Genomic DNA, 72089 nt, shown 5'->3' with positions numbered 1-72089 from the left:
GAGAACAGTTTTACATCGTATAAGAAGAACAGAAACATTTGCCTTTCTAAACAGGATGTGCTAACCAGGATCGGGATGGCAAAGATGGAGTTTTCTCATGGGAGAAGCATTTCTTACATGACATAGAGTCTCAGGGTAAAATGGAGTCTGTTTGGTCATTGTCCATATAGCGTGACCATAACATCCATGTACTGGCTATTGTCATGCTGCAATAAACATGGAGGTTCAGACAACTCTGAAACCTTGATTTTAATTCCACGGACCCAGGATTTGGATTGCTAGATCATATGATAATGTCTATTAACTTTCTAAAAGATATTTTATCTCTGCATCGAAACACATTTAAAATTATGTAGTTAGAGTCAAAAGATAAAATTTTAATTGTCACATTATCAACCCATTGATTTCTTCTAGTTCCACTATCATTACCATTCAGCAAAACATCATATTGGTGATGTGAACCAATCATTCATATACACAAATAAATGAATCTCCTATTCTCTAATCCATGTATTTCATTTTTTTAATATGATTTGACTTTTCCTGCAATTCTTCTACAAATGTGAAGTGATCAGAGAGTACATTTTTTTAACTGTGACATTTTTCTTTAGACACATAATGTTCCACTAAATTAGATAGTGAGGAAGTTTAGCATTATATCTTATGCATCTGGGTTTAAAAGACTTCTATTTTGCAATTTTGAAGAATTAAATTATAGAAAAGTATAATTTAGGTTGTGCATTTTGATTGCTTCAGGGTTTTATGCACATTCCCTTGCTAATTTTAACTTACTACTAAATACACCTTTTGGATTTATATTTGAAACTATGAGAAAAGTCAATATTTAGGGGAAAAAAGACTGTCAAGCATGACACACACCTATACCAGTGGCTTGGGAGGCTGAGGCAGGAGGATCGAATGTGCAAAGCCAGCCTTCAGCAATTTAGAGAGGCTCTAAGCACCTTAGTGAGCCCCTGTCTCAACATAAAATATGGAAAGGGCTGGGGATGTGACTCAGTGGTTAAGCACTCTGGGGTTCAATCCCTGCTTCAAAAAAAGAAAAGAAAAAAAAACTAATAAATCTATGAAAATACATGGAACATTAGAATATTAGAATTTAAAAATTTAATAGTACATTTCCTTTTATAAGAGGTAAATGTTTAGGCTGCATTTGTAGCTCAGTGGTAAATCACTTGCCTAGCACATGTGAGATATTGGATCTGATCCTCAGCATCACATAACAATTAATTAATTAATTAATTAATTAGGGTATTGTGTACATCTACAACCAAAAAAATATATTTTTTAAAAAAGTACATATTCAAAATAGTAAAGGAACTCTCTTAGGGTTTAATAGCCTAATCCATTGCAAAATCTTCAAAATACCATTTAATTTCCTCTGAACACACAAGAACTAATTCTTCTTGAAACCTTGTATATGTCATGCTGTCTTTGCATTAAAATCCCAGCAAGGCGATCTCAGAATCTATTGAAAATGACTTTCATCTTTAATGTCCAGCCTCCCTTCTGTATGACTGAGTTACTGTGTACTTGATAAAACAACTAGGAATGATTATTTTGTGCAGATTCAATTACCCTTTTATTTTTTTTAAAAAAAGTTCTTCTCTACTCTGATTCCCTTTTCTTTTATGTAATTTTAGTTTTTCTTCTAGTCTCTGAACTAAAAAACAAAAAGTAAAAAAGTTTCAAAAGATCCAGAATAACTATTAGCTCAAAAAAGCAACTAAAAAATTCCTTTCTATTTTCCATAAACCAAACAGTTTGAATCTCAGACTTCCAACTTATTGCTGATGCAGCCTATTATGTTTATTCACCCAAAATCTCACATTACTTTAGTATTCAAGTGGACTTCTTTTTTAAGTTTTCCATTTGGGGTTATTTGAAAAAAATCATATATCTATTCTTCTTATTTTTCACATCATTTTCTCTTGGCCTAATATTACAATTCGTTCATAGTTTTTGATGTACAGTTGCACCTCCTTATCTGTGGAAGACACATTTCAAGAACCTCCAGTGGATGCCTGGAACCATGGATAACACTGAACTCTATATATTACTACTTTTTCCTTTATACACCTACATACCAATAATAAAGTTTTCTTTATAAATAGGAAGAATAAGAAATTAACAATAATAAATAATAAAATTATTATAACGTTGTAATAAAAGATATATGAATATGGTCTCTGTCTAAATATAATTTTGCCAGGAGCATTGAGTTCTTTGCTCTGTACACCATGCCTATCTTTATTATAGGTCCTGAAGTGTTGCTACATAGTACTAGAGTTAATCTATCTTTCAAATTTTATGCCCTGTTGACTCCTTTGCACTATTATGAATATAAATTCTATTGGACATCTTCTTCCAAAAGAACATGATTTCATTGCAGTTGAAATCTTGCCTTGGATTTTATTCTTTCTCCTTAATCAATTTCCAACTCTGCACAGGTGTAGCAGCAGCTTCTTTATCAGCGGATATAGCTCTCAGTAATGTTACAAATATTTTTTCAGTCCAAACCTATTCCTGAATCCATGTAACTATACCTTATTTTCTTTTTTTTAAATTTTTATTTATTTATTTTTTAATTTTTATTGTTGCTTGTTCAAAACATTACATAGTTCTTGACATATTATATTTCACACTTTGATTCAAGTGGGTTATGAACTCCCATTTTTACCCCGTATACACATTGCAGAATCACATCGGTTACACATCCACTGTTTTACATATTGCCATACTAGTGTCTGTTGTATTCTGCTGCCTTTCCTATCTTCTACTATTCCCCCTCCCCTCCTCTCCCGTCCCATCTTCTCTCTCTACCCTATCTACTGTAATTCATTTCTCCCTTGTTTTTTCCCCCTTTCCCCTCACTTCCTCTTGTATGTAATTTTGTATAACCATGAGGATCTCCTTCCATTTCCATGCAATTTCCCTTCTCTCTCCCTTTCCTTCCCACCTCTGGTCCCTGTTTAATGTTTATCTTCTTTTCATGCTCTTCCTCCCTACTCTGTTCTTAGTTACTCTCCTTATATCAAAGAAGACATTTGGCATTTTTTTAGGGAGTGGCTAGCTTCACTTAGCATAATCTGCTCTAATGCCATCCATTTCCCTGCAAATTCTATGATTTTGTCATTTTTTAATGCAGAGTAATACTCCATTGTGTATAAATGCCACATTTTTTTTATCCATTCATCTATTAAAGGGCATCTATGTTGGTTCCACAGTCTTGCTATTGTGAATTGTGCTGCTATGAACACCAATGTAGCAGTGTCCCTGTAACATGCTCTTATTAGGTCTTTAGAGAATAGACCGAGAAGGGGAATAGCTGGGTCAAATGGTGGTTCCATTCCCAGCTTTCCAAGAAATCTCCATACTGCTTTCCAAATTGGCTGCACCAATTTGCAGTCCCACCAGCAATGTACAAGTGTACCCTTTTCCCCACATCCTTGCCAGCACTTGTTGTTGTTTGACTTCATAATGGCTGCCAATCTTACTGGAGTGAGATGGTATCTTAGGGTGGTTTTGATTTGCATTTCTCTGACTGCTAGAGATGGTGAGCATTTTTTCATGTACTTGTTGATTGATTGTATGTCCTCCTCTGAGAAGTGTCTGTTCAGGTCCTTGGCCCATTTGTTGATTGGGTTATTCGTTTTCTTATTGTTTAAATTTTTGAGTTCTTTGTATACTCTGGATATTAGGGCTCTATCTGAAGTGTGAGGAGTAAAGATTTGTTCCCAGGATGTAGGCTCCCTATTTACCTCTCTTATTGTTTCTCTTGCTGAGAAAAAACTCTTTAGTTTGAGTAAGTCCCATTTGTTGATTCTAGTTATTAACTCTTGTGCTATGGGTATCCTATTGAGGAATTTGGGGCCCGACCCCCCAGTATGTAGATCTTAGCCAACTTTTTCTTCTATCAGACGCCGTGTCTCTGATTTGATATCAAGCTCCTTGATCCATTTTGAGTTAACTTTTGTGGATGGCGAGAGAAAGGGATTCAGTTTCATTTTGTTGCATATGGATTTCCAGTTTTCCCAGCACCATTTGTTGAAGATGCTATCCTTTCTCCATTGCATGCTTTTAGCCCCTTTATCAAATATAAGGTAGTTGTAGTTTTGTGGATTGGTTTCTGTGTCCTCTATTCTGTACCATTGGTCCACCCGCCTGTTTTGGTACCAGTACCATGCTGTTTTTGTTACTGTTGCTCTATAGTATAGTTTGAAATCTGGTATTGCTATACCTCCTGATTCACACTTCCTGCTTAGAGTTGTTTTTGCTATTCTGGGTCTTTTATTTTTCCATATGAATTTCATGATTGCTTTCTCTATTTCTACAAGAAATGCCATTGGGATTTTGATTGGCATTGCATTAAACCTATAGAGAACTTTTGGTAATATCACCATTTTGATGATGTTAGTTCTGCCTATCCATGAACAAGGCATATTTTTTTCATCTTCTAAGATCTTCTTCTATTTCTCTCTTTAGGGTTCTGTAGTTTTCATTGTATAAGTCTTTCACCTCTTTTGTTAGTATACCTTATTTTCAGTAAGAGGCTTGGTGCCATTCATTTCAGAAGATCCCTGATGTCTTTGAGTAAGCTCAATGCTTTCTGGCACAACATGTCATCACTGGTCAGAGCATGTTTTCTGTTCATGTCCACCCACAAATTTAATGCCTTTTCATCTTAACTAAGGACTAATCACACACTATGGTCATAATTTCTGCAGTTTGAGATATGAAAGCGAAACTAATGGATTTCTTTTTCCTTTACAATTTTATGGGTAAGAGAATCATTTTTATAATATATCTTCACAATCTCAACATTCAATTTTTTTCTTCATTTATAAACTCAAGAACTTTCACTTTTTCAAGTGGACCAATTTGAAGCATCTCTTTGTCATATCTAAATCACTAGTGTCATTGCTTTTGCACTTTGGGGCCAATATTAAGTGAGTAAGGGGCACTTGAACACAAGCACTGGATACTATTACAGTAGATCTGATAATCAAGAAAGCTACTTAAGAAACTAAGATTGGGAAGTTTATAGAAGATGGATACATTGGAGTGGGTGGGCACATTTTGGTATGGTAGAGTAAGATGGTGTGAGGTTTTTTTCCATCTCCTCAGAACAATTAAAAATTTGTATTTAATATTTTCAAATGTTTTGGTAACTGAAATAATGGAAAGCAAAACTGTGGATGGGACAGAGGTGGCTACTGCACCCTATTGCCCACATTTAAAGTAATTTCAATGAGCAGGTCATCAATCTAATAAACTGGGACATTGAAAATGAACATTTATAGAAGCAATAGGATTAATTTTCTCATTTGTTACATTATATAAACTCATTATCCAAAATAACAGAGTCAAGTTCTGACTACATAAAACTTTCAAAAATTTTGTATAAAACTACAGAAATTGATGATATAATTATGGAGGAATTGAATAGAATTTTAACATGAAATTCATACTGTCATTATAGTATAATCCATGATTGGAGATTATAGTAATGATTCAGAAAATACCTTTTCTAAGGTCATATTAAAGGTTGATTTCATAAGAATTATAATGATTTTGTTCATAATTAACAGAAAATTAAAATTATAAAGTGAATTACTTTGGATAACTAAAGGTTTGATCAGTTTTTATATGCAAAACATCTTGCCCAAGGGTTCTCCAGTTTACCTAAGGAATGTAAGCTTAAAAAAAAAGCAAAATCTTCTCTAATCTAATGTCTCAGCATTTCTAACTCTACACTTTTCAGTTCTGCTAAGAAAGGCACAAAATATTTCCTTGGCCTCATTGTCAGTGTTTTAACATATCTTTTATTTTCCCTCAAAAAAGGGAAGAAAGATCTTGTATTATAGCCTTTAAATAAGAAGATTCCAGTAATCTTATTCCCTTAGGTGGTGATAATTTCCAACTATAAATTATAATTTAAAAATCTTAAAATTTGATTCTCTTGTAAATAGATATAAAGCAACAACATGCTATATTTATCTAACCAATGAATGAGTAAATAAATGGAAAGGTAAAGATAATTCAAAGGTATTAAGGTACCAATTATTTATGTTAAATAAAAGGTAAGGTAGAAAATAATAAAAGGTTAAATATCAGTTTGGAAGATACAGATGAGATGGATGGATGGATGGATGGATGGATAGATGAATGGATAGAAGATAGATAGATAGATAGATAGATAGATAGATATTGAGTATGGGTCTATTCCAAGAACTGACCAAGAAAATGCACAAAGAGATTTTACAAGAATGAGAGTAAAGGTTTCCTCAGAATTCTTATTTATCTTGTCTATTCTAATAATGTTTTCTCTGACTAATCTGAATCTTCATCACAAATATTATATTGAAATATGTCAGATAGGAAAACCAGGGAAATCAATTTTATAGTATTTCAAAACATGGCACATACTATACTTTACAACATAAAAATCTCAAAGTATTTCTTCTAGCAATATTAAATTAATGTTAGTGGATTCTGTGGACTTTAGAAGCTATGATGCTAAATTTTATGTATCAACTTGATTGTATTAAGAGCACCCAGATAGCTGGTGTTACGGTTTGGGTATGAGGTATTCCCCCAAATCTCCTGTGTTAATACATGAATATTCAGAAGTGTGATGATCAGAGTATAAGAGCTGTTACCTTATCAGTCCATCTTAGGTTGAGTGGATGAACTAGTTGTTGACTGTAGTCAGATGGGTCATATCTGAAATAAGTGGGTCACTGAGATTATGACCTCGAAGCCTTCATCATCCCTGCAGTGCCTGTCCCTCTCCCTCTGCTTTTTTGACACTCTTTAACCATGCTCTTTTTCCATGATGTTCTATTTTACCTTGGGCCCAGATGAATGGCGTGGGATCATGGACTAAACCCCTGAAGCCATGAACCAAAATAAACTTGCTCTCTTTCAGGTTGTCCTTGTCAGGTATTTTGGTCACAGCAATGAAAAGCTGACTAATACAAAAATTGGTACCAGGTGGAAGTCATTGCTGTGACTCACCTGACCATGTGATTCAGAAGACTTTGGAGATGGTTTACAGCAAGAATTTGGAAAAGTTTGGAGATACAGACTATATAACCTTTAAACTATAAGTGGAGCTTGATGGGTCATTCTGATGGGAGCTCGGACCAGAATGTGCACAGTAAAAACTGCACTCATGAAGTTTCAGAAAGGAATGAGGATTCTCTTGAGACTTGGACAAGAGGCAACTCATATTCTGACCAAAACAAAGGTCACATTTTCCCTATGTCCTGAGAATTCACTTGAGGCTAAATTAAAATAGATAAAAACCTGGTGGAGGAAATTTCAAAGTAACAGAACATTCAAGCAGTGGCATGGATTTGGCGGGCAACTTTAACCAGGACTACAGTAAGAATCAGGAGCAAAGAGCAAAGCTGAAGGGTTTTAAAAACTTGCCCAGAAAAGTGTGAAAAAACTTGGACCAAGCCATTACCACAACTAAGAAAAAGTTAAGTACTTTGCACACAGACAAAAGGAAGATGACTTCAGGACTCTCAGGAATTGGCAAGACCATACCTACAGAGGGTTCAAGGGCTTAAAAGGGAAAATTCTTTTGAGAAGAGATCCTAGGGACACGCAGATGTCTTAGTTGGCTTTGTATCACTGTGCTCAAAAAAACTTGAAAAGAACAATTTGGAGGAGGAAACATTTATTTTGGTTCATAGTTTCCCAGGTTCTGTCCATGGTTGTCAACTCCATAGTTCTGGACCCAATATGACGTAGAACATTATGGTGGAAGGACATAGTGGAGGGAAGCAGCTCAGTACATGGCAACCAAGAAAAAGTGAGAGTGTGCCACTCACAATGGACAAAACATAAACCCCAAAGGCATGCCCCAGTGACCTACTTCCTCCAGTCACACCCTACCTGCCTTCAGTTACCACCCAATTAATCTATATTAGTTATCAATTCACTGATTAGGTCACAATTCTCATAATCTGTTTGTTTGCACCTCTGTACGTTTTTGCACTGTCTCACATATGAACTTTTGGGGGACACAATATTTATATACATTTAACATTTTAAATGTATATACACATATACATTTAAATGTATAAATATACATTTAATATTTTAAACACACAATAAATATATACGTTTAATATTTTAAATGCATATATCTTAGCTACACAGTTGTATGAGGTTTAAGAAATGTCTATGCTCACCTAAACAATATTCTAATCAAGATACAGGATATTTCTATCAACCCAGAAATTCTTTTCAATTAACCATTCCCCTCAAAGATAACCACTACTCTGATTTCACTCACCATAGATTAACTATTCTTGAATTTTTATCTAAACCGAAACACTTTTTCATTAGATATATTTTGGCTCCTAGCTTCAGAGATTTTAGCCCCTGGTAAGCTGCTTTTATTGCTTTCAGACCTGGGGCAAGGCAAAAACGTCATGGAAGAAGCATAGGGTGCAAGAAAAATGCTTACCTCATCGTAGTCAGGAAGCAAAGAGAGAGGGACAAAGGGGCCAGAGGAAAAAAACTGCCTTTCCAGGTGACACTCCCAGAAAACTTCATCTGAGTAGACCCTCACTTCCTCCTTTGACTACATCCTAATAATTCAATCAGCTGTGAACCCATCTACCTATGATCCCCATGTCTGACCATCCTTACATTGGGGACCAGGCCTTAAACACATGAACTTTTGCAGGATATTCCAGATCCAAATTGTTTTAATCAGCTTTGTCACTTCTGGGACTAAAAGGCCTGCCCAGCACAATTATAGAGGAGGAAAAGTTAATTTGAGGACTCATGGTTTCAGAGGTTTTCATCCATAGACAGCAGGTTCCATTCCTTGGGTCTCAAGGTCAGGCAGAACATCATGGTGGAAGACCGTGGCAGAGGGAAGCCCTTACATGATGATCAGAAAGCAAAGAGAGAAAAAAATTCACACTCTCCAAATACAAAATATATACCCCAAAAGCCATAACCCCTATGCCCACTTCCTCTAGCCACACCCTATCCACCTTCAGTTCCCACTCACTTAATTCCATCAGGTGATTAATTCACTGATTGGTTTAAGAGTCTCATAACCTAAACATTTCTCCTCTATACCTTCTTCCATTGCCTCACACATGAGTTTTGGGACAGGGAGGCCCCTCATATCCAAATCATAACACAAACCATAACATCCCATTTTGTCACGTATCAGTAGTTCATTGCTTTTTTCCCTCTATATTTCACTGAATGCATATACAACTTATCTCTTCCTTCATTGATGTATATTTGTATTACTTCTAGTATTGAGCTATTATAAGTAAAGCTATTATAGTCAGTCAGATATAGTTTTTCTATGCTGTTTTCATTAATATTGAGTCAATATCAAGGAGAAGAATAATTGGGTTATAAGGTAGCTGTGTAATTAATTTCATAAGAAATGCCGAATAGTTTTTCAAAATGGTTTTACTGTTTTACACTCCCAACAGCAAATATATGTCATGTTTGTTTCACATCCTTGCTAATATATTTTACGGTATTTTCAATTCAGTTGACAAATAAGTACATAGCAATTTCTAATTTGTCTTTTAATTTCCCATGCTAAGTATTTTTTCATATGATTATTCACCATATAATTTTTTTCTTTATAGGATCTATCTAAATATTGTGTATTTTTGTGGAATTGTTCATATTATTATTTATTTGCAGGGTGCCATGGTCTAAATGTTTGTGTTCATCCCAAATTTATATGATGAAATCCTATTCCCCAAAATGGTGGTATTGGAAGGTAGGGCTTTTTAAGTCATGGGGTCAATTGCCATCATGAAGGGGATTAGTGCCCTTATAAAAGAGTCCATGAAAGACTACTTGTCCCCTCTACTATATGAGGACAAAGCCAGAAGGCAGTGTCCATTATCCAGGAGGCTGGTCCTCACCAGACATCAAATCTGCTTATGCTTTGATATTGAACTTTCCAGAACTGCAGAAAATAAATTTCTGTTTCTTGTAAGCTACTAGTTCATGGTATTTTTGTTGTAGTAGCCTGAACAGATTAAGACACTGAGATTCTTTATATATTTTGGATTTAAATCCCATGACAAATATAGGTTTATATTTTCTCAGCCTGTGATTTACCTATTCATTTTATTAATGATATGCTTTGTTTAAGTCTTAAGGCCATAGAATATCCTTATGAGCATATTAGAAACAGGAATATTTTAGGAATGAATACATCTTCATATTTAAAGCCTAATGAAGTAGAAAAGCTAGTTCAGTTATGATCGTGTCTAAAAAATAAAAGAACGAGGACAGGTTTGGAAAGTAATATTTCAAGTATTTGAGGAAAAGGAAGACCACTTCTGAGTGGTACCAAAACTTGAGGTACCAGGAAGGAGGGATTGGGAATGGGCTGTGGGGCAGGAACAAGATAGCTAAAGGACAATGTTTGGATGGAGGGAAGGGGGCACTGTGCCAATGAGGTGAACAGAAGAAAAAGCAGATGAAAAGCTTTCCAAAGAGAAAGTGAGACAGACCCTTGAGACCAGCAAAAGATAATTCTCCTCAGCTCTCTGCTCCTTTTTCTACTCCCTGTGCTATAATGAATAAAGTCCTATCTTGAAATAATTGGAAGCAGCAAGTCATAGAACGCAAAACAGTCAGATTTATCAGCATCTTCACTCAGTAGTTAAGGCAAGTGAAGACAAAGAGAGGTGGCTCTACACTCCAGGGGAACTAGGTAGGTGATGACAGTTAAAACCCTGAGTTAGACGAAGAACATCAAGTCTGCATATGCCCTTTTAGCAACATGAAGGGTTCATCCGTGTACTAAGCATCGTGGTCTGATAGGAAAGAAAGAAAAGAGCTAGGTGTTTTCTACAAATCTAAGAATGCCACTGGAGAGAAAAACCTCAAATATATATTCCGATAAATACTAATGTGAGACCAGATATGATCAAAGATCTTTTTTTTTTCAGAAAACATCAGTTTTGAAAGAAGAAAATGCCTGACTGATTTGGACAAGTCACCACACACTCCTAGGAAGACAGGCGATTGATTATACCTGCAATTGGGCCAACAGTGGATGGGAGGAAAAAGGATAAAATGACAAAAACATCAGGGAAGAGTATCCCCTTGGGATCTGTCCCTCATCAACAAAAGTGCCATTTTGCACATCACTTTCCTAAGTTAGTTGTTGAATTAAACATAAGAATGAGGCAATGTTTTGCCTACAGGAACATTTTCAAGCAACTTCTCATCCAAGATTAACCCTCTTTCTGTATTTCAATACAGAGTTCTCTTTCATAATGTAAAAGTCTGCCTTAAAACCTTGAGTATCTTCTTGCTGGCTGAACAGCTTTATTGCTTTCCACTGTGAATGTATATTTAAATCACATGCTAGAAGCCCCACTATACCATTCAATAAAATAGAGTGTCTTTATATAAAAAGTGTTTTATTTTCAAAATGACTTTGACCTTTTTACTCTTGGCCAATTGAATATATATTCTGAAAAGCATAAATAAAATGATTTACCTTTCATTACTTTTAGGTTAAAGACTGAATTTTATAACTATCATTTGAATAAATGTTGTTTATTTTTTTAAGCTACAGTTCTTTCTGAGCACCAACTTGTACTTGGTATTCTTGCTGGTACTGCTCAAATAGTTGCTCATTTAATTTTCACAACATCTTTGCAAGTCAAAATTCAGAGAAGTCAGAATTTCCCTAACTATCTATTAAAGCTACATATTAAAATTGAAGGCATTCAGTAACATCTCCCAGTACTAAGTTGAACCAAGCAGTAAATGCCAATTAATTGCAATGCATTATTGTGGACTGAATTCTAAATCAGAGACATAAGATTTTAATATAGAAGATTATTACATGATTATTAAAAGTTCAGTTTTTATTTAATGTTTAATTTCCTGAGTTTGTACTCTGGTTTATAAGAGAAAAAATCTCTATTCTTGGAGAATGCATTGAAAACTACTTATAGGTAAGGGAATTTAATACCTGCAACTTGAATGAAAATGGTTTAGAAAATAATATCAATAATATGTGTATGTATACACACTTTCAAATTCTAGCAACTGGTGAATTAATGAATTTTCACAAAAAGCAAATAGGAATTATTTGTATTGTTTCTTCAAATTATCTTATTTTAAAATATTTCAAAATGAAAATATAAAACTTTCAAAAGTAGCAAAATATAAGCAAATATATTGTAATTTTTTTCAAACATCTTTATTGAGGTATAATTGATATTTAAAGAACTGCACATATTTGATAAGTACAAGTTGATGAGTCTGGACATATGCAAACACCACCAATAATCAAGGTAATAGACATACTAAACAAATCCTAAAGTCTACTCTCCTTCTTTTGATATTACACTGCTTTTGATTGGTAGCAAAGGAGGTCTACTTTGTTAACAAAATTCTAAGTATTTAGTATCATTAACTATAGTACTATGTGTTACAGCAGATCTCTAGAACTTATTCAACAAGCATAACAAAAATTTCATACCAACTAAACAACTCTCCATTTCCTCTACATGTCAGCCCCTGACAATCACTTTTACACTCTTGCTTTTATGAATTGACTGTTACAGACACCACATATAAGAAGAACCTGCAGTGTCTTCAACCTCTATGACTGGCTAATTTTACTTAGCATAATGTTCTTCATGTTCATCCAAGTTGCCATAAATTACAGGATTTCCTGCTTTTAAAAGGTTGAATACTATTTCATTGCATGTATACTCCACATTTTCTTCAATCACACATTTACTTATGGACATTTAGTTTGATTCCATCTCTTGGCTATTCCAGACAATGCTGGAATGAACATAGTGATACAAATATTTCTTTGAGACCCTGATTTCAATTCCTTTGGACAAGAAGTAAGATTATTGGATCATATGGTAGTTCTTTTTATAATTTTTTAAGGAACTTCCATAATATTTTCCATAGATGCTGCACATTTTAAATTCCCAGTAACAACCAACCAAGAAAAGCCCAGGACCAGATGGGTATACAGCGGAGTTTTACAAAACCTTTAAAGAAGTATTAATACCAATACTTTTCAAGTTATTTCAGGAAATAGAAAAAGAGGGAGCTCTTCCAAATTCATTCTATGAGGCCAACATCACCCTGATTCCTAAACCAGACAAAGACACCTCAAACAAAGAGAACTACAGACCAATATCTCTAATGAACCTAGATGCAAAAACCCTCAATAAAATTCTGGCGAAACGGATAAAAAAAAATATCAAAAAAATTGTGCACCATGATCAAGTAGGATTCATCCCTGGGATGCAAAGCTAGTTCAATATACAGAAATCAATAAATGTTATTCACCACATTAATAGACTTAAAGATAAGAACCATATGATCATCTCGATAGACACAGAAAAAGCATTAGACAAAGTATAGCATCCCTTTATGTTCAAAACACTAGAAAAACTAGGGATAACAGGAACTTACCTCAACATTGTAAAAGCTATCTATGCTAAGCCTCAGGCTAGTATCATTCTGAATGGAAAAAAATTGAAGGCATTCCCTCTAAAATCTGGAACAAGACAGGGGTGCCCTCTATCACCACTTCTATTCAACATAGTTCTCGAAATACTGGCCAGAGCAAACAGACGAAATAAATTAAAGGCATAAAAATAGGAAAAGACGAACTTAAATTATCAGTATTTGAGGACGACATGATTCTATACCTGGAAGACCCAAAAGGGTCTACAAAGAAACTACTAGAACTAATAAATGAATTCAGCAAAGTGGCAGGATATAAAATCAACATGCATAAATCAAAGGCATTCCTGTATATCAGTGACAAAACTTCTGAAATGGAAATGAGGAAAAACACCCCATTTACAATATCCATAAAATACTTGGGAATCAACCTAACAAAAGAGGTGAAAGATTTATACAATGAAAATTACAGAACCCTAAAGAGAGAAATAGAAGAAGATCTTAGAATATAAAAAAATATACCCTGTTCATGGATAGGCAGAACTAACATCATCAAAATGGTGATATTACCAAAAGTTCTCTATAGGTTTAATGCAATGCCAATCAAAATCTCAACGGCATTTCTTGTAGAAATAGAGAAAGCAATCATGAAATTCATATGGAAAAATAAAAGACCCAGAATAGCAAAAGCAATTCTAAGCAAGAAGTGTGAATCAGGAGGTATAGCAATACCAGATTTCAAACTATACTACAGAGCAATAGTAACAAAAACAGCATGGTACTGGTACCAAAACAGGCAGGTGGACCAATGGTACAGAATAGAGGACACAGAGATCAATCCACAAAGTTACATCTATCTTATATTTGATAAAGGGGCTAAAAGTATGCAATGGAGGAAGGAAGGATAGCATCTTCAACAAATGGTGCTGGGAAAACTGGAAATCCATATGCAACAAAATGAAACTGAATCCCCTTCTCTCACCATGCACAAAGGTTAACTCAAAATGGATCAAAGAGCTTGATATCAAATCAGAGACCCTGCGTCTGATAGAATAAAAAGTTGGCTCCAATCTACATATTGTGGTGTCAGGCTCCAAATTCCTTAATAGGACACCTATAGCACAAGAGTTAATAATAAGAATCAACAAATGGGACTTACTTAAACTAAAAAGTTTTTTCTCAGCAAAAGAAACAATAAGAGAGGTAAATAGGGAGCCTACATCCTGGGAACAAATCTTTACTCCTCACACTTCAGATAGAGCCCTAATATCCAGAGTATACAAAGAACTCAAAAATATAAACAATAAGATAACAAATAACCCAATCAACAAATGGGCCAAGGACCTGAACAGTCACTTCTCAGAGGAGGACATACAATCAATCAACAAGTACATGAAAAAATGCTCACCATCTCTAGCAGTCAGAGAAACCAAATCAAAACCGCCCTAAGATACCATCTCACTCCAGTAAGATTGGCAGCCATTATGAAGTCAAACAACAACAAGTGCTGGCAAGGATGTGGGGAAAATGGTACACTTGTAGGACTGCAAATTGGTGCAGCCAATTTGGAAAGCAATATGGAGATTCCTTGGAAAGCTGGGAATGGAACCACCATTTGACCCAGCTATTCCCCTTCTTGGACTATTCCCTAAAGACCTTAAAAGAGCGTACTATAGGGACACTGCTACATTGATGTTCATAGCAGCACAATTCACAATAGCAAGACTGTGGAACCAACCTAGATGCCCTTCAATAGATGAATGGATAAAAAAAAAAATGTGGCACTTATACTCAATGGAGTACTACTCCGCACTAAAAAATGACAAAATCATGGAATTTGCAGGGAAATGGATGGCGCACTAGAGCAGATTATGCTAAGTGAAGCTAGCCAATCCCTAAAAAACAAATGCCAAATGTCATCTTTGATATAAGGAGAGCAACTAAGAACAGAGCAGGGAGGAAGAGCATGAGAAGAAGATCACCATTAAACAGGGACGAGAGGGAGGAGGGAAAGGGAGAGAGAAGGGTAATTGCATGGTAAAGGAAGGAGACCCTCATTGTTATACAAAATTACATATAAGTGGAAGTGAGGGGAAAGGGGAAAAAAATAAGAGAGAGAAATGAATTACAATAGATGGGGTAGAGAGAGAAGATGGGAGGGGAGGGGAGGGGAGGGGAGGGGGGATAGTAGAGGATAGGAAAGCCAGCAGAATACAACACACACTAGTACTGCAGTATATAAAAAAGTGGATGTGTAACCAATGTGATTCTGCAATATGTATATGGGGTAAAAATGGGAGTTCATAATCCGCTTGAATCAAATGTATGAAATATGTTATGTCAAGAGCTTTGTAATGTTTTGAACAACTAATAATAAAAAAAATTTAAAAAAATTAAAAAAAATAAAATAAAAATAAGAAAGGGAAAAAAATAAATTCCCAGTAACAGTTTACAAAGGTCCAAATTTCTCCACATCCTTGCCAATATTTGTTAGCTAATTTGGTGTTTAGTAACAGCCATCCAAACAGGCAATATATCACATTGTGGTTTTGATTTGCATTTTCTACACAATTTACAATGGTGAATATCTTTTCATTTACCTCTTAGTCACTTGTATATCCTCTTTGTTGAAATGTCTGTTCAATACCTTTGTATGTTTTTAAATTGGGTTGATTTTTAGCTATTGAGTTGTAGAATTTCCTTGAATATTTTGGAAATTATCCCCTCACAGAATACAGTATGCAAACATTTTTTTCTCAAACTCTGTGTTTATCTTTTTATTCTATTAATTATTAATTAATCAATAGTTCCTTTGCTGTTCAGATACTTTTTAGTTTTATTCAATCCCTTTTAATTCTGCTTTTGTTGCCTGGGCTTTTGAGATCATATCTTTAAAATAAGACATTGTCAAGACCAATGTCAATATTTTCCCCCATGCTTTTGCCTAGGAATTTTAAAGCCTAAGATCTTATGTTTAAATACTTAATGAATTTTGATTTGATTACTGTGTTTGATATAAGGTCAGGTCCAATATTATTCATTATTATTATTATTGGTACCGGGAGTTGAACCCTGTGGTGCTTAACCACTGAGCCATATCCCCAGCCCTTTTCTGTGTTTTTTATTTTAGTGACATAGTCTCCCTGAGTTGCCATGGGCCTTACTAAATTGTTGAGTCTGGTTTTGAACTTGGGATCCTCCTGCATCAGCCTCCCAAAGTGCTGGGACTACAGATTATTTGTTTCCATGCCTGGCTCTTCTGTATTTTGATAAACCAGTTTTCACAATCCTGATTGTTAATGGGAAAAACTTTCCCCCATTGTGCATTCTTGCTGCTCTTTTTGAAGATCAGCTGATGACACATGTGAGGATTTATTTCTGGGCTCTCTATTCTGTTCTGTTGGTCTACACACCTGTCTCTATGCCATTGCTGTACTACTTTTACTACTACAGCTTTGTAATGTATTTTGAGATCAGGAAGTGCAATGCCTCCAGCTTTGTTTTATTTAAAGATCTGTCTACTCTGGCTTGTTTGTGGTTCCAAATGAATTTTTCTGCGAAAAAAAAAATGTCATTGGGATTTGATGGGGTTAGCATAGAATCTGTAGATTACTTTGAGCATTATGGATATTCCGACAACATAAGTCTTCTAATTCGTGAACACTGATATCTTTATTTCTTTCATCAGTGATTTGTAGTTTTCTGTGGAGAGTGTTGTTCACTCCTTGGGTAATTTTATTCCTAATTATTTAGAGAAAGGGAGACTGTACCTAGCCATATATTTCTTCTTAGTGTTTGAAAAGGCTGTGTTCATCACTGATTATTATACAATATATGAGCAATATTTGTAATATTAGCTTTATATACAATGTAATGGAGATATTTTGCATTGTAAATAACATATCCAGCCAAATATTTTTTGCAATTTGATTTCCTGTATTTAATATTTTCTGGCATACTGTTGAAATGTTCTGAAAATAATATCTACTTTTTAATCATTTTAATAAAGAAAGTCTCCATATTTTATGTGTCCATTAATACACTCTATGTATATAAAGTAGATGGAATGTCTCATAGCTATATTCCTTGTTCTCAAATTACAATAAAAGATATACAAGTAATTATAGATCAGAGAAATATTTCATGTGTGGTACATAAAATTTCTCCTTTCTCTCTAAATTTATGTTTCCTTAATAAAAAGAAAGTATACAAAATTGGTGATGCTATGAAATAATATTCACAAAAATCATTTCTGTAAATAGTATAAGAATTACAGTAGATATGTAAGGAGAGATTTTACCTGAGAAGTATACTCAGCACAAAGAGGACTAGAGAGTGATGATTCACCTTCTTAAGAAATGGCTTTAATTAATTTCTTCTTCCAAATATCATGTGAACAATGGCAGTATTTATATTTCTTTTGTTTTAATATTCACAGTAATTGAGCACATTCAGAGATTCTTAAATGGTTTAAATATTTGAGTATTACAGGTTTTATGTGACAATTTGAAGAAATGTATATTTATTTTATTAATTTATTCCAAATTGACCATTGTATTTAAACATTTAAAACATACATGTAGTTAATAAGTAGATAAATAACATATTCATATGTAAAAAGACATTAATTAAACATTAATATTTAGTGTTTTATTGTTACTTCCATAAGATTTATTGGATGAGAATGGTAGTGTTTCTATGGGAAGGAATTAACTGTCCCTGGACACTTATACTGATTAGTGTGCTTTACCTACTTAAAATTTTTGGAAAAATATGCTTATAATTAATGATTCCTAAACCCATCGGTACATACAACTTTTATCACTGCCTATCCCCGCAAGAGACTATCTCACAAAAAATTTTATACCTTTTCAACCTGACAAATTTGTGCTCCTTACTGTATAGATAATAACCAACTCTGTTTGGTAGACCAACTTCCAGGTTTATAATATAGGGACTATCCAGAATAGAAGCATTCTCTTGCTTTTATTCTTATGACTTATAAGCTAATCAACAGTGGCCTAACATGAAAACACTTATGTATAATTTGGAGTCCTATACCCTACTAGTTGTGTGACTAGTCAAGCTACTTTACCTTTCATAACTTCTGTATTGTAATTAACAAAGTAGGAATGGCATATGTACCATGTAGGATTTTTTCAAAGTTGACTGGCATAAATGAGGATTAACTGAGATAAAGCATGGGATATTTTTAACACCATACCAGGCACGTGATAAGTACTCAAAGAATGGCTGTTATTGTTTTCTTCCTCTGAAAAGGAAGAAGTGTGCAATTGTGTATAAGTTGTTGAGGATATCTACTTTCATTAATTTCTTTATCTTTAATCCTTTCCTTCTCTAGGTTTCTTTCAAATCTTGCTCAATTTCCTGAGAAAATCACCTTTCCACATGAATTTTCCTTCCTTATTCCAATTTTTACTTTTTTGAAAATAACAATAATGATTACTATTAAATGGTAGTGCTATCAATTTACCAGTGTATTAGAAAATATATTTGTAAGCTTTTAAATGACATTTCAACAATCTTACTAAACTGAGGAATTATAGACTTCCTACTGGAGACTCATATAGACTCTCCCTTCTATATTAACAACTTTATTTTAACACTTCCTCCACTTATTGTCCCAGGAGGACTACCAATAGCAACCAGAGTTATCTCTTTCTTGGTCAAACAGAGAGACAATTAGTGTTTCCCATAAACTAATGCTTCTCAAATTTAGTGTGCTTGTGAATCACTTGAAAGTTATGATTTCTTAAGCCTTGAAATTCAAGATCATGAAGCTATAATGCTCTCAGATATGATCAAGGCTGCAGGCCAATAGGCTACATTTTGAGTAACAAGACCCTGAGTCAGTGGTCAAAATGTGGTCAACAATCAAGGACCAGCGCCACCTAAACAATCGTTGACAAATCTGAGGCCTCAACTCATAACCCCAGAAACTATGATGATGCAATCCAGCAATCTGTATTTTAAGAAATCCACCAGATGATTATGATACACTTAAAATTTGAGAACCACTGACCTAAAGCAAACAAAAAAGACCTGGTTTTAACTCATATGGAAGCAACTTAGATCACATACTAATTCCTTAACCAATCTTTAAGGCCAGGGGGCTGACACTAACTAGCTTCAGCCTAAGACACCACTTCATCATTCCTGAGCCACTGATTACATCAATGAGAATGAGCTAGTTCTAAATAGTCTTTGCAAAATAGAACTGTCCTTGCAACTGAAGGTGAGATTTATCCTGTCCAAACTTCACAGGGGCAACATGATGGGAAAATAGAGAAAAGGAGAATGGGAATAAAAATACCAATTTCTATTACAACCTCAACAGAAATACTGAATAGCAAGGAAATTGACTAAAACTCAAAGTAACTTAACAATCATTTACTAAATGCCTATTAACACTATATATGAAGCATTAAACTAAGAGTCACTTATGAGGCACAAAAGACAAGATATAGTCTAAGTGAGAAGACATGAACCAAGAAAAATTCATCACAAATTTTACCTGTTAAAGTGACAAAATAAGCAATGCCAAAATATTTTTTTAAAAAATATATACTATAGTTTTTTTACAGAAGCAACTCAGAAAACATTGAGCTTGAAAAGATAGGACCTGAGCTAAAATTTAGCGTCTGGCTGGAATTAGATACTAAGAAGATATGAAAGAGACTAAGAGTAAACTTCAAGGAATTAGATGTAAATCTTCAAATTTGCTCAGAACATGAAAATGAACTATCCCTATTAAGTTAAATTAATAAGGAACTAAACTGGGTGAGACATAGTGGGTCCAAATTATGAGGATCTATCAGTGCTAAGTTTTGAAGTCTATATATTGTTCCATGGATAATAAGAAGTCATAGATCTATTTGAACAGAGGACTAATATTTTAAAAGTATGTATTAGTCTGTTTTTCAGTGCTATAAAAATACTTGAGATAGTGTGTTATAAAGTATCTAGGACTATTTTAATCTCATAGTTTTAGAAGTAGAAGGTTCACACCATATAGTGGCAGCTCCAGCAAGTGCACCCCTGACTACTTCACAACGTGGTGAATGGCATCACAAGAAGGAGAGATCACATGATAAGGTAAGGAGCCAGACAGTGGGAAAGAGTTCATCTTACTCTTTTATAACAACCCTATTGTGAGAACTTCGATCATATGAGAACTACATTAATTTTTTCCACAGGCAGTGCCCCTAGTGACTCAGTCACCTCCCACTAACCTCCATCTCTTAAAGGTTCCACTACCTCACAACACTGCCACCTGAGGACCCAGGCTTCCCATACATAAACCTTTGGAGAATAACTCCTACAATACCCAAGCATAGCAGTGCTATTTGAGGAACTTTGGAAGTGATATATGAAAATAATAATCATTATTAAGCACTAATATAGATTAAGTGTTTTGTTCATTCCAAATGTTTGCTTGGTCAGGCAATATTTTAGACAATTGGGATGCACTCTGGAATAAAGCAGACTAAAAGCTCTGCTCTCCTGGAGCTATATCCTTCAAAGGAAACCTCTTAAATTTAAATTCATTCAATTCTCATATCAACCTCATGAAGTAGGTATTATTAACTACATGTTAAAATTGAGTTATTAGAAAATAAATTAATTTGTCAAGGTCATACAGTAAATGGAAAATTGGAGTGATTTCAGGAGAAGTATTTTAGAAATATAGCTAGGGAGCTGCAGCAGTAATGCAAACATGGATCAAGGAAGGCCTAGTCAGGACAGTATCAGCCAGCGACAATAGCACAGAAATGGAGATCAATAGGGTAACTCACAGAAATATATTTTGAATCTAGATATTTTACCAAGGCATAGAGGAAGGAATTGGTAATAAATATGAAAGAAAGAAATGTGTTAAAGGACACAACTATGAATTCCAAGTGCAGGTAATCACAGGAATATTAGAAATATACTTGTTAATAACAGGTCAGATGGGAAAGAAAAATGTGAATCTGTTAACTTGTATGTATATTTTGAAGTAAAAAAAAGGATATTTTATTGTAATATAAGAGTGAAATGTAGGGGTTTTAAGTGTGGGCTTTATTGTTGAATTTTATGAGATCAAACTCTAGCTCTGTCCATAGACCTAAGTAGCTTCATTCAATTTTGGTCAGCCTTGGTTTTCTTATTTCTAATTGAGGATAATGGAAATGATACCTAATTAACATTGCTGTTTTGAAAATTAAATGAAATAGTGAATGTTAAATGAAAAGATTTCTGGAACATAACACATGCTAAAATAATGCTAACATAGAAATACAGCCATCATCAGCCCTGTGGGAAAGGCTAATACTTGGTGGGTACTTATTCTGTGCCAAATATTGAGAACTTCAGGTACATTTTTCTGATTTAAATATTCATTCTATTATTATCTCCATTTCATAAGTGGAAACATGGAGGTAAAGACTATTTTAAAAGTATCCCAGAGTGATACAAGTTATAGGTGACAGAGCAAGGATTTGTCCAAAAATAAACCAGCTAAAACTCAGATGCTTACACATTACACTACCCCCTGTAAACAAAACTGCATATATAGAAAAATGGAAAAGCAGAGTTGAATGAGTGACCTTGACTACATCTTCTTTAAAGCCCCGTCAAACTTTTAAAGCACATGGGTTCCAATGAGATAGTTCATGCGACCTTATTCCAAGTATATTTTAGATAATACTTAATTTCACCTCAATTTAATCATACAGGAAAGGTAGTTTAAACTTCATGCACATTATTTAACAATGTTTGAATCATTACATTTTCTTTCTTTAAAGGATCCTTGGCTTAGCAAACATTTAGTACAGGTAGAAAAAGTTTTAGTTGAAAGATAAACATCAGAGATCCTACAGGCACAACTGAAATATAATTCTGTTGAAGTCTGTAAATAATACATACAAATGAAGACTCTAGAGAGTTTTATAATAATATTTTGTCTGTGTACAATGCCTTTTCTTGAAATATCTCAATGGACTTTATTATGAATCATAATTATAATAAAGCTTCAGAATATCCCACTGAGTTAGTTGGTATTTTTTTACCATTAGAGATAGTAGGAGGAATATTAATTTTCAAGGTTATTCAAGGAGTCAGAAGCTGAAATAGAATAAAAGGTTTCTAACTCCAGTTATCTAATTAATACAACCATGGGTTTACAAAGAGTTTGGCAAAGAACATTAAAGTGTCAGAAGAAATCACAACTGAAATAATAAGCATACCACTGAGAGGATCAAGAAAGCATCTTTGGGAGTATTAATTTGGAGATACTTAAGAATACTTGAATCTCTGTGCACTTCATATGCATCCCCATTGCACCATAATTCAAAATAATATTTAAGAGAAAAAAACAAATCCCAAATCGCACTTCTTCTAAATATCATATTTCTAAGTAAAATATCAATGAGATCAAATATTCTTTCTATGGTGATGAAAGTAATAGCATAGGAGGTAATAATCCCACATAGAGTTCTAGAAGTAAACATATACACCAACAATTGTTTTTTCCAGTGTAGAATAGTATAATGAATGAATCTTAAAACAAATAAAACTAAATATAAAAGGTAATTATAAATTTAATTACAGAACACAAAGAAGTTTCATCAAATACATTAATATCTTAAAAAACAATAACTTTGAGTTTCTTATAAATTAAGTCAAATAAAAGCCAAGGTTTTGTTGCATCCCAAAATTAGACTATTAAAATAAATAAATATTCTATTTTAATATTTCTATTAAAATAGAATACCTTATCTATTTAATACTCAGTCTGAACAAATCCCTTCCCTTTAATAGGTTTTCCAAAGAATATACAAATGGACAAATGAAGTGAAAATTTACTAATAAAAACTGAATTAATTTTCATTCTTCAATGAAACTATTCCTTGATTTTACCCATTATATTTAAAAATACACATATAAAGAATGAAATCAATTTCATTAGATTTGTGCATCTCAAAATGATAAAAATCAAATGCATCTGAAATCAATAAGAAACAGAATGAAATGTTTAATATTCATACCATTCTGTATATATTTATTTTTTAAGATCCCTTTAATTCATTGTACATGGTATTATTGAGACATTAGCAATATAATAGAGTTTAGATTACTTTTTCCTCCAGTTTTCTCAAAATATCTGATTTGCCCAACTTCTCAGAAGTAGTGGGGCCCAGTGAGCAGGAACATCAAGGTTATGATTTTTCTGCCATAAATAATAAGCTGTTTCTCTTTCTCCCTTAATAGATGCTTTTAAGAAATACAGGTACAATCAAATTACCAGTTAGATTTTTTTTTCTCTAAATGATATCCCTCTTTTGTGCTTCTACCTCATTTTACCTGATGAAATGAGTATCAGATAATCAAAGTTTGTAAGAGTGGAGGAGATTCCTGAGAATAAACATGATTGCTACCACAGTACAATGTCCTATAAAAGACACAAAGGAATCATTCATAAGATTCTCTGAATAAAGTCATTTTTAGCATAAAATCTTTTCAACCCTAGTCAATTAGCAATCAATTCAATTTCTCCTGATACTTCTTAAAAGACAAGAAGTTAAACCATTTTTCACTTCCATGCAAAGTCCATTCACCCACACGATATGGCTAATACTTAATCACTGTATTAATAAAAATGCATTCAACATTAGAAACCATACAGTGCTGCCAAATAGAAAACACTTTAATCCATCATTAATCTTAGGTAACATTTACTGAGTGATTTCTACATGAGAGGGAACAAGCTGCTATTACATTCTATTGGGAGAGTGTTGCATAGTGTAGATAAAAACATTGACAATTGAGTTAGTGTGTGGTTTGATCATATATTAAAATCGTTCCATGACCAAATAAATCCTTAAATTAGCTGAGAAGCTTCTTTAGATCCACAGATATACTTGCTGTGTGTTTTAGTTTTTCTAAATCTATGCTTCATGATCAGTCCTTGAAAATATTAAAGCCAGCAGTGAAGTTTGATCAGTATCCTAAGCAGAATTCTAAGAGGGTCCCCATAATTAGATATCTACCTTCTAGGATACACTGTGTAACCCACTGCCCTTGAGCAGGATGGGCTCTGTGAATAGGATACCACAGAAAAGGACACTACTCCCATGAACTGGTTATGTTATCCAGCAAAGGAGAAGGGACTTCACAAAAGTAATCAAAACTTCTATTAGTTGCCTTTAAGTTAATCAAAATGGAGATCATCCAGAGGGGCCTGAATTAATCAAGCGAGTCTTTTAAAGAAACTAAATGCAGAAGAGAGATTCTGAATATCAGACTAATTCAAACCAAGACTTCAGTGTTATAACTTCAAGGAAATGAATTCTGCCAATAACCCCCAAGACTGGAAGAGAAATTCAAGCTTCAGAGGAGATTATAAGCCTTGGCCAACACCTTGATTTTAGCATGGTTGAACCCAGAACAGAGAAGGCAAATATAAGTAGAACATTGGTCCACAGAAACCCAGATGATAAATGTATGCTATTTTAAGCTACTAAATTTTAATAATTTGTTACTAAGCAATGGAAACTAATATAACCAATAATCTAATTTTCTACATAATTTTAAAACATTGAGCTTGGTTTGGGACCTCCGTTTTCATTTATTGAATAAAATACATAGGGTAATAATTACGTTGTTATAATTCATATAGCAAAGGCTTCTAAATTAAAGAAACTTTATACAATTAGGTTATGTCTCCATGTAAAAGTGCATCGTTAAGAAAAAAACAATAATGCAGTTATGTTTATCCTAAAATTTAAATATATAATTTAAAAACATTAGTTCTTTTTGTTTTGATAATACTCTTGTAAGGAAAGGGTGGAGGGAATAGAACCAACCTTAAATGAGTTTATAATCTAATTGACAAAAAGCAATTAACTTCAAGTTTAGGAAGTAGTTTCACATACAAATATAAAGTAATAATCATTATTAATACCCATTGGCACCCTTTTTCTCTTGCTCACCTCCACTTTGTGACTGGAGAAGACAAGCACTTGCCTTTTATACCAAGGTAGCCAAAGTAAGAGCTCTGTCCTGTCCACTGAGAGTCCAGCAGAAGTCTGCTGGCCAACACAATCTCTGTGTTTCTTTCTTTCTAGAATGTAGATTTCATACTTGGGATGTGGCCACCATTTTCTAGCAACAAAGAAAAGACAAAAAAGCTTCACAAATATGTCAAACACCCACTATCACACTATAGAAAAGTAAAAAATCTATTTGTTTAGGCTGAAGCTAGTTTTCCTTTCCATTAGTTGCAGCCAAATTTTCATAATAGCAAAACCTCATTATTACAAAAAGTACTATGCATTCATATTAACTTGAGCGTGTCTCATAGACTTTGAATATTTAAAGTTGTCACAAAGAAGGCAATAAAGAATGGGGAAAACTCAGACTGATTCCCATTTCTTCATCTCTTCATCTATGTATGCTATTCCCATGGTTTATTTATTGTACTTTTTAATCTTGAAAAAAAAGGGAAGATATCACAGAGGAAAACCCCAGTTAATTTGGTTACATAAAATATAACCCATGATAAGACTTTTTTAAAAATTAAATTTTTTAGTTTCATTAATCAAGTTTTTAATTTATGTTGCTTAAAAACAAAACTTGAGGAAGTTTACAGAGATATGCACATTATTACAACAGGTAATAACTAGCAAAATAAAAGGTTGATATTAATGAAAGACCTGATAAAACTAAAAATAGAACTGGAAAAAAATACCATAATGTTCTATGCAATAACTAATAATAGTCTGCAAGTTAAACTTTTTAATTCTAATAGAAATAAGTGTAACACAATCAATTTCAGCATCCCAATCCAGTGAACAAAATATATTGGTCATTCAGAAGCTGCACAGTGTTTCTTATTTCAGAGCTCTGAGAGAAACTGTTCTCAGTCTCCATGGAAAAATACTGTCTGAGCTAGGCATGGTGGCACACATCTATAATCCCAGCAGCTTGGAGGATGAGCCAGGAGGATCGAGAGTTCAAAGCCAGCCTCAGCAAAAGTGAGTCACTAAGCAACTCAGTGAGACCCTGTATCTAAATACAAAATAGGGCTGGGGATGTGACTGAGTGGACAAGTGGCCCTGAGTTAAATCCCCAGTACCAAAAAAAGAAAAAAAGAAAAAAGAAAAATACTCCCTGATGCCTGTACATCATCTTAATGCCCATTTGTTAAAAGCAACAGTTTATCTTTATTAGCTAGTCCTCTCAAAGGAGTTTAAAAGAAAAATTCAGTACACAGCTTTTGCAAATGAAGACCTCATTAAATCAATAAAGAAACATTCTCAAAAAATAATAATGAAAAAGAATATGGATATTAAACTTTTAACCAGTATATATTTTATATACAGAAAAAGAGTAGCCTACTTGCAAGCAAAAATATGTAAATTAATGTAAGAAAACATGTGCTATTACTATAGATTTTAATAAGGATAATAATCTTGTTGACTATGGCATAATTTAAAGAGATTCATTCAGCATATTTTGAAGAGCAAGTTGTTCATTCTTTGGAAAGAATAATTTGCCAACTGGATTTAGAAGCCTAAATGTTTTCATCTTTTCACCCAAAAATTCACTTGAGGAAATTTATTTATATCAGTTTTATATCTAATGTTTTTTGCTCAAACCTTCCTGTCTAAACTTACATCCTGCCTCTCATTTGCAAGAATCTCAAAACCTCTTGTGGTTTAGTCATATAGAATTATTGAGAGAGATATGGTTTGGCACATCTGATTTCAAAACTACAAATGATTCCAATGTAGAAGTTCACTGACTATCAAGAGTAGAGAAGGCTAACCCCATCATTTTATATTAAAACTTGAGATTAAAGGAATATATCATGATTAAGATGACAGAATGAGCAAAGTAGAAGTGAGACCTATTTTTCTGAGGTCTATATGTTCTTTTCAGAGAAGGATGCAGATGAGGATGGTACATGTGACTCAAAAGAGGAGTTTATTTCAGCCTCTCCTTTTTCAAATAAGCAAAGAAACAAAAGAAAAAAAAATCCCTTGACTCTGTTTGCTCCAACTAAACCAAGGTACTGTCTTCCTCTCAACTCACTCTGATTGTACCTCTGTACCTTTGAAATTGCTTTCCTTAGGTCACAAACAATTTTCATTTTGCCTGGTCATAGCTGCAAGAAGATGACCTTTCACTCCAGCTCTCGGCAGTGTTGGACACGGGCTGATGACTCCATTCTTGAAAGAGTCTTATCTTGGCTCTGTGGTGGATACACACTTCTCTATTTTTCTTCTATTTAATAGAACATTTCCAGCTTGTCTGATGAATAAATTAATACATGAACTTCAAGTAGGGGAAGTTAGGAAGGTATTTGAGGAAGAGAGTGGTTTGGGAAATTTTTGAAGCATAACTAGAATTTTTATAAGCAGTATGAAGATAGTGTAGAATTCTATTGGGAGAGATTTTTTTTTTTCATTCTCCAGACCAAAGAATAAAAAGAATAGTAAGGATTCAGCATTCAGCTTCTGAATTCATATTAGTTTAGTTAAATTTTAAAATGAATATATCAGCAATATTTTACTTGATTATTGAGAACAGAAAGAATTAAAAGGTTTCAAGGTGGTACAGATCCACCTTTAACCTTCATTAATGTCTAGAAAAAATGCAAATTTAAATTTATTTGAGCCAGTTTTTATTATTTTCCCACAAATTGTACTGTGATTAGCTCAGAAATGCTAAATTCTGCCAAACAGTTAAATTAGCAATTATCATTTCATTATCCTATAAAATAAAAAGCAGAATACACCATACCAATGTATACAGATCTTAGGAGAAACAGATAAACAGAATGTTGCCTTCAAATGTTTCAACTAGAAATGAACTTATGATGTGCATCTGATTCTTGACTGACCCACATATCACTATAACTCAGACTTGCATCGAGTAGTTTGTACTTAAATGTGTAATGACTCCCTATAATACAAGGAAGGAAACTTGAAAGAGGGTTACACAATGTCAGAAATCCAGTTCTCACAGGAAAATGTTTCAGTAATGAGAGGAAAGCCCTCATCATCTTAGAACTGTCACTTAGATGAAGAATTAATTTTGGCTATTAATTTCAAACTACAACTACAATTCAACATTTGTCACAGTGGAAGATCCATGAATATTACCTATATCTTTGTATTGAAAACGGTAAGGAACAGCAGGTAAAGTATATTTAAATATTAAGACAAACTGTTTAGATTGTTTGAACTTATATTTTCAGAAAGATCACCTTCTGATTAAGTACAAAGCCTTTAAAAACTTTCAACTTGAAATAAATTTCCCCCCATTGGTTACCAGAATTGCAGGAGCTGGTTGATAAATATCATATCCACTGAACCATAAGAGGTAAGAGGTTTCCTGGCATCGGGACAGGATAGCTTTGGTGGGATTTCCTATGACTTTTAAGCAGAGAAGTACCTGCTTGAGTGCTCAGGTAAGTGATTAGAAATACTCAATAAGGCATGCAAGACCCCCCCCCCTTTTTTTTTTTTTTTTTTTGCTGACTCTCCATAGATGTCTTAGCAAAGCCTGTTCCTCAGAGATTCAAGAAATAAAGCAAATGGAGCATTTCAAGTGAAAGAAAAGTCAGGAACTTATGCTTAGTCCATCTTACTCCTTATGCCTAACATCTGCAGAATGACTCAGAATAATTTTTGAGTGGGATTATTTTCAAAAACAGTTCAAATTGTAAATGATGATAAATCTTTAGAAACTCTTAAAGTTTTCCAAAGAAATAAACATGTATAACAGTGATTCCCCTATTCCATACAAATAAAATAAAGTCATTTAATATCTGATTGATCTGGTCATGGTTTAAAATAATAATTAGTACAATCTCATCCTGGAGCTTCTCTTCTTGGTTATCAGACAGTACAGAATTTTGGATTTATTGTCATTCTAGGTATAGCAAAAGTAATGTAAGTACTTTCATCATCAGTGATAATGAGTAAGGCATATTATACTACAGACAAGCATATTGTACTAAAGAAATAACGCAAATAATATAAGTACTTTCATCATCAGTGATAATGAGTTAAGCATATTATACTACAGATAAGCATATTGTACTACAGAAATGGGGACTAAAGACTCACATAAGGGTCATAATTATAGGTCAGTTGGTACAGCACTTGCCCAACATGTGCAAGGCCCTGGGTTCAATCCCCACTATCACCACCGCCACCCCCCAAAACCAAAGACAAACAAACAAAAACTGCATAATTAGGAGCATTTTCTATTTGTCACCTGGCAGAAGGATTGGTTATTTCTACCAAATTTCACAAATTAGCACTTTTCACATTTACCACACTTTCTTGGACCTACAATCTTAGATACCTGATTTTATCAGCACACTGAGAAGACTTCATCTTTTAAGAGAGTATCTTATAGCTTAAATGACTGATATATCCAGTCATATTGCCACTTAGTTGATTTTTGATGAAAAATATACCCCTTTTGTCAGAGGCATCATAACCAAACTGTCAGACCTAGACAAAAGCTGAATTAATTCTTCTCTGATGGATGCTTCTCAGACCTGATACCTAAAGAACTCATTATGGCATCCAAGTGAGACTAGAATGATATTGCCAACAGGACTAGGTAACCACTGAAAATCCCTTGACTAGGACCCCCTTCTACTAGACAACTGACTAAAAAAAATTTTCAGGAATTATTTTCTTGAAGCCATGAATGAAAAATATGATTATTGATATTCTTTCATAGATATAATAATATACTTTATTTGTCTATATCTTTGTGTCTTTCAGGTTGAGCTTCTGTATCTTTTCAGGTGCGTGTGCCTATGTATCTAACTCTTATAAGGCAATCTTTTCCTCTTTAAGATGTTCCTGAGATGATTCCAATGGCACATGGAAGTGCATATTCCATGGAAAGAGAAAACCTTCATCTGATAGATAGTTTGACAAAATATAACTTCTCAGAACCTCAAAAGCTTTGAATTTTCTCATGTCTGTCATGGTCTATTTAGACTACTATAACAAAATATTATAAAACAGTGGTTTAAAAACAACACAAAATGATTTCTCACAGTTCTAGAAGCAGAGAATTCCAACATCAAGTTGCCCCATAGATTGTCTGGTGAGGGCCTACTGTCTGGTTATAGATAGTGCCCTCCAGCTGTTTCACAAGGTAAAGGGAACAAGGGGTCTGTTGGGTATCTTTTATAAAGGCATTAATCATACTCATGAGAGCCTTTCTTCATGACCTAGTCATCCTCCCCAATGAATCTGACTCCTACACCATTAGCTCAGGCATTAGGACTTCAACATATGCATTTTGGGGGAAACATAAACATTCAGACCACAGTAATGTCCTTTTAACATTTATTGTTATGGACTGACGGACTGTGTCCTCTCCAAACTCATATGTTGAAGCCCTAACACTTGAGGTGATGATATTTGAAGATGGGGCCTTTGGGAGGTCATTAGTTGGATGAGATCATGAAGGGAAGTTTCTACATCAGAGTTAGTGCTCTTTTAAGAAGAGACACCATGGATTTGATCCTGGGGTTTTAAAAAACAGGAGTCCTAACAATCACACCAGCTAAATTAGTTAATCTATATACTGACCCACAAGCACAATTTATTACAATGCTTTTTCTTGCCAATTATTAATAAGTTCAAAAACTGGATCCCTAATGTACATCGACATCTTTCTGTTTACTCAGAGTTACCCAGCAATGTTCTTGCTTTGTATTATATGAAATTTATTCCCAAGAGGCAAAAATCTATACATATAAATATAAAACATTGGGTAATGAAAATAGTGGTATTTTCATCAACTTTATAGTATTTATAAAACCATAAAACAAAAATATTTAAAAACTTTTAGCATAGGTAAACAAGTTCATTAATACATTATAAAGCTTTGGGATTTAGCATATATCAGAAAACATCAATGTGCATAAGAAATATTTTCCTAAGTTACTTAGTATATGCAAAAACTATTAAATATCCTAAGATTTATCAATAAACTGGAAAGATATAACAATTTGGAGGAAGACAAATAAAATGGGAGGAAAATTCAAACTTTATCTTACAAGTTTCCCACTGTATTCTACAAAGTCAGGTTTATAGCAATATGCAACTTTACAAATACAAAGGAAAACCTAGAGCTCATTTACACATTTTCATGGGTTTATTTACTTATTTATCCATTAATCTTATTACTCATTAATTCCAATAATACTCATCCAATACACATCTATTCTGTACCATGTTCTGAGGACAATACATAGAAGGTAATGTGGATAACTAGCAAAATATCCAGACATGGCCCAGGCCAGTCTGAATAGAGTTACAGACTTAAAAAAAAATTACAACCTAAAAGTGTTCAATGTAACACCAAAATTATGACCCATGAAAGAAAATAAATTATTTTTTATTTTATTAAGATTAAAAAATTTATGTGGAAAAATGGTTAAGACAATAAAAAGATAAGCAACAGTTTGGGAGAAAATATGTGCAAAACATGTGCCTGGTAAAGAAATAGTATCCAAAGTAAACACTCTTCAAACACAACCATGAAAAAAAGACGACACTATGTGTAAGAGGGATGTTGGTATCTAGCAACTTTCTGGATTCCCTGATTTATTTTCTTGTAATCTCAAATTATTCAAAAAAATTTGTCTATTCATTACAAACAAATTATAAGGTAAAAGTGTAAATATAAATAAATAGAGGAAAATTCCATATCATAAAGAGATGATGTTTACTATTAAATCTGATAGATAAAAGTAACTTTAGGAAATGAGTGCTGTTAAAATACATCCAGAATTTGTTCTTTTGGGGTTTCAAAAACCCTTCTTAAATTAGCTACTGATTCCCACTCCTAACAGTTAAAATAGAGAATCCTATAGTTAAAACCGTGTAAATAACACAAGTACAATTTATTACTGTCCTGTATATTGATAACTTTTGATAACTTAAAAAACTGAGTTCATAATGTTCATTGGTGTCTCTTTTTACTCAGATATCTAGAAATCCTCTTTATATTTCATGAAATGTATTCTCAAGAAGCCAAATATAAATATGTAAGTATAAAAGGATTTGCCAATTTTGTCTAAGGATTTCCAATTATATTTTTCTCATAAGTGATACTGATGGTCAAGTGTATAGTAATTTTAAGCATTTTTGAAAAGTATGTATTGTTCATGATTTTCCAAAATAGTTTTACCAATTTATAGTATAAACGGCTATGCTTCATATTCTTTTTTTTTTTTTGAGAGAGAGAGAGAGAGAGAATTTTTCAATATTTATTTTTTTTAGTTTTCGGTGGACACAACATCTTTATTTTATTTTTATGTGGTGCTGAGGATGGAACCCAGCGCCCCGCACATGCCAGGGGAGCACGCTACCACTTGAGCCACCTTCCCAGCTTGCTTCATACTCTTAATACTGAAATTGAACATTAGCATTCTGTTTCATGTTTTCCAAACCACTGTACGCAAAACAATGTTAATTCAGTGGTTATATTCATATATAAATTCTAGGTGTATTTTCACTGCCCTTTCAGTTTCTTCTTTGCTTGTTTAGTTCTGGTGTCCCAAGTTGTTTGTAATCTTTCTATAATTTTTAATTGGTTTTTAAATAACAGGAATATTAACAGAAAATAGCTAAAAAGCTATATTTTCTTGCATATATATTGTGAAAAGTAATTTGTACAAGTTGATTCCTGTTTTGTGAATACATGCTATTAAAAAAGAAAATTCAAAAGCTGGTAAAATCATGACTCTCACACAAACATAATTAACATGTCTCAAAAAGTTTTTATTTAACTTAAATGAGTGAACTAGTTATGTTTTACAGCTGGTTTAAAGAAATAAAAAATGTATATACAGTAAAAAGTGTCGAAATGAATTTGTAAAAACTGTTTATTCACATGGTAGTAATCAGCTACATTCAATAGAATATAATTGTTTACATTCTACAAATAAAAATTATATGGACTATAATCAGTTTTCTATAAACTAACTTCTATGTCTATAAAGCAGTAAAATAGCCTAGACAAACACAAGCTAAAACACATACTCACAGAATCAGATAATGTCTGGAAACTAAAATGTTCCATTGAAAGATACCTAAAAAACAATTTGCACACCTCAATGCATACTTTTTCTTACTAATAAGGAAAAGGATATATCAAAATATTAATAGTAGTTATATTTGGGTTGTGAGGTTATGTATGTTTTCTGTTTGCTTTGGAACCTGATTTCTTTGACAATACATAGAAAGTAATAATCATAAAACAAAAAATAAATACATTGGACTTCATTGACATTAATATCTTTAGCTCATTGGCAGACTCTTATGTTTCAAATATAAAGGCAAGCCCAAATGGAGAAAATATTCAGAATATATTTACCTGGCAAAGGATTCACAGCCAGCATATATAAAGAATCAACACAGATCAATAATGGAAAAGAAAAACAATGCAAAAAATGGGTAAAAGAATTAAAAAGATTATCTAAAAAGTTATGTTAATGTCTAATAATGACATAAACATGTGTCCAACATTATTCAAGTTACATAAATGTCTGTTGGTCACATAAATGTGTTCAACATGAGAAAAATGCAAATTAAAAACAAAATTAAATGTCACTTCACCATAAGAGAAGAGATAATATTACAAAGGTTGGAAATGCCAAGTGTTGAAAAATTTATCTGAACTTCTCATACACTGCTATGAGGGGAAAATAAAGGAATCGGTTTGAAAACCTCTTTCCCTATTCTACATAGAGTAAGGTACACCAACCACCTTCTCACCCAATAATTCCATTCTGTAGTATACTTGAGAAATTGAAACATATATCCACAAAGTGACTACTTTAAGAACACACATAACAGTTGTTTCAAAAAATAACAAAAGCTGGAAACAACCTAAATGCCCACAACCGGATGAATTATATATTCATACAATGAATATACTCAGTAATGAAAGGGGAAACCCCCACTAATAAAATACTGCAGATGCATGTCAGAAATCTTATGACAAAAATCAACACAATGAAACTTTCCTGGGCTGTAACAATGTTCTGTATCCTGCCAACTTGAAAATATTTTTCAAAACTCATCAAATTGTCAAATTTTTAAAATTTGACTTGAATATAAGTACTGGTAATGCATGCTACTTGATTAATTATTTACTGTGGTACTAGGGATCAAAAAATTGGCCAAGGATGATCAATTCAATATATCGCCCCTATCCCCTTCCATACAGGGAGGAGGGTCAAAGCCCCAAACTTCTAATCTTATGATGGATTCTTCTGGTAACCAGCCCTCATCTTGAGACTATCCAGGAACCTACCAAGAGTCACCTCATTAGAACAAAAGATGCTCCTGTCATCCAGGAAACTACAAAGAATTTAGGAGCTCTGTGTCAGAGGTTCCTGTCACTTGGGATATTACAAAGGTCTGAGGGGCTATGTCATGAATTGGAGCCAAAGATTTTCCTCATCTACAATGGTTTTAAGAGTCTTATGCCAGGACCCAGGTACATCGATCAGACTTATGTTTCTTATATCATATGATGGTATTTGTCCTCCAATTTGTTTTTCTTCAAGATTTTTGGCTACCTTTAAGGGCTCAGGTGATCAGGTTGGGTGCTACAAAATCCAGGATAATCTCCCTATTTTAATGTCAATATTTCTTAATTATATCTTCAAACCTTCTTTTTGCATTCACATTTCAGAGTTAGCTTTTCAATCTACACACACACACACACACACACACACACACACACACCCTCTCATATTTTGATTGGTAGTGTATGAAATCTACACATTGACTTAAGTATAATTTATAATCTTTACAAAATATTCGTCCAAATCAAACCCACTTATTTAATCTTTAATTATTTCCAATACTACTGTTTTGTCATTTCCATACATAGAAATCTTGCATAATTATGTTAGATTCATTCCTAGATATTTTTTATTTATTGGCCCTATCTTCAATACTACAATATTTAAAATGACAGTTGTGATTTTTGTATATAAAAATTATATAGTTTTTGCACATTGACTATAATCTAGAAAACTTGCTCAATAACTTATAAATTTTGTATAAATTCTATTCCCATACATTTTCTGATTTTATATGCAAACTCATATTATCCTCAAATAATGACAGAATTATATCCTTTCTATGTATATAAATATAGACTCAAATGCATATATATAGTAATGATAATTGTGAGTTAATAGATTAAACATTAAGGGAAAATAAATATTTAATATGCCATCTGGTTCTCCCTATTCTTACCAACAAAATTTTTCTGTCACTGGGAAGTGGCATGAAATTTTGGGGACATGTTGATGCCAGGATAATAGTCCTACACATAAAGAATTTTTCTGGGGCTGGGGATGTGGCTCAAGCGGTAGCGCGCTCGCCTGGCATGCGTGCGGCCCGGGTTCGATCCTCAGCACCACATACCAACAAAGTTGTTGTGTCTGCCGAGAACTAAAAAAATAAATAAATATTGAAAATTCTCTCTCTCTCTCTCTCTCTCTCTCTCTCTCTCTCTCTCTCTCTCCTCTCTCTTAAAAAAAAAAGAATTTTTCTGTGTATATAATAATCCTAAAACAAGCAGTTAACAGTAAAGGCTCAATATACACACTATTTCTCACTGTTGTTGCTAATAAATATTGGCATAGTTTCTTAGATTTCTATTTCTATCAAAACAAATGACTACAAACTTGGTGCCTCAAGAAAACACAAATTTGTGATCTTGCTTTTCTGTACATCAGCAGTCTGAGTTAGTTATGCTGGTTTCTGTGCTCTGGTTTTCATAAAGCTGAGATTAAGATGGCTCTTGTTGGGAGGCTCTGGGAGGGATTTAGCGCTAAATTCTTTCAGTTTGTTGGCAATATCCAGTTCCTTATAATGTCAGGAGGGAGGTCCACTTTCCTTGTTGTTGACAGCTGATGACTAGCAGTGACTTCTAAAAGCCTTTCTTTGATCCTTGCTAGTGAGTCCCTTTACCTTAGAGGCAGCAATGGGGCAAAGAACCCTCCCACCTGTCTCCTTACATCTCCCATCCATCTCCATACTAAGAAAGTTTCCTGCCTTTAAGGGCTCAGGTGATTGGGTTGGGTGCTAGAAAATCCAGGATAATCTCCCTATTTTAATGTCAGTATTTCTGAATTATATCTTCAAACCTTCTTTTTGCATGCAATGCATACTTCTTTTAGGAATAGTATATAGATGCCTTTGAAGTTGTGAAGTATACCTACCATACTTTTTCAGTCTCACACTCAAACTGACCTTTCTTTCCACTAGATGAAGTGCTTTTGTATTTTCATTGTACACTGTTATTCTTCCTCTGTGGAAATATCATTCTTCATACATCTCTGCTAGACTATCCACTACTGTCATTTTGTTATTGATTCCCCACTATATTTAGGTTATACTCTCTTGGTATTAGCACTCCTTTCTGATTTTCTTCTGGTGTGGTCTGGGTTTTACTGTCTATAAACTCTTTGGTCTTTAAAGTAGAGTCAGTCAAAATTGTGTATTTATAACTCTAGATGTTTTCTCTATAGTTTTGCGTTCCCCCCACCTCTTACAGTATCTTTTCAACTTATGTCTATCTATTTTTAAAACAAACTTGATATACTTTTCTATAACTAATCCTCAGAGTTCCTCTGATTCACATATTGGAATTCACAAAATATGAACAAAAGTAATTATAGAACAAAGGAATGCTGGTGTTACATATTATGTCATAACTAGGTGTTTATTGGTAAAATAGTGTTAAACAATAAAAAATTCAGTTGGGTATCAAAAATAATCCCATTATTTAGGAGTTCTTTATTGTCAACCCTAAATTAGTTGTGTTCTACCTCAATTTACGGTATAGTCTGTGTCTCAAACTAAAAATTCAAAAAGGAAGTTTTCTCAGATGCTATCTCTTCAAATTATAAGAGGATATGATCCAAAGGAAATATAACAGAATGGTGAGAAGAGACTTCACAGATTTATAATAAGAGAAATAACAAATATAATAATAAGAGAAATAATAAGAGAAATAATAAATATAATAAGAGAAATAAACAAAAGGTACACAGCTAGCCCCTTTGTCCCACCTTTATACTCCATCATTGATTATTTATTTGAATCATTTATTCAGTGTATCAGGATCTCATGGTGATATGCATATGATAGTCACACTTTAGGCCTTTGTATGCCTAAAGAAAGATAATTGGCCCTCTCAAAGATTTGTCCAAACATGGAATTTTGAGAAAAAAAAAATGGAAAGTCAAAGGTACACGGTGACATAAACTTTTTTTAATACATCATATTTAATACTACGAAGCTAAGTGAAAAAATACGTTTATACAATGGATTATATATATATATTTTTTTCAGCGACAACAAGATAGTTTATTAAATTTGTTCATATGCTCACAATAAAATTCTTATAGTATTTTTGAATATTTGAAAAAATATAAAGGAAAACATAAGAAATTAGCTATAATTAATTGTACTCATTGTCACTAACATTGTGATTAATTTTCCTGTAATCTTTTATGAATGTTTTCATTGACAGCAATCTTACCTTCTTATAATACTTAAAAAATATTTTTCTTTATTATATCATTCTTTTAATCTATTCTAATTCCTTTCTCTATCAACATATCTATACAGTTAACTTTAGCAAATTCACTGAACTATTATTATTTTATTATCTAACATGTGGGCTGTTCCATTTTATTTTTCTAGTAATTAATAATTTTGTAGCATGTGCCATTTGTAATACTGTATAATAACTTTGAATTAACAATTGTTTACTTAGAAAAGATTTACAGAAGGGGAAATACCAAGACAAAATAGATAACAATCTTGTAATTTTTTGATTGCCTTATTGCTCACCAATGTATTGTGACAATGGCTTATATATAAATTGACATATTTGGGCTGGAGTTATGGCTCAGTGGTAGAGCACTTGCCTCACATGTACATGTGAGGCAAACATGTATGAGGTCCTGCATTTGATCCGCAATACCACACATAAATAAATAAAATAAAGGTATTGTGTCCATGTACACCTAAAAATAAACAAATTGACATATTTAATGTATAATATTTATGCAATACATGCAGAATAAATTCTAAGCAATGCTAGTTAAAATTTTAATATAATTATCTTATGTAAGCATACAATGTGTTAGGTATGTTTATCCTTTTATCTATGATGAATGGGAAATATGCAATGGAAGAAATTTTTTCCAAATTCACATTGGTTCTTACTAATATTCAAGTTTCATTTTTTTGATGTTCTTCCTTCTTTTACAAATTTTCTATAATAATTTAATATTCTTTTCATTGACCATATTTTACTCATCTTGGTACATACTCACATTTGAAATTCTATAATAAGAGTAAATAGAATATAGGACTTTGGGAACTTATTCATCTAAGACTTAGATGTCTTGGGTAAATTAGTAATAGAAAAATTATTAAATAATTTATTCCCTTTTCACAAGAAAATAATTCTTTCTTCTTTTTAGTTGTCAATGGACCTTTATTTCATTTATTTTTATGTGGTGCTGAGAATCGAACCTAGTGCCTCACACATGCAAGGCAAGTGCTCTACCTCAGAGCTACAATTCTAGTACAAGAAGATGATTTAAAGTAAATGTGCCGGGCTGGGGATGTGGCTCAAGCGGTAGCGGGCTCGCCAGGCATGCTTGCTGCCCGGGTTCGATCCTCAGCATCACATACAAACAAAAGATGTTGTGTCCGCCAATAACTAAAAAATAATAAATATTAAAATTCTCTGTCTCTCTCTCTCTAAAAAAAATTAAAGTAAATATGCCAAAGTATATTAAATTAAATTAATATACTATTATGCTATATATATAATATTTAATGCTTATCTGGAAAAACTAATATGATTACCCAGTACCAAATAAATAAATAAAAACATGACACTAGCAGTAGAGATATAATACTAGGCTATACATACTAGAGATCTGTATACTGTACATATGAACCATGAGACTTTATTGAAAGAAGATAACAATAATCCTTATGAAATAACCTTGAAAAATGTTAACAAAATAGTCTTTCTTAAAAGCAAAACAAACAAAAACAGGGGACTGGGGATGTTGATCAGTGGTAGAATACTTGCCTAGCATGATGAGGTACTAGGTTCAATTCCCAGTACCACAGAAAAAACAAAACAAAACAAAAAATTAAATAACAAGAACAAAAACAAAAACAGGCAAAGAAACTCAGGCAGAGTGGCATTAACATAAAAAAGGCAGAACATTTTTCCTTATACAGAAATAACATGAAAAATTCTACCCCATGGAATATAATGTCAATAAAATAATAATAGACTGATTCCTTTATAAATTAAATTCAATCTAGATCAAATCATTTGGAATTTCTATATCAGAAAATATTTGAACTATTTAATTTATATTTTACTGAACAATAAGTGTATATATATATACACATATATGTGTATATATATATATATATATATACACATATATATATGTGTGTATATATATACACACATATATATATGATATGAAAGCCCTAGTCTCTTAAAATACTCTTAACTGGTAGAATTTACCTTATTATACTATTCAATATTTCCAAATTATCAACTGTATCAACAACCCGTTCATGTTATTTTTCTTGCTGTTTCAAGATTATTAATATGTTCAAATAGAAAAGTATTTGTTCTAATTATGGCAAAAAATGCTGAGATAAAGTAGAACAAAAGTTAAAAAGCTAAAAGGAGACATCTGACCCCCAGATCACAACCTGGAGGCTGTGTGAATTAAGAAGTACCTCTTATAATGAAGCATCATGGACCAAACTGAAATATGTTTCCTCAGTACAAAAGACAAAACACTTGATGAAATGAAATGACATTATATATTGTATTTAATTGGACATGTTTGTGCTTCTATTTACCAAAATTTCCACCTCTCTCTATAGTTATATTATATATTAGATTATGATATATGTTAAAGAATATAATTGAAATAAAAATAAACAAATGTATGAATGATAATTACAAATAATATGTAAATGTTAAAAGAGTAAATACATAATGAAAGATGTATTAAATTATTGGGGCAAGAAACAGGTGAAATAAATATGTACTTAATTCCTTTCATTTATACTACAAGGCAATAGAAATCCACCCCAAACTTAAATATGAACAAAAAGAAAACAAATTATCTCAATTTGATATTTCTGATGTATATGTTTTACCTTTAGAGAGAGTATATACATTAATATCATATTGCAAGAAAAATGCTCTCTACAATATCAATTATTAAGATTAATTTCAGTTGTTTCCATCTTTTAAATGCCATTAATTTTTTTCATATTTGGGTAAAACAGTTATAGTCTTTAGAAAATCATTTTAATTATTTTAATCTGTTATGCATACATCATCAGATATCAATATTTATTTCTAGGTGGTAGAGTTGGAGGTTTTTCATTTCTTATTTATGTTGTTGCCTACATTTTAATATATTTTTAAATGACAATATTTTTTAACTATCTTAAATATTCACAGGGCAAAAATGTCATGTTTCAAGCACTCTTAGTGAATTGAATCTACTCATAAATTCTCAGAATCATACAAAGCATTATTGAGTATAATAAACTGTAGTGCCTAATCTGAAATTGCAGTGAAATACTATATGCTCACACCTAAACTAAAAGCAGTATATACTCTATATTTCCTATATCAGATATGATATGAATCCTTGACAACTGCTGAGTGTCCTCAGAATTTTGTATACATTCATTGCACCATAATTACATTTAATAACCAACTCACTGAATTATTTTTTTGCAGAAAAGGAATCAGTTTGATTTAACTTACACTTGTAACATTATTTTATATAGCAACTAAGTCAATACAGAAATATGCATTTCATATGTTGTAATATAGTGAGGATGACTGAAGACCTACTACTACAAGCTAAGTAGAAGGCAGAGGTCCAGCTAAGGAAATGCTAAATGTTCACATCTCATACTTCATACATTCCTACATGTCTGCCAATCAGTTTATCTTAAATTGGCAATTAAAGCGATATGAGGGTGACTGAATTCTGGAAAACCTGTAAATTAGTCATTACTTGTCCTCTGGGCTGCTCTTAATTGTAGTATTGAACTTCCTAATCACTTCATAAAATATTTTAAAATACAAAAAAATGTAGGTATGAAATGGCAAATAGTTGGATTATCTCTTTCACTTATCTGCAAAGTTTTTACATTAGGTTTTAAGGAATAATGAAAATATATATAAGCAATTAAGCATGTTATAGCATATATGACCCGAATTTACACTGCCTGTTTACACACGTGAATTGTTCAGTTAAACTAAGATTGCTTGAGCTAGAATGCATCAGCTAAGTCAGATCTGTGGCTGGCATTGGTACAGTTGGGAAGCCTAGAAACCACAGGACTCAAAGTTAGTAGAGTATTCTTATTCTAGGATATATATTCTTGTTCTAGCACTTGAATGACTCTATTGAACATGGAAGCCTGCCAATTTTAATTTGAAAAAATATCACACGTTGTCAAGCAATTTCCCTTTACTAAATACATAACTAAGGATATCCATTTAGAAAAAAATTCAAATTAGAATAAAAAGAAGAATTTATCTTTCAGTCTCTAAATCAATCACTAACTTCATGTTAATAGCTGCTTCCTGTTCCATACTTACTAAAGTTTTTTAAAGAACCAACTATCAGCAAATAGGTTTATCTTTTTTATTAAGCTATCCTAAACATTTAATTAATTACACATTTAAACACAACTATCGAAAAGACATTTCAGTAACTAATAAACACATAAGATGTACTCAGAAAGACTGCTTTTCTGGAAACTAACAATAAAATAAATCACAAGAAAAAATATTTAAACTCATACTTTATTTATAATCTAAATAATGGTAATGTGGTACTGTGTAAAGTCTAAGAAGTAAGGACTATAGTTTTATATTTTTTCCATCTAGGAAATCTGCATGTTTAAATCATAATTATATGCCTGATGTAAAAGCCTAATTATGTCCATTTTTTATATGACAGAAAAAAAGGATAATAGAGAGGAAAATGAAAATATTTTCAATTCTTAAATATATAGATTTACTTGTTGTAATACATTCATAGATAGCTCTTTTCCTTGTAATTAATTAACATTTGATTGAATTTCTTAATATTACAGTTTTGTTAACACACAAAAACTGCACAATTTGTGCAGGCTTTTTCCCACCAGGCATGAATGTAATTATCCCTTATCTTTCAATACAGCCAAGTCCTATAAATATAATTACAAAGTTTTATGTTTACTCAAGCATAAAAAATCTCATAAAATTAATATTGTATTTATCCTCTTACCTTTGTCAGTTATTAAAATTCTCTAGGAACTTCTTGAATAGATCCTCTATAACTATAATTTCTAGTGAGAATTAATTTTTACCTGGATCTTCAAACTTTAACAAAGGCACTTACATGTATTTGGACTTCAGGCAGTTGTTAGAAGTTTGTGCTTCTGACACTAATAAAGACTGAATTTTGATTAGAAATATTAACCAGAAAATTGGAATTCATTTGATAGACCGTGTTCGATTTTGCATGCTACTCAGGGAAATGCATACTGTGATAATATTTTAAAATGCCATGTGAATTCCCAGTTCTCGACTTCCAAGTACCTCAACATGAAACTTATCAAATATGTTAAGTAATAACAGAAACCCTTATGAGAGGCCTTTTCATTGTTAATAGTGATAAAACTACTTTTAACATGTGTTTTATATTGCAAGTGGTAAATATGAGAGTACCATTCCAATGCCAAAGAGTCCTATGTCTGTGGATTCTAAAACATATGGAATATTGATGAAAATTGAAAAATAGTCTATTTTTTATCTGTGGAAATATAATGAATAAATCAATATGATTTACAGAAAACCAAGTGCTAGCCTTGATATTTGGCATATTGCTTGTTTTTACTGTATTGCTGATTGATGTTCACTGTACATTAAACACAGGAAAGCTGTTATGTCTGATATTTGTCTTCCCTGATTGGCAAAATAGCTTATGAACCTTAAGTAATGACCAACTCATGGAACAGAACTTACTCAAGAGAAACTATTTTTGTATAGAAGATATAATAATTACTTCTAATGATTATTGTTATATTTATATTATTGTATAGTGTTTTTATGGGGTTTGAAACAACACATTCTATAGAATCACATATTAATTAGATCCTGTAACAAAAGTATCTAATTTATATTTGTATTTTTAACATTTTTATTACTGCATTATAATTATGCATAATGGAGGGCTTATCCATAAAGGCACATAATTTGCTCCATTTCATTCTCTAGTGCTTCTCCTATCCCTTCCCATTTCCCTCCCCTATCCCTTTTCAGTACCTCAAAGTCACTTCTGATGGTACATAATAAGAAAAAGTGGATATACATGACAATGACAGATGTTTTATTAGAATAATAAAAGCAGGTAATTAATAGCAATAGTGAACATGAATCAATTGTGGAGTCAAACAAGTACCCTCCACCCTCACATTATATAGCAATCCTCACTTGTGTAATACAGAGAATGGCATGAGAATTTTGAAAGGATTTTCATAATAATAAACTTACAAGATAAATTATGTCCCTCTCACGAAAATAGAAGGGAGACTAATAGAGTAGAGAAAGGGGATGTAGAGAAGGGTAAGTACTGGGGAACAAAATTCACCAGATTAATCTGTGTCCATGAATAAATATACCACAATTAATCCCTCCTATATATCCATGTAACTGTAATTCATTAATTAAAATAAAAATAATAATAGAAAGGAGATCAGCAGAGCAGAGCAATGGAATCAGGAGGAGGGAGGAGCAAAGGGAAATGTAAGGTACTGGGAAATGAGGTTGATCAAATTATTATGTGCATGTAAGAATACAGCATAATGAATCTAACTATTATGCACAATTATTTTGTAACAATAAAAATAAATTTTGAAAGAGAGCTAGAACTGCACTATCTGAAGACTAAATTAAACTCATAAAGTTCATAATCAGGACAAACCCTCATTTGCCAGTTTTCCTCCAGGGTTCCATCTTTCTGATGTTTTCTGATTTTCCTCCTTCATAGATGTAAGTCAAATATTGTTTCTTTTAAAAAAACATTCAACATATTACTCCTATATGACTACAAATTTTAAGAAATATGATTTAAGTACTTAATGATATTAGAAATCAGGTATGTGCCATTAGTGTACTCTGAACCTGTCAATTAGTAAATAATAATGGACAGTTAAAAACACTTTTTAAAACTTCTTAAAATTTTATATAGTTTCATTGGTACCAACTCCATAAATATTTGGTGAGAAAAAACAGCTCTTTGATTTTTATACGATAATCTGTAATGACCTGATACTGTGCTTCACTGTTTTTCTGATCATAAATCTTTTATTCTCAGTTGAGAACCTAAGCCCCAGAGATGCCCTCAAAGCCTAGGATTTAGTCCCAACCTTTTTGTGATATCTTAATAGATTTCATATCAATCTTCTTGATATATGGATGCCAATTCTTTTACTTCAGCTACACGAAAGAAACTCAAGCTCATTATTTTGTCAACTTTCACAATGATTTAATTTCAATAAAAGCCAAAAGAGAAAAAAATCAGGAAATATTGAAAATACACAGAAGATTCCTCACATACGAAAATGGGGATAATATTCTAAATAATAAGTTTGATGTAAGAAATGTTTTTAATTATTAAATTTCTTAACTAGTGGTCCTCAATCTCAAGTATCAACATATTTACCTGTATCACTTTTAAAATATTTAGAATTCTGGCATCAGACCAAAATCATTTTCTTCATAGTGTGTGTGTGTGTGTGTGTGTGTGTGTATAAATAAATAAATAAATAAATATATATATATATATATATATATATATATATATATATGAAGTTCTTAGAGGTCTTTTTTTAAACCAGGGTTGAGAAACACTGCCTTAGGATATATCCTAAGAAATACTGCAATAAACTCACCTGAACCCAATGTGAATAAAACTGCCAATTTGAAAGTATAAACATTTAGTAATATTTGCCTTTTCACCAATAATGTTGAGGTTGAGTTATCACCTGTGAAATGTGAAATCTTGGTATCACTACATGATTCAATCTTCCTATGTGTCTCCCTGCAAAGATGAGTACTGTCATGAATTAGGTGGGTAGATTTTTGCTGTTTCCATGACAGTATTGGTTTATATAATCATAAACACTTTTCTTAAGAACTTACTCCCCAAAAAGTATTTAAGCTTATCTAAGTAGTATAGAACACAATACCACTTGACCCTGAAATGTACAACTTTATTTTGACATGTACTTGTATAAGCATCATTAAAATATTAATGAGTACTTATAGAAGTTTATTTTGTGGCAGGTACATTTCAAAACACTCTACAAATAATTCTCATTTTCATAACCATATTATTCCCACTTTACATATAATAAAACAGGCACAGAGAGGTCTTATCAACTGCTTAAGGTGACACAGCTATGGACAGGGAAGTGCAGTAGCAAACCTATTGCCCTTCTTTCTAAAATCCACATATTACTGCATAGTAAACAAACAATAGTTGCTACTAATTTTTAAACAGATATCTTTAAAAAATTGAATGCTTTAAAAATGATTTTGCATTCACTATTCCTTTTATAGTGCTTTTCATTTCTTTGTGCAAGTCCATGTTTCAGTCTGCTATCATAAGGGCAGAAGATTGTGGTTTAGTAAGGTTCTCTAGTAATTGTCTCCCACAGACATCCACTAGGTACAGCTATTCATGCACCAAACTACTTCTGTGAGAGCTAAGCAAGCCATGAAAGAGAGAAAAAAGTCCTGGTTTAGAAAAATACAAAGAAAATATACTTGAAGGCAGCAGGATGAAAAGAGTTACATGCATGGCTTCCCACACAACTCCAAGCAAACAGTACATCCTGGAGAGACAGACACCTCTGGCTCACAGGAGAGATAGGGAATTAAGTCTAGGCCCTAGGCTTAAACCCAGACCATGATCATCACAGAGAAACCTAGGCAGAGCCCCACAATCCCTGTTCCCAGGCTGGCATCAGCATACTGAGCCAAGTGACTGTTTGCATAAATCATTCCTCCTCAAACCTCATGTAGCAAAATGGAGAACAAGACTCTATCCACTGGAGAACAAAGCACAGAATTTTCTTTTAAAGTGCAGTGCCAGGCCTACCACAGTCAAGGCTCAGCACCAAATAGAAACCAAAAGCCTCATACCCAGGCCAGGGCTCACAGATGGCACCTCTAGACCTTCGCTAGAACTAAGTAGAGACCTGCATACCAGTAGGACAGACTGAAGTTTTGGCCTTCATCATTGCCAGGATTTGAATTCACACAGACACACACACACCTACCTGAGACTGAGCAGGTTCCTGGGGTTATGAAACCCATCTATGATCCAATTTAGGTGAGCCTTGGTGGCCAAGGAAATGTGTCCATCACCCCTTCTTTGGGAGTATACCTACTACAGACCAGCGCTCAAGGATGAAGCCTCTGTACCTGTCCCAGTACTAGCAGAGGCCTATACCCAGTGGGATGAACTCATGTTTAGCCTGCATTCTCACAAGCTGTAAACTGGATCTGGGTGTACCCCCCAGATTATACAAGTCATTTTCATGTTAGACTTTAGTGTGATCCAGCTTTGCTACAGCCTTAGAGGTCAAGGGATTGCCTTCATCAACACTACCAATCTCAGGCAGCATAGCATGGGGCTAGAACTAATTTATGTAGGATAGGACTACACAGTAAGTGCAGGACTTTGCCCTGGAACATAGTGCTGGGCTGATGAAATCTAATACTTGGCAGATTCCAATGGTGCCAATCTCTACTCCTGTATGCAGATGGAACAAACCTTGCATCAAAGGGAGAGATGCAGCCTCAGTCAACTGGACTTCTGTTTGGGCCAGCATTCCCTGTGGCTGATTGCAACCACATTAGGCCATGAGTCCACTTCAAAGGGTAGGAAGTTCATAGTATTGTGGTCTTTGGCCCTGGTCTTGATGGGCTGAGAGTTCATGGAATTACAAGTTTTATTGCAATGCTGACCACAGGCATGGACTAAAAGCTATAGCTGTTTCCTCCATGGCAATTCTGTCCAAAGCTAGCCCAAATCCAATAGTGTTAACTTCAGGCTAGTGATTGTGGATGAGAAATCTGGTTTTACCAAGTCTAAGCGACAGAATTTTAAGGATGAACCACCCTCTGTATTTATTCACTCTGAAGAAAACACCAACTACAGATCTGTAACAAACCTGGGCTTTGATCACCCTTTAGTGCTGAATCAGTGACAACACATGAAAAATGGACTTGCAATAATCCTGGACATAGGGCACCATCCATAGTTGAAGTAGCTGAAGTAACTATAGGCTCAGAGAAAATAAGCAGCCTGCTCAGAATTTGTGGAAAGACAGGCACAAAGAAAACCAGATTATAAGACAGGAAATACCTAATTCTTAAATGCCCAGATGATATTGCACAATGGCAAGCATCAAGGCCTTTCATAAAGCTGTGACCTCAAAATAAGAGGCCAGAATTGATTGAATAGTAAACAGTGTAGGAAATTCTCAAAGAATTTAAAGCAATGGATTTAAGGAAGCTCTATGAGCTTCAAGAAAACAGAGAATCGTTTAAATAACACAGAAATGTAACAGAGAGAATGGAAACAATTTAAACAAATCAGTTACCCTTGAATTGAAAAATACACTAACCAATTAAAAGTGTGAGAGGAGCCATTAATAGAAAAATAAATGAAACAAAAAAGAATTAGCAAACTTAGAAACAGGATGTTTGAAAATAGCAATTAGAAAAGAAAATATAAAAAAGATGAAGAGAAAATAAGATGCTTACAAGAATTTTTGGACAACATTAAAGGAACACATATTCAGGTTATCAGGGTTCCAGAGGAATTTGAAAATGTTATGAAGGAGAAAACTTATTTAAAGAAATAATAACAGAAAATTTCTCAAAACCTAGAAAAGTTTACAAATATCCAAGTAAAGGAAAGGCAAAGGCCTCAGTCAGATTTAACTTAGCCAAGTTGACTCACAAGACATTATATCAAGCTGTCAAAGATGAAAGATAAAGAGAAGATTCTCAAGTCAGCAAGACAAAAGAAACAAACAAATAAAAAAAAAAGAAAAAAAAAACCACAGAGAGATGTCCTAGGTCACCTAGCAGCAGACATCTCAACAAAAACCTACAGGACAGGAGACAATGATATAAGGTTCTCATGGTATTGAAGAAAAAAACCAAAAACTGCCAATCATCAACACCACAGTATCCAACAACTTGTCATTTACAAATTAAAAAAAAAGATAAGTAAATTCTCATAAAAATAGGATACATGTCTACCATAACTGCCCTGGAAGAAATGCAAAAATAAATTATTTTTTAAAAGGAATTCCTCAGGCTAAAGGAAGAGGTGTTGATGAGCAAGAAGAAAATGAGTAAGATGGAAATGTCACTGTTTAGAGTAATTAAATAGACAAACTTAAAATGCTATAATATTGTAAATAAAATGCATAACCCAGTTGTATCATTAGTATAAAAACTAAAAGAAAAAATTAAAATAATAAATACATTAATATTTTATGATACAGGCAATATAGCAACATAGAAAGATTTAAAATGAGAAATCAAAAATTTTAAATGTAGGGGGGTTGAAGTGCATATACAGAGTTTTCATTATTAGTATATTTTGTTTGTTCTCTTTTTCTTTTATTGCTTCTTTTCTTTATAATCATGTGAAACTGGCATCATTTCAAAACATAAGGAAGTTCATAGTTATGGTCTTTGGCCCTGGTCTTGTTGGGCTGAGAGTTCAGGGTATGACAAGTTTTGTGGCAATGCTGACCATAGGCATGGACTAAAATCTGAAGCTGTTTCCTTGTCATAATCCAAAGACATTTTTTGTAAACCTCATGGTTACCAAAAAGAAAACTATATATGCAATACACACACACACACACACACACCAATAATAATAATAGGCAAGCAAGCAAAACACACTATTAGAGTAAATCAATTAATCAAAAATGAAAAGAGGGAAAAAAGAAAGGAAGTATAACAAAATTAGGAAAGATATTATATAATGGCTATAGTAACACCTTACCTATCAATGATGACCTTGAATGTGAATAGACTAAATTCATCAATGAAAAAACATAGAATGACTTAATGGACAGAAAGAGATCTAACTATACATTGCTTACAAGAAACTCACTCTAGCCATAAGGACACACAAACTAAAATTCCATGTAAATAGAATTAAAGAGAAAACAAAAGTAGCCAAACTTATATAAATATAATAAACTTTAAATGATAAACTTTATTTTTCAATTTATTTTAATTAGGTATATATGACAGCAGAAATGCATTTTGATTCATTTTACACAATTCAGCACAACTTTTCATTGCACTGATTGTACACAACATAGAGTTGCACCAAATGCGCAATCCTACATGTACCTAGGGTAATAATATCCATCTAATTCCACCATCTTCCCTGCTCCCATAATCCTACCCCTCTCAACCCTCCCCGTTGCCCATAGTTCCTTCATTTTTCCCATGCCCCACCCCCTTATTATGGATCACCATCCACTTATCAGAGAGAACATTTGGGCTTCATTTTTGTTTTGAGGGGGGATTGGCTTGCTTTGCTTAGCATGATATTCTCCAATTCCATCCATTTACCTGCAAATACCATAATTTTTTTCTCTTTTAATGCTGAGTAATATTCCAATGTGTATATATACCAGAGTTTCTTTATCCATTCATCATTGAAGGGCATCTAGGTTGGTTCCACAGTTTATCTATTGTGAATTGAGCTGCAATAAAAATTGATCTGACAGTGTTACTCTAGAATGCTGATTTTAAGTCCTTTGGGTATAGACTGAGGAGTGGGATAGCAGGGAAATGGTAGTTCCATTTCAAGTTTTCTAAGGAATCTCCATACAGCTTTCCACATTAGTCGCACCAGTTTTCAGTCCCACCAGCAAAGAGTGTGCCTTTTCCCCCACATCCTCCCCAACACTTATTGTTTTTTTGTCTTCTTGATAACTGCCATTCCGACTGGTGGTGAGATGAAATCTTAAGAGTAGTTTTGATTTGCATTTCTCTAATTACTAGAGATGTTGAACTTTTTCATATATTTGTTGATTGATTCTATATCTTCTTCTGAGAAGTGTCTGTTCAGCTCCTTAACCCATTTATTCATTAGGTTGTTTGTTTGGTTTTTTTTTTTGGGGGGGGTTGCTTTTTTGGGGGGGGTGCTAAGTTTTTTTGAGTTCTTATATATCCTGGAGATTAGTGCTCTATCTGACATGCATGTGGCAAAACTTTGCTCCCAAAATGAAGTCTCTCTCTTCACTTCATTGATTGTTTATTTTGCTGAGAAGAAGGTTTTTGGTTTTAATCCATCCCACTTATTAATTCTTAATTTTATTTTTTGTGCTTTATTTCTTGTGCTTTCCAATGGGATCAAGATTTAGGCCTACTTTTTCCTTTATTAGGTGCAGGGTCTCTGATCTAATTCCTAGGTTCTTGATCCACTTTGAATTGGGTTTGGTGCATGGTGAGAGAGAGGGGTTTAGTTTCATTTTGCTGTATATGGATTCCCAGTTCTCCCAGCACTATTTGTTTAAGAGGCTATCTTTCCTCCAGTGTATATTTTCAGCTCATTTGTCTAGTATGAGATAACTGTATTTATGTGAGTGTGTCTCTGTGTCTTCTATTCTGTACCATTGATCTACATGTCTATTTTGGTTCTAATACCATACTATTTTTGTTAATATAGCTTTGTAGTATCGTTTAAGGTCTGGTATGGTGATGTCTCATGCTTCACTCTCCTTGCTAAGGATTACTTAGCTATTCTGGGTCTTTATATTTCCAAATGAATTTTCATAATTGTTTTTCTATATCTGTAAGGAATTATGTTGGAAATTAAATTGGAATCTCATTGAATCTGTATAGCATTTTGTGTAGTATGGCCATTTTTGCTTATCCAAGAGCAAGAAATATCTTCATCTTCTAAGGTCTTCTTCAATTTTTTTCTTTAGTGTTCTGTAATTTTCATTGCAGAGATCTTTCACCTCTTTTGCTAAGTTAATTGCCAAGTATTTTTTTTCTTTTTGAGGCTATTGTGAATGGAATAGTTTTCCTAATTTCTCTTTCAGAGGATTCATCACTGATGTATAAAAATGCATTTGATTTATCAGAATTGATTTTATATCCTGATTCTTTGCTGAATTTATTTATTAATTCTAGAAATTTTCTGGTGGAGTTTTTGGATTTCCTAAGTATAGAATCATGTCATCAACAAATAATGATAGTTCGAGTTCTTCTTTTTCTATTCATATCCTTTTAATTTCTTTCATCTCTCTAATTGCTCTGGTTAGAGTTTTAAGGATGATGTTGGATAGAAGTGGTGAAAGAGGGCATCACTGTCTTGTTCCAGTTTTTAGAGGGAATGCTTTTAATTTTTCTCCACTTAGAGTGATGTTAGCCTTGGGTTTAGCATAGATAGCTTTTACAATGCTGAGGTATGTTCTTACTATCCCTAGTTTTTCTAGTGTTTTGAACCTGAAAGGGTGTTGTATTTTGTCGAATGCTTTCTCTGCAACATTTGATATAATCTTATGATTCTTATCTTTAAGTCTATTGTTATGATGAATTATACTTATTGATTTCCATATTTTGAACCAACCTTGCATCCCTGAAATGAATCCCACTTGATCATAGTGCACTATTTTTTTATTATGTTTTAGTACCTTATTTGTCAGAATTTTATTGAGAATTTTTGCATCAGTGTTCATCAGGAATGGATATTGGTCTAAAATTTTCTTTCCTTGATGTGTCTCTATCTGGTTTTGGTATTAGGATGATACCAGCTTCAAATAATGAGTTTGGAAGGGTTCCCTCCTTTTTCTATTTCATGGATTACTTTGAGGAGTATTGGTAATAATTCCTTGTAGGTCTGGTATAACTCAGCTGTGAATCTGTCTGATCCTGGGCATTTCTTGGTTGGTAGGCCTTTGATGGTGTTTTCTATTTCCTTGCTTGAAATTGATCTGTTTAAATTGTGTATGTCCTGTTGACTCAGTTTGGGTTGGTCATATGCTGCTAGAAAATTTTCAGTGCTTTCAAGGTTTTCTATTTTACTGAAGTATAAATTTTCAAACTGGTTTCTAATTGTCTTCTGTATTTCAATAGTGTCCGTAGTACATTTCTTTTATATCATGAATTTTAGTAATTAGAGTTTTCTCTCTTCTTTTTTTCATTAGGGTAGGTAAGGGTTTTCTAATTTTATTTATTTTTTCAAAGAACCAGCTTTTTGTTTTGTCAATTTTTTAAATTGTTCCTTTTGCTTCAGTTTTATTGATTTCTGCCTTATTTTAATTATTTCCTGTCTTCTACTACTTTTTGTGTTGATTTGTTTCTTTTTTTCCTAGGGCTTTGAGCTGTAATGTCAGATTATTTATTTGTTGACTTTTTCTTCGTTTAATGAATGAACTCCATGCAATGAACTTTCCTCTTAGCACTGCCTTCATAGTGTCCCATAGATTTTGATAAGTTGTATTGGAGTTCTCATTTACCTCTAAGAATTTTTTTTAACCTCCTCCCTTATGTCTTCTGTTTTCTATGTGTCATTCAATAATGTATTGTTTAGTCTCCACATGTTGGAGTAGCTTCTATTTTTAATTTTATCATTGATTTCTAATTTCATTTCATTATGGTAAGATAGAATGCAGGGCAAGTACCTCTGTTTTTTTGTATTTTCTGAGACTTGCTTTGTGGCATAACATATGGTCTATTTTGGAGAAGAATCCATGTGCTGCTAAGAAGAAACTGTATTTACTCAGTGATGGATAGAATATTCTATTATATCTCTTAAGTCCAAATTATTAATTGTATTATTTAGTTCTACAGTTTCTTTGTTTAGTTTTTGTTTGGAAGATCTATCCAGTGGTAAGGTAGGTATATTAAAATCACCTGGTATTATTGTGTTGTGGTCTATTTGGTTCTTGTAGTTGAGAAGGGTTTGTTTGATATTTGTAGATGCTCCATTGTTTGAAGCATAGATATTTATGATTGTTATGTCATGTTGATGTATGAATCCCTTAAGCAGTTTGAAATGCCCATCTTTATCCCTTTTCACTAGCTTAAGTTTGTAGTCCACTTTTTTCTGATATGAATATAGAAACCCCTGCTTATCTATAGGGTCCATGTGAGTGGTACGTTTTTTCCCACCCTTTCACTTTCAGTCTTTTCCTTTGAGATGAGTCTCTTAAAGGCAACATATTGTTGGGTCTATCTTTTTTTATCCAATCTTTTCATCTATGTCTTTTAATTGATGAGTTTAGGCCATTCATATTCAGGGTTATTATAAAAATGTGATTTGTATTTCTGGTCATTTTGGCTTATTTTTGATTTTTGATTTTTAACTTGACTTCGTTTCTCCTATGATTGGCCTTCCTTTTAGTATAGATCTTCCCTTTGCTGATTTTCATTGTTGTTTTTCATTTTCTATTCCTGGAATATTTTGCTGAGGATTCTGGGTAGTGCAAGCTTTACCACTGTAAATTTTTTAAACTTTATTTTTATCATGAAAGGTTTTTATTTTGTCATCAAACTTAAAGCTCAATTTTGCTGGCATTGGTTGGCATCCAATTTTTTTCAGTGCTTGGTATATGTTGTTCCAGGATCTTTTTGCTTTGAGGGTCTTTGTTGAAAAATCTGCTGAGATATTAATAGTCCTCCCCTATATGTGGTCTGATTCCTCTCTCTTGTGATCTTTAAGAGTCTATCCTTATTCTGTATGGCAGGCATTTTCATTATAATGTGCCTTGGTGTAGATCTGCTGTAATTTTGTACATTTGGCATTCTTTTGTATTTGATTTTCCAATTCCTTCTTCATGTTTGGGAAATTTTCTGATATTATTGAATTTAAGATATTGTCCATTCCTTTGGTTTGAATCTCTGTGCCTTCCTCTATCCTGATAAATCTTAGATATGGTCTTTTAATGCTATCCTATAATTCTTGGATGTTCTGTTCCTAGTTTCTTACCATCTTCACTGTGTGGTCAACTTTATTTTCAAGATTGTATATTTTGTCTTCATTATCTGATAGTCTGTCTTCCAAGTGATTTAGTCTGTTAGTGATGTTTTCTATTGAGTTTTTAATTTTGTTTATTGTTTCCTTCATTTCAAGGATATTTTTTAGAACCTCTGTCTCTTTTTTGAAGTAATCTTTTGCTACCTGTATTTGCTTCCATATCTCTTTGTTGCTATGACTGGTGATTGCCTGTATTTGCTCTCCTATCTCTTGGTTAGAGTGATTAATTTTTGCCTGTATTTACTCACTTAGGTCTTTCTTTAATTTGTAGATCATTTTAATTATGAACATTCTGAACTTCTCTGACATTTCATCAACTGTGCTGTCCATGGATTCTATTATTGTAGTATCTTTGTTTGGGGCATTTTCCTCTCTTGTTTTTTCATGTTGTCTAAGCATCTTCCTTTTTTTTTTGCAGAGCAGATATGAGGTATTACAGTTTCTACCCTATAATCTTGTAGTATCCTTATAGATTACCTGTACTTCATCTTGCTGTTAGGCTTCTAATCCCTGGCTGGTGTCCCATGATAAATGCTTCTGCAACTAAAGATGGTGGTGGTAATAGTGGAGATAACTCAAGATAGCAGTGGAAGTGTCCCAAGATGGCTGCAACCACTTTCAGAGATGGGGCTGAATGGGTGGGTCATGTGTTCAGAAATGCAGCTGCCTCCAGACTCTATCTGTTGTCCCAAGGTGGAGTCTACTGTGTGGGGAGGGCTATGGCAATGGCTGCAGTGTCCCAAGATAAAGGTGGACTAGGCCTGGGCTCTGGTTTGGGTCTGCTGGTACTGGGGGTGGTCCTGGGCCTAACCTCGGCCTGAGCTCCCACATGAGTCAGTGGGGGCAGTCCTGGGCCAGAACCTTGGCACTAGTATGGTTTGAGGTAGGTCCTGGATCTAACCTTAGCCTGGCTTCCAAGCAGGTTGGCCGGGGCAGTCCTAGGCTAGGGTCTTGTCTCCAGAATTGTTGGCATGGGTTATCTAAATGATAAATTTTAAATGCACAGTAGAAACAAGAAGGAAGTTACTATATAATGCTTAAGGGGTCAATTCAGCAAGAGGAAATAACAATTCTAAATATATATGCACCCATCATCAGAACACTCAGATATGTAAAGCAACTATTAATAGACCTAAAGGGAAAGGTAGACTCCAATATAATAAGAGAAAACCATAACCTACTACCCTCAACAATAGATGGTTTATTTAGACAGAAAATCAAATAAGAATCCATAAAGTTAAATTGTACCCTAAACAAAATGGACCTAAAAGATATCTGCAGACTATTCCTTCCAACAGCAGCAGAATATACATTTTTTTTTTCAACAGCACATGGAACATTCTTTAGGGTAGATCATATTATGGGACACAAAACAAGTCTAAAAACTTTAAAACTGAAGTCATATCAAGTATATTTAGTGACCACAGTGCAATAAAACTGATAAACAAATAACAAGAAAACTTTTTTAAGCTGTACAAATACTCGAAAATTAAAACTTTCTTTGGAACCTCGTAAGGATCAAGGAAGAAATCAAGAAAGAAATTTTCAAAGTTCTTGGAAACTGTGAAAATGGCAACACAACAAAGCCCCTGGGGTACAGCAAAAGCAATAGCAAAAGGGAAGTCAATAGCCATCAACACCCACAATAAAAATAGAAAGATCTCAAATAAGTAGGTGATAGAAACACCTCAAAGAACTAGAAAAAATAAGAGCAAACTAAACCCAGAAGTAGCAGAAGGAAAAAAGTAATGAAGATAAAAATAGAAATAAGTAAAATAAAGATAAAAAATTAAACAATAATAAAATCAATGAAACAAAAAGCTGATTCTCCAAAAATATAAATAAAATAGATAAATCCTTAGATAGACACACTAAGAAAAGGAGAAAGAAGACTCAGATAAATAAAATTAGAGATGAAAAATGAGATATTTGAATTAGCACATATAAAAGCAAAGGATCATTAGACTTTATAAACAATTGCACATAAACAAATATGATAATCTAGAAGAGATGGACAAATTCCTAGACACACACAGCTTAACAATATTTAATTATGAATAGAAAGTTTGAACAGGTGAATAACTAGTAATGAGACTTAATCAGTAATAAAAGGACTACCAATAAAGAAAAGACCAGGTTCATATGGTTTCACCATAGGGTTCTATCAAAAATTTAAGAACTAATACAAATTCTTTTTAAATTATTCCAAAACAATAAAAAACGGGGAATTTTTCAAACATATTTTTTAAGGCCAGCATTACCTTGATAGCAAAATAAGGACACACACACACACACACACACACACATACATACACAAACTACAAGCCAATATGTTTGATGACCTTACATTTATAGATCCTCATAAAATATTAACAATCTGGGTTCAACAACATATAAAAAAGCTTTTTTCGCCATTGTTGTGATTTGGTAATGAAGTATTCCCCAAAGTCTCATTGAAGGCTTATTCCCAAATGCAGCAACATTCAACATGGGGCTTTAGGAAAGTGACTGAGGGCTCTTTCCTTATCAGTGAATTAATTCATTGGTGGATTAAAAAATGATAGCATTATTGGGAGGTGGAAATGGGAAGTGAGCTGTAATTGGAGGAAGCAGATCACTGGGGGTAAGCCCTAGAAGGGTACACGTTGTCTCCAGCACCTCCCTCCTCTCTCTCACTCTCCCCCTCACTCCCTCCCACTCCTCCCTTGCCACTGTAAGGTCAGAAACTTTGCTCCATCACATTGTTCTACCGTGATGGTTGACTCACCTCAGTCTCAAAGCAATGGAACCAGCCATTCATGGACTAAAATCTCTGAAACTATAAGCCAAAATAAAACTTTCTTTTTTCCCTTTACTTTGTTCTTGATGGCTGTTTTGGTCAGAGTGATGAAAACCTGATTGATACAACCATGATCCACTAGGACTTATACCGGGGATGGAATAATTATTCAATGCATGCAAATCAATAAACACAATACACCACATCAACAGAATGGAGGAGGGAAAATCATATGACCTTTCAACAGATACAGAAAAGGCATTGGTAAAATTTGATCTCTCACCATGACAAAAATGCTGAACAAATTAGGGATAGAGGGAATGTGTCTTAACATAATAAAGGTCACACATAATAAACAAACATCCCACATTATACTGAAGATGGACAAACTAAAAACTACCTCTATAATATCTAGAACAAGACATAGTGGTCCACTTTTACACATCACTATAAATTAATAGTATCAATAGTTTTATAAAGCATAGCATGTAATACACAGGGTAACATATTTCTTAAGGAATAAAAATATTTTTAAATGAGTGAAATTTAGTAAATGGTCATTTATGTAAGCATGTGATTTAAATTTAACCCAAGACATTAGTAACAGATCATGTTGATCCCAAATTTCACCTCTTCTTTGATCCCTGCTTATAAGGTGGTCAGTGTCAAAGCAAGATGCATGGGAGTCCAGCAGTTTTAAAATGATGTATGTAAATTGTTTCCCTCTGATGAACTTATTAGTTTTTAAGATGTTAGAGCCACTGTGAGGAGATTTTGCTTGTTTTCTGGCTTAGCATGATGTGAACAGTGGAGATAGAAAGAGGAGGCTTTTGTCCACAGTTGTGTGCTTAATGTAAAAACCGAGTTGAAGAGCAGTTCAACCTTCACTCAGAATATAGACTACTTACCTAGCACTAAAAACAGTTTTTGGAACTAGGGTCCTTTTTACCTTTTTCCTTGATTGTTGAAGTCACCGGAGCTACTTCTCTTTTATGACTATAGCATGGCCAGTGGCTCTGTTTTCCTGTGTAGTATTTTGCAATGGCACTGCTACCAGAAGTTATTTATTCTAGACAACCTCTAGAATAAAACTCCATAAAAGAGCAGCAGCTGTTCATTTCTGTATTTTCTATCTCATACTAGTTTGATGATCATCATTGTGATTCCATGTTAGCCTTCTTTTTGGGGAACTGTTTCTCAGCAAAGATAATTATATCTTCACAGAAAAAAAATGGTAGCATCACACATATGTATTATCAATATTTAACATCAAAGAGTATCTTAATTCATTTTTCCCTGAGAATAATTTCTGGAAAGGGAATGTATTTATGAAAAATCTAGAATTAGTCAGATGTCCCTAAAATGAGAGAAGATTATTTTTTCCTAGTATTTTGAATACAGAAACATTGCAGAGAACTTTTATATAATACTTTATCCACCCATGACATAACATTAGACTGTTTCGTTGATTTTTTTCCTATCTACATGATTATTCATTTTTTCCTGGAACATCTTGTTCATCATAGAATAAGGTATCTGCTGCTACAAGACAAATATGCAAACAAACAACAACAACAACAAAAATCTTTTCAACTAACTAAATGAAAATATAATAAATTTATTTTTTTATGTTGAATGAAAAATTCTCCAAAACGTCATCACTTCTCAGGAAAGAGAAATTCTTCAATTGATTTCTTTTTGCCTAGTCTGTGGCTTATTAAAAACATCCTGAAAGGTGACATCATTAATATTAATCAAGTAAATTAAGTAAATAAGGACAGAAATATTCATTTAATGACATTGAGAATATAAATAATAGATCTATTTTTATAATAGCCAGTTGTTTTGTAACACTAGAAGCATCTTGATGATAAGTAGTGTGAAAATTAAATAAACTAGTGTGACAAAATTTTTATTCTTTGACAAATTGTTTTGCTACTCTGAATTGGGAAATGATGTGAAGAGGAACCCAAAAGTAAATAACAGAGGAAATAAGTTCTATCAACATGCAAAATCACTATATTACCATTCTTACAGTGTTCTATACAGGTTTAGCATAACATAATTTTATAACTTTATTTTTTAAGCTTTCTGAATAATTTCTTTAGAATTTACTTATTCATGCTAATTTACAGGTCACTTTTTATTTGGAAAAGTTTAGGAATTTATTTTTATTTTAAAAGCATGAGTGGTCTAATATAAAACCCTAAAAATAATATTTATTTACTTTATATTTTGTTTAACTTCTTAATGATTAGAAAAATAAGATGAGTGTTTCCACATTTTCCTAAGTAAATAATCCCACTAGTTGGTAAGAACTCAAAGAATCAGGTAACTTCATGCTGTTCTGAAAATTAACATAATTTTCTCTGAATTCCACTCAATATGTTTTTTCTTCCTAGAGCATTCCTGGTAGAGGTTCATTGGTTTCCAGATAAAGCCATTATTATAGGCTATAGCTCTTATATTACTGTGTAGGTTTTTCAGCTTTTGTTGAAGTGAAAGCTAGCCAAGAATTCAGAGGTTTAAAACAAGAAAACTAGCTCACGTGTCTTTAGGGTATCTGAAGGATGGAAGACCATGTTCTTGTATCTTTTGATAGCTACAGCAGTTGTGCCTCAGTTTGTTGATTTAGGATGGACATTCTCAAGTGTCTAGGGATTTTGTTGGGCTGATTCAGCTGACTTTGCTCCATATAGCCTTTCATCCTCACAATTCTAATTTCTTCAAAAGCTAATGAATTGTTAAAATTGAAGTTAGAGAAAATGTTACTCATATTTGCATTTCTTTTGTGAATGGCGTGGCTTATTACTTTGCTCATTTTAAACTGTTTTGCAGTTAGCATATTCACTGCAAACATCACTCATATACATTGCAATAATGTATCTAGGATATAACATGGATTCTCAATTATTCTTGTTCTGGAACTCCACACAATTTTCCTAGAACTTTCTTTAGTACCAATATCTATAATGAGTAATCCCATCAGCCATGTTCAACCATTTTTCTCTATTCTGTTACCTAGGAATTTCTTCCTACCCTATAATGTATCTGTCTTTTTTGCTAAACAACAGTCTTTACATTTCAAGATGACAACTAGCTGTTTTTCTAAGGAATATATGAAAACATGCTATTTTACAAAGGCACAAAATTTTCCAATGAATGTAGTGTATACATTTTTTCAAGGCCTTTGGAAGATAATGCTCACATTCAAAGTAATAACTCCACTGGAGGGAATTTCATGCCCTATGAGATGGTGCAACGCTCTTGCAGGTGCTGGGAAAACTGTATGGGATAAATCAAAACCACATCTGTCTTTCAGAGTCAAACAGTCACTAGACATCACAATTTCACTCTAGGCAGGAATATATTTTCTGTTATTTTTCAAATATATTTGGGGAAAATGATAGAATTGCCATTTATAAAATTTGTAAAGAACATCAGTCTTCTGTGAGAACACAATTTGAAGATTAATATTACCTAGAAGTAACCAAACATCCACAGAGTTCATAGGCATCATTGTATTCTCTTTTCCACATTTGTCTTTTTGTTTCCATTGATTTTTTTTTAACCGTAATGGATCTCAGAAAATTGCAACTCTCTTTAAACAACAGGCCAGTTTAGAAAGCTCATTCATTTATTGGCTCATCTTCATTCTTTGGTACTTTGGTCATTTTTCACTGCTGTGAAAAGCTTATGTAAACAGCAAAGTCACCCCTGTGACAACTAAAGCAGAATCTATAATGAATTTCTACCCAATTAAATGACAATCTATTCCCAGAGGAAAATATAACCTATATGCAAACTTCTGATAGCAAGAATAGTATCCATATGAAGCAAATGTAAGGAGTGCCTGTGTGTGTGTGTGTGTGTGTGTGTGTGTGTGTATACATAAAACATACTAACCTTTGTATACTTTTATATTGCTGTAGAGTGCTGGTTTAACTATTAGATAAGTCACAAAAAGAAGTTACATATATGTGCTTTGTATTTTCTGAAGAAATATAATCCTAGTCAGTCAATCCATAATACTATTATAAAATTTCCACTTTGTTTTCACTCACAAACTTTAATGCTATGAATGAACTATCTATAATGGTTTAGATACATGGTGCTCCCCACAAGCTCATATATGAGATAATGCAAGAAGGTTTAGAGATGTAATGATTGGGTTATGTCAGCCTTAACCCAGTCACTGAATTAATCCCCTGACAAGGATTAATGGAGTAGTAACTGAAAGCAGGGAGGATGTGGCTAAAGAAGGTGGCTCAATGGGGGTATGCCTTTGGGGCATACACTTTTTAGTGCTGAAGAAAGAGCTCTTTCTCTCTGCTTCCTGGTACCCTGTTCCCAGCTGCTTTCCTACTCCACACCTTTCTGCCATGAGGTTCTGTCTCATCTTAGACCTGGAGGAAGGGAGTTAGCCTTCTATGGACTGAGACCTCTGAAAATGAGCCCCCAAATAAACTTGTCTTCCTTTAATTATTCTTGTTGGATCATTTAGTTACAGCAGAGAAAAAGCTAATTAAAACACCATGCTATATGGATTTTATAACAGGGTATTTTTGGACAGTTATATAATTTATATGACATAAATTCACTTGTTTTAATGAACAATGTTTTTCACTGAATTTATAGACTAATACAACCACCACCAAAATACAATTTTAGAATATTTTCACCCCCTAAATTATCCTTTCTGCACTTTCGCAATGATTTCTTATTCTCACACTCATCCCCAAGTGAACTTTAAGTATCCTGTCCTCTCTATATTTTTCTATTCCAAACATATAAAATAAACGAAATCACACATATGAGTTTTTTTACATTGGCTTCTTTCATTCTGCATACAATTTTTGCATTTCAATTATACTGTGTATTGTGTATCAGTACCTCTTTCTTTTTATTGCTAAATAGTATTTCTCAAACATCTAGTTTAAAAAAATAAAAAATGAGCATAAACAGATACAATGACAGCTAGTAACAATTATTTTTCAAAATGACCTTTACTGTTCTAGTCTGTCTTCTTTTCAATGTCAATCAGAAACAAAAATCAATTTATAAGAGAGATTATTTTTACATTATTATCACCAACTCATATTACAAAGGGGCACAAGGCATTATTTGTATTAAATGATTTTAAGGCAAACTGTTGTGTTATGTTCTTCAAAATAAATTTTGAAGCATTTTGTCACATTTGATCTTTAGTCTGACATTTATGGAATGATGCTCTTAATGATTTTATTAGTATCAGTAACAGCTTCCTGACACAGCCTCTTTCTTCAGATAGTCCAGAAATTTTTATTATGCTATTCCAATTATGAGACCTTTCTAACAATTGTATGAACTCTGGTTTACAAAACATTTTAACAAATCACTGTCCAATCATATCACAACATGTATGTGAGGCCTTCCTTCTGTTCTTTCAAAATATATTATATATCAGGTAATTAAGCTCATTGTGTGTACTATAAATAAGTTGGTGGATTTTCATGAGATTTTACATTGAAATCAAATGTGTTAGTGTGTGTTGTAGTTTGGATGTGAGATATCCCAACAAAGCTCCTGTGTTGATGCAGGAATGTTCAGAGGTAAAGAGATTGGAAGGTGAAAGCTGTAACTTCATCAGTCCATCCTAGTTTGAAAGAAGGTGTGGTAAATCTAGGCAGGTGGGTGTGACAGGAGGAGGTGTTTCACTGGGGGTGTATCCTGAAAGGGTGCATCTCCCCTGTGGTCCTTTCCCCTTCTTCCCCTTCCCCTCTCTTTTTCCTGACGCCCCCATGAGCTAGCAATTTTTCTCTGCAGGGCTCTGCCCCCATGATGTGCGGCCTTGCCTTGGGCCTAGCACAATGGAGTGGACTGTCTGTGGACTGAAACCTCTGAAACCATGAGCCCCAAATAAACTTTTCTTCCTCTAAGTTGTTCTTGTTAGGTATTTTGGACACAGTGATGAAAAGCTAACTAAAACAATTAATACATTCAAATTTATGAGGCATTGAAGAAAATGTACTTTTAACACAAGAATTTGAAATGCATTAGATAGATTAGATCATTGTTGACAACACTCCATTACCTGCTCCTCATCTTTACCTCCTCTGACTTAGAGACATTTTCTTAATTATCCTTATTACATGAGAATCTGTTTCAGTTATTCTCTTATACAAGTTCTTGCCAGTTCTGACTCTCAATAACATATATCCACTCAGATGACCTTTTTTAGCATACTAGCTTCCATCATTCTTAAGCTTCTTAAATCTGGTACAATCTATATTCAAGTTGAACTCTTCCCTGACATTGTCATACACAGAATTTACTTCAAAGGAGCTCTACCTTTATGACTTAATTATGTGAACTCTGACTAGCCAATCTTTACTTGCTCAACTTTTTCCTCTTCTATTAAACTATTCCCTCATTCTCATTTTGACCACTTTTTAATTAAGTCTTCCATATTCTTTACCATTGACTCATCTCCTCCAAGCTGCCTAAAATCCATAGTTAATCATTTCAATAACATAATTGTTTCCACTAAGTTATTTTTTATTCCTGTGTTGTTTGAGATACTGTCATAAAACTGATGATTTGTTCACTCATATATTCCTGTATTTGAAAAATTTACTGAATACATGTGACATAGGACAAAAAAATTTAAGACACCTAGTTACCATAAATTTGAATTTGAGATAAACAACAAATAATTTTCAGGTGTGGTATGTGCTACGCAACATGATAAATTTAAATTTAATTTGGTGCCTTTTATTTTTGTTTGCCAAATTTGGCAGCCCTAATTCCTACCCTCAAATTCTTCACCCCTTATCTTTACACTGTTTTCATTTTGACATCCTTTAAAACTAGACAAACAAAACTGTGTATTCAGGACTCGCTATAATACGCAGGGCCCAGTATAACATAAAAATATGGGCCTCATAAAAAAATTATTAGTAGTTACAGGATAGTGACAAAAGAACATTCAATCAAGCATGGGCCCTCCTTGAAGCTGAGCCCTTTGCAACTGTACAGGTCACATGCCCATGAGTGCATACTTCATTCTTTTTCCATCTCTAGGTTGTTTGGTTCTGATTCATTCAACCATTTATTCCTATGTCTAAAAACTATTTACTAAATGCCTATGTTGTGTCAGGTACTATACAAGTGCTAAAGCTAGAGACAGAACAAAATCAATTCTTTTTCATGTGTGGCATACATTATATGATATGTTATATATATATACAATTTAAGATATCATAAAATGTCATGCAATTTATATAGCTTATAATTCCTCATCATTTAAAAATTTCTATTTTATTTACAGAGCAACTGCTCTTACACTCTTTCTCTCCTTTAGCCTATAAATTCATGACTATTCTTGTCACTCATTAGACAATGACTGTCTCTTATTTACTAAAGAAATCAAAACCATCCCAAATTAAAAAAAAAACAAAACTTGCTCTAAATGCCCTTGCTCTAAACCCTCAAATATCCCATGTCTCCATTACATTTTCTTATTTAAATTCTGTCTGTAAAGAAATGGTCCTTGTTTTTAGCAAATATTATCCCTTGATCTTCTCCAGTAATTACTTTCATATCTTTAATTTATCTGTCCCATTTTCCCCTTATACCTGTAGAAAATTACATCATATATTCCCTATTTGAAAAAATATTTCTTAAGCCCTAACCTTCTTGATGGTGTGGCTTGCTCTTTCTTACTTGCTTTTAACTGGCAAATTTCTCATAAACTACTCAGATCACCAGTTTTCTTATTATTGCTTAACTACATACAAAATGGGTTTCTTCTCCCAGATTGACTCTACTGTATCCTTCCTCTTACTGGTCTAAATGAATGTTTAAGTGCCAATTCAGAAAGCATTTTCTTAGTTTTTAAGTTTCTTGAATGCTGTAACTATTAGTTGAAATTATTCACTTATTTTCTCCTGAAATTTGACTCTTTTCTGACAGAGTCCTTGATATCTCATATCTTCTTCTCCCTGCTAACTTCCTATGCTAATCCACATGTGGATGCTTCCTCTCCCTCCCTCTCCCCTCTTACAAATTCCTTTGCCAATGTACCTTACATGTATAGGTTCTCCTCGCTCTATGTTATGTTCTCTGCTCTTTCTCTATAAAAACTTTCTAGATAGAAACCCAAATACACACAAAACTTTGCCTATTTTAAGGAGTTCAGATACATCAGAAACACATTTTTTAAATCAACAAGACTCCACGAACCACAGATTAATAACCCGTACTCTGATTTAAGAAGCCCTATTCTGTAGGCTGTATCTCAGCAATTTCATCTGCACTTTTGTCTTGATAAATGAAACTCCAAACTTAATATGACTCATTCTATCATTGATCTTAAACCCCCACATTCCCTACAGCCTGCTAGATACATATGAAGATGAGTTGTCAGCCCCTCATATTCCAGCTATCTGAAGCCAGTCTTCTTATCTTCCACCTAGAATAAACCCTCCTAAATTCTGATTTTTTAAAAATGTTTTAAAAATTCTATTGAATTATAATACACAAAAGTGTATAATTTGTAAGGGTTCATTGAAATTTCATAGATATACTTTAATGACTTTCTCTCCTATCAAGTCATCCCTTACAAATTTTAAGTAAGATGGTCCAAACACTTTATGATTTTGACATTTTACTGGAGGGGGGTTCTCAAGACAGGATGGGTTAATAAAGGATTCCTAAATTCCAGAAAGAGACAAAAACATATGGAGTGGAAGTCTCAACTGTAATAAAAAATACTAAATGACTCAAAGACTTAATTTTCTTATTTTATTTTAATATATATACAGTAAAATTCATTTATCAAATAGTCCTTTGATTTTTAGCAAGTGCATTTTCATGTAACCATCACTACAATCAAGATATAGAAAAATTCCATTCTCAAAAAAGTTCTCTTCTGTTACCCCATTGAAGTGAAACCTTGAGCCATTCTTACCTTCAGACAACGCTTGATGTATCACTAAATTTATAGTTTTGCTTTTCCCTGAACGTAAGTGGAATAATATACCATGTGAGTCATCACTTTAGTCTGGCTTCCTTTAATTAGCACAGTACATTTGAGATTTACTAGTGTTATTTTATATATAGTAGTTCACTTCTTTTTACTGCTGAGTGGATTGTATGGATGCACCACAGTTTATCTGTTTTTCTACTTGATGGACTGTGGGTTGTTTCTATTTGGGGAGACTACAAATAAAACTGCTATAAAGATTCAAATACAGGCTTTGATGTGAATATAGGTTAACATTGCACTTGGGCAAATACTTACGATTAAGATTGCTAGATTACACTATAAATGTTACTTTGTAAGAAACTGCCAAACTGCAAACTGTTTCAACAGTGGCCATGTAATTTCATATCCCCACCAGCAATGTGTGAGTTCCACTTGCTCTGTGTCTTTGCCAGTATATTGTTTAGTCATCCTAATTTCTTTAAATTTGCCACACAGTAGATATGTGCTAGTATTTCATTGTAATTTTAATTTATACTTCAATAATAACTAATGATGCTAAGAGTGTTTGATATCTTCTTTATTATCATCTACATGTTACATCATTTAACGTGCTTATATATCTTCTTTGGTGAAGTTGAACTTTCTCTTAGTGGTGTGCCATTTACTTTTCTTTTCTTCTTTTCAAATTTGACTCATTTTCTTTCTAAGTCTGCTCTTCACAAAAACCTTAATGAGTTTCTTTCATCTGTCACTACCCACAACACTAGTTTAAGCACCACGATCTGCTATATCTCTTTTGTGGAATATCTACTTTATTCCATGAAGTTTATTTATTTACACTTTTCTCCACCATCTCTAATAGGTTACTAATTTTTCCATAATATCTAGCATATAGCTTTAAAATGTATGAATTACATAAAATAGATGATAACTAATGTTTATGGGGTTTGTATAATGGTATTTTTAACTCTATAGGATGGAATATTAGCAATCATGTTCACAGAGTGGTATTCAATATTACAAAACATAATATCTAAACCAGTCAGAAAAAAAAAAAAGGAATCTCACCCTAGGGCATAAATGAGTAGTTTCCACCAAAAGGAAATAAAGAGCCCTTCACTAGAATAGCATAAAATGTAGTAAGAAGAATAATGGAATACTGCTACTGCTCTTTCTCTAAATGTGGCCCTCTGGTGGGAGAAGCATCATGAGCACAGCACAGTAACCCCAGCAGCAATCATTTGGTTTGTCTATTGTCAATGTGACAAATACATGAGAAATTCAACTTAGAGGAGGAAAGATTTATTTTGGCTTCAGGTTTCAGAGGCATCAGTCTGTGGTCAGGTAGCCCCATGGTTTGGAGCCTGAGGTGAGGCAAAACATGAATAGTGGATGCAGCAAAACTAGTGGCAAGGAAGCAGAGATAGAGGGAAGGGACTGGGATCAGTGATCTCCTTCTTCCAACTAGGCCCCACCTCCAATAGTTTCTACCATGCCCAATAATGCCTTCAAAATTTTAATCCATCAGTGGATTAATCTACTGATGGGGTCAGAACCCCCATGATCTGATCACTTCTCCAAAGCCCGACCTGTGTATATTACTGCAGTGGAGACCAAGCATTCAACACATGTGCCTTAGGAAGACATTCTAGATCCAAATTGTAGCAACACAACCCTGAGGGGAATCGCAAACTAAGAATCACAGAACCAAGCAAATAAAATAAAACTAAAACAAATACACAATTACCTATACAACTACTAATTCTTCTTCCTAAGCCTCCTCTTTTAATTAGAGCAACTTAACTATACACATAGATGGTCTCTAGGCAGATAGTTATTTTTCATTTTAAATTCAAAATTATTTGCTGATATACATTATTCTGTAATATTCCAGCTATATTTTATAAAACTTATCAATTGATCATAAGTTGCTGCTTGTGTATGTTAGGTAGGGCTGGAGTGATTTAATAACTGTAATGATTTGCCAGGCTAATGTTTTACCAAGAATAGTTTGATCTTCAGGAATCTTGGGTAATATGCTAATAATTTGATCAACTGTATAAGTATGTGAGGAGCAAGATATCAAGAATTATTTAGTGGCAAATTATCGAATAGCACTCTTAGAATGGGATTAGTGTTTGAGTATGTTTATATGTTAGCTGAAGGCTCACCAAAAAGTCAAAAACGTGTGCTCTATATTTGTAATATGAATTGTAATACATTCTGCTGTCACTTATTTTTTTAAAAAAATCAATTAAAAAATGTCATTTCTAAAGAGGTTTCAATAATCTAATGAAAAGGTAGCCCATTTTATAGATGCCAGTCATCCTCTTTCAGAAGTTACTCCACTGTTACTTTAGGTCTCATGAACCAAAAGCCCAGATAGTTCCTATGGAAGTTATACATAGGGTTAATAATTCATACTTTCCTTTAATACCTATCAACAATGTGGAATATTCAATCATGGGGGAAGAGACAACATTCCTTCATGGACTATGCTTGTGCTGAATATGGATTTCCTTTTATTCTGATATTCATGCCAGCATGACCCACGATAGGCTTAAATCTTATTCAGAGCCAATAATAATAATAATATAATTTGTCTTACAGGGGGAAAAGTGAGGATACAGATTAATAACTAGTCAGATTCATTATTAGTTATATTCCCCATCACCCAGAAAAAAAATACTGTTCTAATTGAAAGGCTAAAAATCATATGAAAATATAATTTCAGTGTTCCTGTGAGATATATTGTAAACAGATCTTATCCTCCACAATGGGTATATTCTGAAGTGAGAGTGACCCCTTATAATTTTATCTAATGAGCAACTGGAAAAATGTTTACTTCCCAATGTTCTAATCTTAGGCTTTGCTGTTTAGAGTGCTTAGTACCCAGGAGAATAATTTTTTCAGGAAAAGAATACGGAAATAAAGTATTTTAATTTTGTAGAAATTGCCTGGTTGATTTTTTTTCTAGAAAAACTATGGTTCTCAAATATTAAAAGAAGCTTGGAGAGAGTTTGTCATTATATTTTGCTTTTAATACTATTTAAGCAGTCTTTTATTTCAAGTGAGAGATCAAAGAAGTCCTGGATCCTATTACAATTATGCCACAATATTCACTACCATAGATAATCTTCGTTATGGCATTATAACCCAGTTACTACTGGGCTTCATGACATTAACAAATACCTACTAAACACAAACTTGATCCAAACTTGGAGAATAAACAGAAAGATCCCTATCCTCTGTATTCAGGACAGGAAATGTGTAAGTAAAGAAGAAATGAAGAACAAAAAGTATCTACAAAAGTAGGAAATGATTGGCTTTAATTTACATCTTTTGAGAGATTGTCAACATATATAATTTCAAAAGTAGCAGGGGGTAAAGGAACCTAGGCAAAGAGAGCTGAGTAAGATAAGGTCTAAAACAATAAATATATTGTACGTCCTCAGAGATCAATGAGAGGGGTAAGTGAAAGGTCAGGTTAGAAGGAGTGGATCAGATTAGACAAAGTTCCTGCAAGGGGAAAGAAAAAAAAACATTGAAAAAAGAAAAATAAAATTGGTCAATGCTGGAAAGAAAGAAATAAAAAGAGAAGATGGTACTAAATAACATAAAACATGTAGCTTATTTAAGAGCAATGACTGGTGTTCTTTTTCATTGTTAAAAGAAAAGTCATGAGTGGGATTATATAAAGAGAATAACAATATTGACTTTGCAGATGTTAATATACAAATTACAGTTTTGTTTCTACCATAACCTTTTCATATACCCTGAAATCTTATGAGACATCTCCTAAAGATAAATTAAAAGGTCTCTGGCCCAAATTGTATGTTTTAGATATTTTTCTCATGGTATTGTTGCCTTAAATTTTTCATTTAAAATCACTGCTAATTCTTCTATGAATGAAGGAAAGAGTTTTCATAAATGTATAATATTTTATATAGGTAAATGTAAGATTTCATGCTGTGGTTGTTATTGGAACAGGAGTGACCTTTTCTTCCTCCCACTCCCAGAATGGATTATCTTTTGTTGAACATGTACTCAATTTAAATTTTCTGATTTTGCATTCATCCAACTGCCTGGAGATAGATAGTTCTCAGAATGTCTGACAGTATTTCTTGTAAGCATTAGACATGATAGAGAGAAGAGTACTGATGGAGCAAAAGACTTTGAAATGTCACTTTGGATCAGTGCACAGCATGATTCAAGGTTGTACAGATGGAGGAGGCTGAGAAACTATTAAATATGTGTGAGTGTCAATATCTTGAAGCGCAATGTGAATCTAAACTGACCACTCTTTTTTTTTTTAAATCCAATTGATGTATTTACTTTAGATTTTCCTGTGAGAGATTTTTATGTTATCTGACAACTAGGATTAGTTAGCAGACCTCCCACCAAATTTAATTTAATTATTTGGGACAAGACTCAATGTGTAGATCAGTTATCTTATTTTGTTTTAGTCAGCATTGCATCACTGTGACCAAAAGACCTGACAAGAACAATTTAGAAGAGGAAAAGTTTATTTTGACTCAGGTGTCAGAGTTTTAGTCCATGGTCCACTGACTCCATAGCTCTGGGCCCCAGAAGAGGCAAAATGTCTTGTTGGAAGGACATGACAAAGAAAACCAGCTCAGGACATGGCAACCAGGAAGCAAGATGAGGGTTCTGCTCATCAGGGACAAAATATAACTCCTAAAAGCATGATCCCCAGTGACCTACTTCCTCCAGCCACACCCTACCTACTTATAGTTACCACTCAGTTAATTCCTATTAGTGGATTAACCCACGGAATAGGTCATACCTCTCATAATCTAATCATTTCACCTCTGAAATTTCTTGCATTATTTCACACATGAGCTTTGGGGGGACACCGAAAATCTAAATAACAACAATGATCAATATTTCCTACACTGTTACAAGGATCACAGAAATCGGAACTATTTAAAGTTACACAAACATATACATATATAGCCATAAATAACTTAATTTCATATACCAATCAGAAAATGTAGTGACATTCTCAGTTGATATAATAATATCTTTTATGATTCCAAATTGTGAAAAAAAATTAGGATTCTTTCTATATATAATCTGTTTTGTGCTAAAAGTAGAATACAAGTTCATTTCATTATTAGTGTGCTTCTACATATCTGTCTTTGCAAAACCAGTAGTTCTCTTTTTTAAAGGAAATTGGTTATTTGGCCAGGGATATCCATAGACATTATATCTTCATTGTGAATGATAGCTATTAACATTGGAAAGTATCTACTATTTGACCTCTAATTCTTTGGGCTCAATTCTATTTTGATATTAGGATTATGACCCCTTTGTCATGGTTCCCGAAGTACATCTTTGTTCATTTTTATGTTTAGCCCTTCCCAACCACTTTATTTTTAGGTGTATTCTGAATAAGACTGTGTACTTGTTTGAAGTCCTTTCAATGAGTTAGCCTCATTCAACTGCATTGATAGGATTAATGTAATTGCTGTCAAATCTACCATACTGTTTTGCTATAATTATTATATATATTACATTAACATTTCTATTCTCTATGTGATATATTGTCTTTCTTTTTAAATTCTCTTTCAATG

The sequence above is a fragment of the Urocitellus parryii genome, chromosome 6 (genome assembly GCF_045843805.1).
Source record: "Urocitellus parryii isolate mUroPar1 chromosome 6, mUroPar1.hap1, whole genome shotgun sequence".
NCBI lineage: Eukaryota > Metazoa > Chordata > Mammalia > Rodentia > Sciuridae > Urocitellus > Urocitellus parryii.
This window is presented reverse-complemented; position numbering follows the sequence as displayed.